Here is a 72089-nt window from a genome sequence, read left to right on the forward strand (position 1 = left end):
CTTGCCCACTTGTCGAGAATATGGTGAAAGATGACTCATCTGACCATATCACATTTTTTCCAGACCAGTGCCTATGTTTATGGCACCACTGAACTCTCAAATGTGCTTCTGTCTTTGTAAAGATGGGTTTATGGACAGTAATCCTACTATAATATCACTCTATATAGTTGTCAATGGACTGTTCTTGCTGACAGTCTGATCACATCCTGCATTGACATTCTCCGTCACCTGAAGAGTTGCTCTTCTGTTTTTTCCTTACATATCGCACTAATGCACATGCATCACGGTCATCTATTTACTGATTTCTTTTCCAAACATCTAAATGTGGGATGTATTTAGTCACTGTTCCTATTGAAACACTACCCAGTTGAGCAGTCTTTGTGACTGAAGCTCCTGCCATCTGCGCCCCAATAATAAATCCTTTTCAAAGTCAGTTAGATCTTTTCCTCTTGCCATTTGTTCCAAAATCGAGCTCAATTGGTACTGCTCAGCATTATAGGATGTTATTTGCTTAATTGTATCATGCAGTACACCTGCATGGAAGCATCTGCTCTTGTTGTTTCACAACACATTTATTCAGGTTTTCCCTTTAATTTTTAACCTGTCTGTATGGCAGTAGTACAAATAAGCCTTTATACAACTCTGTCATGAACAAAAAAAAACAAATGCAATCATTAAATCAAATACAATGAGAAATATATCAATGATTCCAACATGTTATTTTCTGTTGCCAAGTGTTAAGTGAACATCAACAGCTTTTAACTGATCAGCCTTTTTGGATTATACTCAGGAGGAATCAATAATTGTTTAACTCCCTGATTATTTCTTTATGTGGGTGTTCAAAACAGATTTATGGTGCATTATTCTTGTCATCATAATCAGAACTTCAGACATAGTTAAAAAGATGAAAAGACATACGACATAAAAGTAACAACTACAGTATCGGATGGTACATGCCACAAAGTAATGAATTGTTTGTAGCTTAAAGTTAACAAGCGAGGTGAATCAACAAGCTGTGAAACTAAGCTCTCAGGAGTTCATGTAGCCATTTTGCATACTGTACATGAATGTGTTTCACTATTTTTACAAGCAAAAGTGTGTGTGTGTGTGAGTCTGCACACGCGCATGTGTGCACACGTGTGTGTTCCTCCCTAATTAGCTAGTACACCTGTTGTAATTCTGTAGAGTTGTAATGAGGGCAATTTTCTGAAACATAGGATGAATCAGTCTCATAACTAAATGCATAATTTTTTCCTGAATTCTTTAGCGGTATGCAGCTCTGTTTTAAATCCAGTAGGCTGACATAAGTGCAATAATTCTATACGTGTTGAGTATTTGGGACTTTAGTTCAGCTTCCAGTCTTGTTGACTTGAATTATGAACAATCATGCAGCCATTTCATGGCTTATTTTCTGTAAATTGGTATCAAGTGAATACTCACTTCATTCGGACATAGGTAAATATAAATTGAATGGAATTTCCTGGGTTGCTTGCACAAGACAACCTGATAACACATTACTCATTTTGTAATATTTAGAGATGCCATATCTAGACATGATGCCCAAACAACCACACATATCCAGAAGCACAACAATCCAATTTTTTATCCAAATTTATGGATTGTATTTATATTTTATATATGCTATTGTAAAATATTTTAAAAAAAAAAAAAAAAAAAAAAAAAAAAACCTTAAAGGACTGGCTAAGACTGTGCCTTTTAGCCAATTGTTTCAACCGTTCTTTTTAGGCAGTCAGAAATTCTCCATTTGCCCAGTCCATCAATCTGCTAATCAAATGTGTCTAAATGTGAGAGCAGTTAAATGCCAAAACATTCTGATGAGAAATGACAGCTAAACCCACTTGACCTTTAGCGAAGCCCACTAATACAAACTACCATTACCTGACTTATAATTAATGTGCTAATGTAACACTGGCTATGACTCCATGCTCAGAGATCCCATTGCATTGACGCACTCTCTCTCCTCAGTGTCTATGTTAGTCAGTAGCTCTGTAAGGGTTGGGAGACAGAGACCAATCGCAACCGAACAGGGATCTTAAAGCGTTTCACTAAAAAACTGAGCACGCCACAATCTCTTCCGAAATCGAGGAAGGGTAAAGATACGAACCGAAACGACTACTACGCCACAGGAATATCCCAGCTAAATAAGGGAACCTCAAAAGGAGGACTCTGAACCAAGGGGGAGGAGTAGATAGGTTCTCCAAAACTCAGAACGAAAATAAAATAAACAATAGCCCAACGGAGCGAGCTGATGCAGACCCAACCTCTGGGCACTACACTCAAAAACGTCCGTAGTTCAGCGAGAGGACTAACTGCACAACTCGCAAAACTGATCTCCTCCCAACTCCCTACCTCGTGACAATCCTGACTAAAGGAGTCACAGACGTGCTAAACCAGATACCTCTCTTATATAATTTTCACGCAAGAGATTATTAACACCTACGAGCATAATTCTTGGACGTGAACTTTATATAAGGTACAAAGCACTGAAAAGCACTGTTTGGTTACCAGTACCGGCTCTTGTGTGTAGATGACACTAAAGCACCGTCTTTCTGTGAACCCACACCTTAAGTAACATTAGACAGGTGATGCAGCTAATGCAATCAACACGCCTGCCGAGCTCTGAACCAATCAGCGCAGAAGGGGTCTGTAGGTAGAGTGAATTCTGCATGCCTACAGACCATTAACCCAAACGAGGTGACAAACTCTAATTAGAGAAGCAGGGATGGAAAGAAATAGAGCAGAATGCTCAAGCCACCCAAAACCATGACAGGCTTCTAACATAGCTTCTCATTACTGAAAGTAAATTGTTTTTAAATTTCAAGTCCATCAAAGGCAAAGTAAAATAAAATTGAAAGTCTATACAAGAATATTTGTCATAAAGTCATAGTGTTTTGCTGCCATTCCAGGCAAAAAATTTTATTCCTAGAAACAATGACTTTTCAATACTGCAAGGTAATAGTAACATTTGCTCAGACACACACATTAATACATCACAATCCAAAGCAATTCATCACAATTAAGCAATTGCTTTTACTACTGTATATAGCTGGGCACTAAACATATCTGAATGTGTGCCTGAAACATTCTTTAACAAATGTTGAAAATGTTCTTATTTCTATTAGTTATTGAAGTAAATGTATATGTTAATAATATAACACTGTATGTTATATTGTTTTCCTGCTAAATTCCTTTTTAAATATACATTATATGTTTTAAATAAATTCTCTATGTGAGTTGCAATGATTGTTTCCGGCTTTTTAAAATAACAGATAACATAATAGTTCACAAAAGATAATGGCCTAAACCGAGCAATGTACATGCACAGCTAAACCCAGCTACAGTACATACTAACACCAACACTACAAATGTTATTTCTAACATTGGTTTGCCAGCGTGTCATAACTGCAACAAAACAAAGAAATTTGACTTTGATAGCCTTGTTGAGCCTTTCCATGTTTGAGCCATGAATTCTTAGACAATGTGATCCTTAAATCATTGTAAATATGAGAGCCAAATAATTTGTATGATTACAGCCACAATAAAAAAACAGTGTATAGTCTATTAAATCAGCATACACGCTATTAAAAAAATATATTGAGTGATTGCAAAGAAACACAATTTGGCACATTGCCAAAAAAAAAAACACCCTGTAACATTTTATAATCTGAACCAAAGCACAGAGAGTGTGCTACAGGTAGAAAAGAAGCAAGCAAAAACAAGAAACTGGAATTACACAGGGTTTGGGCTCTTAGTATTCTGTATATAAACAAGAACAAAGAGTCAAGGACTTGCTTATTGAACATGGACAATGACAATGACAAAAACACATTTTATTCATGATGTGCTGTTCGTACACCCAAAGCACTGGATGCAGACCATTGTTCAAACAAAGTGTAGTTCATTTTTTAAAATTTTAAATGTAACACACTGTGACACAATTATTTCCACTATAAATGATAGTCATTTGCAACTTTGATGTGACACCAAGCTGAACCACATTTTTTTCAGATGGTAAGATGAAGAAAAAAACAAGAAAAAAAAACACTGGGCCAAGTTACAAAAAATAATTTAGGATACCTTGAGTAGCATTGCTTTGGAATAGAGCTTGTTCAATTTGTGTGAGCTAAGCTAGCTAATATTGTTTGTTGTAACTTTGCCTCATTTTGCTATCATTTTTTTAAATAGCAGGCCAGATTTTGCATGGTTTAATTAATGACATAGACAGTGATTTATATACACGAGAAACTTGACATTTTGGTATCTTGAAAACATTTTGTTGATGTTATTTAAAACTGCAATGCCCCTATTAGTGAGTCCCAATGTCATTTGCAATGTCAACATTCAACATGCATATTTTATTTTTGCATCAGGTACATACACATGCATGCTAAAGCTGTGTTCCTAAGTTTTGCATGCATATGTACTGCATACATAAATATGCATACTGTTGAACAACATGACTTCAGTTTGTTTACGATTTTATTTTATTCAGACGATTCCAGTGAAGAGCAGTTGTGATTTATTTTGTTGTGCTTTGTACACAGTTTGATATTTGACACATAAATTATACTCTACCTCTTAATCAAAATGGCATTCCAATTAAATTGGCTACTGATTTGGCCATAATTTATTCACCTTTCAGGATTCTCAAAAGTCAAATGAACTTGGGATTGCCTTTAAGGGAAACAGTAGGGAATTTATCTCATGCTGGGATTAAATATTCTGTCAAAGCAGCAGGACTGGATGAACACGACATACAATATGAAATCAAACATGTTCTTAGGAGTCTAAAGCAACCACAAGGAAAATAAAAATTCTAGATTCTTAAATACTTGCTCCATCTGCATATCTACTTCAATGGGTTATTTTGTTTGAATGAGAGAGAATGTGTCAACTGTGTCTGCACAAATTTTCAGTGCCATGTACAATAATAACACAAACTTTGCATGTGATTACACATAAGTACAAGTTACTGTTGTTCATATTGTTTCTCGCATTGAATTTGTTGTTTTCAAAACTATTTAGTGAGTGCAATGAAGTATGTCTCAGGCAGAGTCATTAGACCCTTTAAATTGTCAATGGACCTGCCAGTACATACACATTACCACATAAAACAATGTCCCTTATGATTTCCTAAACTTTATGCATACACAAATAAATATGTAAATGTGTTCGATTTAGTATGCCAGCAGTATGGCAAACCAATTTAAAATGCAAAACATATTTTAATTTTAAAATGGCACATGACAACACATTACAGCAGTTGTTTGACATTTTCCCATAAAAAATGTCTTTGATATGTCGCTGTTGCTGAGACATCCATGAATCACAAAAACAGAAACCAGTCCCAGTGCTTCTGAGGTTGTAAGGATTATTTCGGCAGACTGCCCAGAACAGAAAAAAACAAATAATGAAAATAAGAATATTAGCCTAAGAGATAAAGTAACAGCGCTGCCATGCAAGGTGGCTGAGACATCCAAAGCAATGCATTTTCCCTATTAGCACAACACAAATACAAATTGGAAAACAAATTAACAAATAACATAACATAAACACAAATATGAACATGCATCGACAATAAACAAATGCAAATACAATAGCGTGAGACAAGAAAATAAATCTCTCAAGCACAACCACATGAAAAAAACACAGCAAATTGTAATGCAACTGCATATTGTGAAGCAACTGCAAATCGAAAACACAACTATTACAGAGACACGCGGCATTTCAGAAAAACCAAATGAACAACCAAAACACAAAAAGGGACTACTTATGACCAAAATACAGGTGGCACCAGCCAACATTGGAATGAGTGTGGAGAGTATCCTGGACATTATTTAGCGAGGAAATTTCTGTTATTTGCATACTTTCCCAAGTATGTCTGATTAACAGTACTTCTATAATAATTACTACTGGATAAATTGTAACGTCTGGTCTTGAGATTTAAAATAGAAAAATTCTCTGATTTGGCCAATTGGTCTGGTACATGATCTGGTGCTGTACGTGATCTGATACCTGTGCTTCGGTATTATAATATTTTTTTCTATATAACTTCATTAGCAAACTCTGACCTGGCCGTTCTGAGGCTTACTAGTGTTTGCAACTTGCGGTGAACCCTGTGCTGGTGTTGTCTTCCCTTTACGGTAGTCTGTCATCTATGCCTACATTCTGGAGAGTGTTATTGATCTGTTCAACAGTTAATAAGGGGGTTTTCTTCACAATTGAAAGTAGTCTTCAGTCAGCCACTACAGTGCTCTTCTATGATCTATCAGGTCATTTGCTATTGCTGAGCTCACCAGCACATTTGTTCTTCCTAACAATGTATCAAACAGTTGCTTTTGACACACCCAATGTTTTGGCTATGTTTCTGAACAATTTTAATCATTTGTTTAGTATTTGGTCCTCATGCTGAGAGTCAACAGCAACAGACTCCATAGGAAATTCCGCACCTAGGATCATCTCTAGACCTTTTGTTAGCTTTTTTGTGGATGAACTAATGATGCTAAGACACACAGCTAGCCAAGAAATAGCTGAGCAGCAAATTGTCCCATTAATTGCTCCACTAAAATGGGGGAACTATGATAATTCGTACATCTCCTGCTATGGATGTAAATTAAATTAAAGCTGACCATCTGCACTTTATCCTGATTTGCATTATTTTAATTTCAAATACAATGTACTGGGGTACAGAGCAAAAACAACAAAAATTGTGTCACTGTCCCAATATATGTGCATTTAACTGTGTATATGCAACATGTTCGGGACATATCAATCTAATCAAATGAAAGTAGTCATGTTTAGTACTTGGTCACATATCCTTTGCATTTAATAACTGCTTGAGGTCTGTGAACCATTGACATCACCAGGTGCTCAGTATCTTCTCTGGTGATGCTCTGCCAGGCCTTTACTGCAGCCGTTTTCAGCTCCTGCTTGTTTTGGGGGCTAATTTCCTTAAGCCTTCTCTCCAGCATATTTCAATTTGAATCAGATCAGGGGGATGACTTGGCAAGTCAAGAAATGGGAACATTTTTGGCTTTGAAAACCTTCTCTGTTGCTTTAATTGTTTTTTTTTTTTTGCGATCATTGTCTTGCTGGAGTATGAAGCACCATCCCATGAGTTTGGAGGCATTTGCTTGAACTTCAGCAGAAGATGCTTCTGTACCCTTCAGAATTCATTCTGCTGCTACTACCAGAAGTTATCATCAATTAAGACAAGTGAGCCGGTACCTGCAACAGCCATAAATGCCCAAACCACCTTTTTTCACAGGTGAGGGGGCCACTTTGGACCTTGGGAAGTTCCTTTTGGCCCACCTGTTTTTGTGGCTAACTAGTGGTGTTGCATCTTGCAGTGTAGCCTCCATCATTTTGTTCGTGAAGTCTTCTGTGGGCAGCAGTGACTAACACATCCACGTCTGCCTCCTGACATGTGTTTTTTGATCTGTCTGATAGGTGTTTGGGGTTTTTTTTCATTATGGTGGGAATTCTGCCACCAGATGGTAGAGGTCTTCTTGGCCTACCTGGCCCTTTGCTATTACTGAGCTCACAAGTATGCTTTTTGTTCTTAATGATATTCCAAGTTGATTTTGATAAGTCTTTGATTATGTTTGTTGACTGATTTTTATTATTATTATTATTATTATTATTATTATTATTATTATTTTCTCAGCCTCATAAAGGTTTTCTTGAGTTTTCTTGACTAGGCACTGAACGCTCTCTTGTACCTTCACTAAGGAAGCAATTGAACATACCAGACTAATCAAAAACACCTGTGAAGCCATTTGTCTCAAACATTGTGGTGCCCTGAAATCTGGGGACTAATGCTGTAAATTCTACAAGGTCCATAGAAGGTGTAAATATATATATATATATATATTTTTAAATATTGTTTTTTAAATAAAAGCAGAGAATTTGCACTTTAAACACGTGTTTGTGGAGTACTGAGCCAAATCAAGAAAAAAATTGTCTTCACGCCAACAATATGGAGCTCACTGTAGCTGAAGCTTCACAATTAAACAACCTAATTGTCGTTCTGAAACATTGTCCAACATTGAAAAATAATATAAAAGTGATAAAATGGCAAGAAAAAAAAAAAAACAAGAACTTGGGGGAATAGGTACAGCTTGATTGAAGGCTACTGATTATGCTTATTAAAATGCAGTGATCAGTGAGAAGTGCGAGGTCTTGCGATTCTATTTCAAAGACTGCATTCCAAGTGTTACATTTTGAGCATGTAATCTAAGAAGCGTCAGTCTGAAGCACACACTGTTCTGGATTCAATCAGCATTTGTTCATAATTGACTAACAATTAAATGCAAGTGCTAGTCATTCTTTTTCAGTTTGACAGGTTAATTTGGGTGTTTGCTTGTAAGGATTTTATTTTTTTTATTTGAATAAATCTGTGCTAGAGCCGGTGCATTCAGGTAAAATTTTCCCTGACAGACTTAACCCAAAACAGACCTAACCCAAAACATGACCTGGAGTTAGAAATATAACAAATATCACAATAAATTATAGAGTGTTAAGGTTCTTATTGACAAACTACTCGGACTGGAAATACAATTAAAAGTACAGAAACACTTTAAACATGCTTTTTAATGCACTTATTTAGCTGGGTACATTCATTGCATTTTTAAATAAAGCCACAGGCTTTTTTTCTTCTCTACAATGATTAATATAGTCCGTTTTAGAACTATTTCCACTCTGTGAGGTGAGCTTCCTGTTGAGGTAAGTGACTAGCACTTTCCAACTTCTGCTGTAGCCATTTCTGTCAGGGCCACTGTCATCAAGTAGAACTTTATTGACAATAAAGGCAATACAGTTATGTTTGGCGGTATGGCTCTGTTCTGGAGCTCTCCCGCCAACCACGCAGCCCGCGTGGATAAGGCCGGGAGGCCAGCAGCCAAACCCCCCCTAGAGGGGTACACACAGAACAGATCCAGCAGCAAAGCAGTTTTTAACACATATGAATGGAGCAAATGCAATTTCTTAACACATAAGGATGGAGCAATACAACTTCTTAACACATAGGAATGGAACAAATGCAATTTCTTAACACATAAGGATGGAGAATGCAAATTCTTGACGCATGGGGAAGGAGCTGGGGTGGTGGAGGGGATTTACGAAGCAACGTGCAGCGCTTGCATGCAGGAGGAGCAGCCGAATGAGTAGAGGGAGGCTGTTTAAGTAGACCGCCCTGTTAGTGAATGTACTGTGATAGGCTAACATCACTCAGCTGAGCCCTCAGCTGATTCGGCCGGAGCGCTTGACTCTCGTGACCTGCCAGAACTACGCGATGCTCCATTTCTGTCAGGGCCACTGTCATCAAGTAGAACTTTATTGACAATAAAGGCAATACAGTTATGTTTGGCGGTATGGCTCTGTTCTGGAGCTCTCCCGCCAACCACGCAGCCCGCGTGGATAAGGCCGGGAGGCCAGCAGCCAAACCCCAAAACAACCATATGCCGATATGCTATCAATAAGTGTCTCCGGCCGATGTGATGACTATGTGTACGACCACCTGGAGGAAGCCCTTCGTCCAGTCGAGCCTTTCGGCTTGAGGCCGTCTATGTTTTTACATGGATCAGTGGTTATGTGTACCAACGCATGTTGGACATTCCCTTGAGGCCAATACTTAGATGTAATATTAATTAATAACCCCAAGGAACATACTATGTGGTATGATATTAGGCTATGTGTACCGACGCTGTCGGTATTTCCCCTCGAGCGCCACGATTGGAATTAACCGGGGGAAATATACTACTGACTACGTCAGTGTAAATGAATCCTCACTCGTTGCATAGGCCAGTAGTAGCAGCAGCAGGAGCGTGGTGGCAGTAACGCAGCAGCGTAGGAGCCATAGTGCAGCAGCAGTAAGAGCAGTGATGTGAAGCACGTGTTCAATGATGACGTGATGACTATGTGTACGACCACCTGGAGGAAGCCCTTCGTCCAGTCAAGCCCTTCGGTTTGAGGCCGTCTATTTTTTTTTTTTTTTTTGACTATGTGTACGACCACCTGGAGGAAGCCCTTCGTCCAGTCAAGCCCTTCGGTTTGAGGCCGTCTATATTTTTTTTTATTTTTTTTATTTTTTATAATGGATCAGTGGTTATGTGTACCAACGCATGTTGGACGTTCCCCTGAAGCCAATACTTAGATGTATTATTAATTAATAAACCAGGGGAACATGCTACGTGAGATGTAATATTAGGCTATGTGTACCGACGCTGTCGGTATTTCCCCTCGAGCGCCACGATTTGGATTAACCGGGGGAAATATGCTACTACCTGCATCAGTGTAAATGAATTCTCACTCGTTGCCGGACTTACGAAACATTTATTATTAGACGTATGACGAAACTGAATGCTTTACTCTATGCAGCTGAGCTCATAGCTTTTTGAACTGAAATTATTTCGTCCACGCCCGGACGAATATAACGTTCGTAAGCATCAGAGGACCAGCGCCCCATGGCTTTCAGAGTGGAGACTGGGGCGAGCGCAGCAGCTGTCGTCGATGCCCCGATGCGGAAGGAGTGGGCGGTGTATAGCTCCGGAGAGAGATCGCAGGATTGGCAAACTAGCCGAAGGCGGGCAGCAAACCATGATCTCGTCATGGCGTTCCCTTTGTCGGTGGCGAAGAGAGGCTCGTCCGGGCTCGCGTGGGTACGCCACCGCAGGTACCGTGCCATGGAAGAGAAGGGACAAAAACAGTGCCAGTTTGCGCAATAATGATGGGAGTTCCTTTAGCATTTTTGTCGGTTTTTGAGCGTTTGAGGTGAATAATAAAATACTGTGAACCAAAAGATAAATTTGAGTATGTGAGATCGATGGACGGGTCGAAATTCTCAGTGCGAGTGGTGTATTCCCCACATCTAAGAAAGCCGTAAAAGGCAGTCAGAAATACCGCCTCTAAAAGTGAATCTGTGTAAGGATTAAAACACCCTTGTCTTAAGTGCGATACCAGTTTGTGAGTTAGTGAGATAGTGAGGGGGAGACGTTTGTCTATGCTTTCAGGGCTTCTTTTCATCAAGCCATTGAAGAGCAGACGAAGGGATGGATTCCCGAGCAGGCTACCAACCGAGGGATCCATACATCTTAAATGGAATTGGATTCCTGCTACGAGTGTCTTGATGGAGGAAGGCTGCATTTTTCTAGATTCAAAACAGTGAACTACGAAGGCGCAGACGATTGATATATTGATGGGCGAAACGGCTACTGAAAATGCGGCGCAGAAGGAGGAGAAGTGATACCATGCCGAATCGTACATTTTTAATGTAGATTTGGCCAATCCTGATCTCATGTAGTGGGAGGCGGAAGACAGATATGTTTGCAGGGAGGCATTTAGTCTAGCACCGTTTGGTTGAAGGTTGGGCATGGCAGGCTGGAAGGTGCGGCGTCTGGACACAGGATTCGGAACTCCTGGAATTTAAATCGGGACAAGGAGTCAGCAATTCGATTATTGAGGCCTGGTATGTGAACGGCGCGGAGCGTGAAATTATTCGTGACGCAGATCCAAGTGAGGCGTCTAACTAACCTATTGATGAGAGGGACGAATGAACGCCCTTTGTTAATTATCTTCACCGTTGCCTCATTATCGCAATAGGCTAAAATTTGTTTCCTTGGCCAGAGGCTTCCCCAAATGATACATGCGACGACTATGGGGTATAATTCGAGCAGTGCTGTAGAGTGGGCATTTAAAGTCATTGACTGCAGCTCTTTAGGCCATGCGTCTGCGAACCACTGATTATTGAAGAAACCCCCGAAACCGATTGAAGGTGCTGCGTCGGTAAAAAACTTAAGGGTGGCTGATGTTTCTACCTGGTCATTATGGAAGAACGAGATACCGTTCCAATTGTCGCATAGCCTAGACCAAAATCGCAGGTCGGATCTGCAACCTGCGTCCAAGGTGATATTATCGTGCAAGTTATTTGCGGTTTTTGAAAGGTCGAGGAGTCTGGAGATAAAGGAACGTCCCTGAGGGATTATTCGCGTTGCGAAATTAAAATGCCCGAGTAATGAGAGCAACTCCTTTTTTGAAAGAGATTCCGCGTCCGCCGCAGATTTAATAGCTTCGCGAATGCGGACCAATTTTTCCAATGGCAGGGAAGCCTGCATGAGGTCACTATCCAGGATAATGCCCAAAAACTCGATGGTTTTAGCGGGGCCTTTAGTTTTTTCCTCCGATAGGGGAACGCCCAGTTCCTTAAATGTGTTTTTTAAAGCTGTAATGCAGCGATCTGGCTGGGAATGGGGGAAATCTACTACTAGGAAATCGTCTAGTAGGTGTAAAACGAAAGGTAGTTTACAGTTGTTTAAAAGTATCCAGCAAAGTGCTTCTGATAATGTATCGAATATTCGAGGGCTGCTGCGACAACCAAAGGTGAGCCTGACCGCGAAATACATTTTTTGACGCCACATTACGCCGAATAAATGCCACTGAGAGGGATGAAGAGGCATGATTTTAAAAGCGTCCGTTATGTCGGCTTTACCGAGCCAGGCGCCTTTACCGGCTTTTTTTATGAATTCGATAGCGTGATCTACTGTGGCGTAGTATAGTGAAAATTGTTGCGATGGAATGAGACTATTAATAGAAAGGATGTCATTGTTGTGAGGGGCCGATAAGTCCATTATTAAGCGTTTCTTCCCGGAGTATTTACGCGTGGCCACGCCTATGGGATTAATACGAAAAAGCGGAAATGGCGAGTTATCGAATGGACCGATCATGTAGCCTTTTTCGGACTCTCGTGAGAGCAGTTCGTCTACTATTCCTGGTTCCTGTAGAGCAGACCGAAGGTTAGGGCAAACATAGGACGCTTTAGGGAGAAAGGATAAACCAGCATAAAACCCGTGAATCAACCCGGTTATCAAATAATTGACAAAACAACGGTTGGGATGATGCTTCAGAGCTTTGCCCAGCTCTGGAATGTTGACAGGCGTGGATGGTTTTAATGTTTTTTCTTGTTTACAAGGCGCATTCGCCTGGGGCACACAGACCTGGGATGCCCGTCTCCGCAGTAGCTGCAAGCATGTATGAATTTACAGTTACGAAATGCGCAGAAATTTTCATTGAATTTATAGCACAGCGGGGTTTGAAGGGCGGTCTTCACCTTGATTTCCCCGCTTCCTTCGTGTTTTGTTTTATTTTGGACCGCGGGTTGGAACAGTGACGCCGCCTTGGGGCAGAAGCTGGTGGTGTGGGTAAATGAATCGCACACCGTACAGGAGAGGGGGCGATGTCCCGTGAAATGCCTACTAATTAAGGCCAAATCGACCACGGACCATTCAAGCCTCTGGTTAAAACGCTGAATGTACATAGCCGCTTTAGCGGAAAAGGACTTATGATATTCATAAAACAAGGTCCCCCCGTACGACATGGCTAAATCAGAAATAATAGACAGGTAAGTGTCCAGTTCCTGCCTGCGTTCGGGATTGATTTCGCATATTGTGTCTCTGTAAACTCCGAATGCTGTATTAAATTCGGCCATAGTCAGACTTTTGGCAAGCCTGGGGTCGCTATCTTTAAGCAGTACTGAAACGTCCCCGCAGTCTATTATGCGATTGTCACTGGTCTCTGAGCACAGCAATATTTTTGCTAGGTTAATGTTATTACCTGCCAGGATGGAAGCTCGCAGCTGGGGAGAGATGGCAGCCGCTGGCGGAATGAAGGGCACCCCAGCCGGGGCCGCGGGGACTGCAGTAGCCAGCGTCCTCCGCGGTGCCATGACGGTAGGAGGTGGCGCGTAGCTGACGTCATCGACGGCGGACGGGGAGATGTCGGGCCTGATGTTCCCTTGGAAGTAGGTAGCGGATCGGGGATCTGAGGTAGAAGAGGGAGCTTCTAGTGCTTGGATCCGGACGTCCATCTGGGAGAGGGAGGATTGGATGTTGTGCAAGGCGGCCAGGACTGGGTCTTCGTTTTGCTTATTTGGATCGGGCGGCTGTTGTGTTCTTGCCCTTTTTGCGGGGGCGGTGGCTGCAGCGGGGAACTCGGGGGCGCGGGCGCAGTTTTTGCGTTTTGCTGTAGCTTTCCTGGGGGCGGATGGTGCGGCTGCAGGGCCTTCTGCGGCTGTGGCCGTATCCAGATCTGGAACCTTCTCGATCAGGAAACTGAAGAGTTCTTTGTGGCTGGCTCCGAGGGGAGGGTGCAGTCCACGTCGGAATAGGGCTTCCAGGATTTTCTCCACCGGCCAGTTGGAGGCGCTTCGGTTGGAGGGGCTGTGGGTTGCCAGGCGGGAACTCCTACGGACGGAAGTGGAGTTTTTTTCCTGGACATGTCTGGTTGTGCCGTCTGGTTGCGGTTGCGTCTCTACGGCATCGTCCTCTGTCCAGAGATGTTCGTCTTGGTCGGCGGTGGACATCGTGTATTTAAGCCAGGTAAGAAATACGGTTATTGATATAACTGTCAATAGTCGCATCTCCGGGTTGGTGTCGTATTTGTTGAGCTAGCAACGTGCAGCGCTTGCATGCAGGAGGAGCAGCCGAATGAGTAGAGGGAGGCTGTTTAAGTAGACCGCCCTGTTAGTGAATGTACTGTGATAGGCTAACATCACTCAGCTGAGCCCTCAGCTGATTCGGCCGGAGCGCTTGACTCTCGTGACCTGCCAGAACTACGCGATGCTCCATTTGTGGTACTTATTACGTATTATTACCTTACGTTTGTGATTGCTGAGTGCCTTATTGTGCTGCCTTCTATCATATGCAACTAAATTATAAAATTGTAAATCCCTAAGTCTCACTGAAAATAAAGTGGGAGGATAGAGGGTGTCTAAACATAATGCATTTTAAGGAGTAGGTTTTAGCGCTCATACAGTTGTGCAGCTTTCAATATTTTAATATTGATGGGATTCAGCAAGAAGCACTTGATGGCCCGAGTGAGAAACTTTTATTGTATTTATTACAAAGGGCAGTTCTTTTCAAAAAACCTTTTTGTTAGATTGTCTCAATGCCATTTTCAGGTGTACATATAAACCATAAACCATACTTTGGAAATTAGATTTCCTTTAGCAACATCTTTTTTTTTTTCCAGCCGAGCCCTAAATTATAATGAATACTGGAATAAGCTAATATTGAATGAATGAAAACAGCAAGAGAGACCAGGGGAACTGCAGTGAATATTCCTTTGAGATGCAGTGAGGGATTGCAAATAATGTTTGATTTAACATGTCAGGGCATCGTTCATCATCAGGTGCAGCTATGACAAAAATGCAGCGTTTGGCAGTTTTACATACATTTTTCATATGCAAACAGCTATCATTTATGTGAGGCAAGAGTGTACAACAAATGAAATGGCAACAAGGTATTGAGTGGAATCACATTCTTACCCCTGCGCTTAATCCTGCCCTGGCCCAGGCTGTAAATCACAGCGTCAGTCACTGTTCCCCAGGGGAAGGAAGCGCCAAGCTCATTGCTGTACCCAGCTGCTCCACGGTCCCTGCGGCTTGTCATCACCAGTGACAACCTCCCACTGAGGCGAGTTCCATCGCCACAGCGATAGCTTGTCATTGAGGAGGGCAGCGGTCTAACATGTACAATCCGTCATTGCCCAGCCCTTTTCCGGATCCCCATGGGCATCTCCCGTTTATCTTCATAAACACTTGAGGCATTGAGGGACACACCTGTCCCTAAACCTATGCTCCTTAAGTGCAAGACCACACTTGGGTGCTCTCTGTGTTAGCACGGATCAGCACACTCCCATCCAGCCTGAACCGTGACTGGATCGGTCAATATTTTGATTGACGTTAATGCTGTTTATGGAGAATGGGCGGAATGGACGCTACTTTCTGAATGAGTTAAAGCATCCACAATTGACAGACTGATGTGGAGAGATGTGCCTGCTCATTATTGTTGCTGGCACCAAAATGGATTTCTCATTTTCTGCAGTTGGGGACCTGGTCACAGGAATAAGCCCAGATGGCTCAGGCAGTGACTTTGAATGGACAGCCAACATGTGGCTTCAGAAGACTAGTTTCATTTTGCCAAATAGCACACTTATGGAAACCTACAGTAATATGCACATTCTATGCATTTATAACTAATTTATTCCAAAATATACTATTAAAAGGACATTCAGCTACAGCATATTTTCACATTGCCATGTAATTATATTTGTTACATTTAAAAGTACAGTATTCCATGTTTCACTTTAGGGCTATATATTTAATTTATTGATGGATAAATTGGTCTTTGTGTCAGTATGACCCGAAAAAACAACTTCAAATGTGAAAAAAGCAGACGTCAATGGTTTTGACAATAAACTCAATAAAATTACGCTCATAATTAAGTGAATCATTTTTCAGTGATACTTCGATTTGCCTGCACAGAAAATATTACACCTAGGTGCTTCGAGTCAACATGGCCCATGTAAGAATTTGCAGGAAAACACTCCATGGTCGCTCACAGAATCTTATGGACAGACACAATCCCATTAGTACAAATACTCATGTGCACGTTTCTCACCTACCTGAATGAGACTGAAAATGACTTCTGGAGGTTATCTCATTTCATTTTTACTCAGTGCTACTCACACACGCATGCACACACACACACACACACACACACACACACACAAAACGCCAAAGCACAGTATGAAGATGTGTCAATCCTCCAAGTTTTGTAAATATTGGACCAATAGTAATGTAGTGACCTCCTTTGGTCTGTGGGGGGTGCTATGTTTTGCCAAGAAATGTTACTTCATAAGTGCCGGAGCACTTAAAACATGTGAGACTGTTAAACAGCTGACCATAATGAAATTTAATCAAAGTTTAAACCTTACATATTGATTTCATCAGAATTCATCTGTTTCAGCCTTTCATTTTTCATAAGCCTGCACTGCTGCAACCCATATAGTTCATTGCAATCATTTCACAGTTTTTGTGCGCATAATTTAATTGTATTTTTATGTCTACTTCTCATTACTTGAAGAAGGGCAGGATTGAGAAAAGCATCGTACCTTCAACACTATAAAAATATACGTGGTTCTATCCACCGCTAACAGCTTCTAGCAGTGTGGGAACAGAGCTGTCAGTCATTGAACTTGCTTAATTAGTGGCAATTGATGTAGATTACTGGGAATAGGCAATGTGATAATTGACTGACTAAAGGACTATTGACCTCTTGCTGTGGGATGACTGAATTGCAGACAACTGTCTTGTCTAACTGGCATATGTAACTACAAGACATGATTGACTATATTAGGGGGAGTAAAATTAGAACATGTTCAATCTGAAAAGCAGTTTGGAACAATAGCTGATCAGTCTATCAGTGCCTAAGCATTGCACTGTAGCAGTAAAATATCACTTCAAAGCAGAATGCTGGGATGTACTGTATATAAAAATGTATTACACATAAATCAAAAAGAGCACATATAGATGTCACACACTTTTTCAGACCCCTTTCAGAGTATTATATGCAGATCTGGGCACCACACAATGAAAGATAGTTATATATACATTTAAAGGAAAGCCATTAAATTGATTCCTACTATGAAAATATAAAAGCTATGAGGAGACTAAAGGCACTTAATCTATTTAAGCTTAGCAAAATGACACTAAGGGAGATTTGATTGAGGATTTGAAATAGAAGGATTAACAAAAACTACTAAAGCTTTCCCAGATTAAGTTGTATCAGCAGACCAAGACCACATGAGTGCAAATTTGGTAAAGATAATGTCAGCACTGATATCTGGAAATATACTGTATATCATTTTTTTTTTAACCTTGAAGTGTTCAAATCCAAGGTTGACCGAGTTCTTGTTGCTATCTAGTCTGTATGTAAGGGATAGCCTAAAGGGGATGCATGGCCCCTTCCCCTCATATGCTATTATTATTATTATTAGGCAGTGTAGTATAATGTGTAAGGAACTGGTTTTGTAACCTAAAGGTCAGAGGTTTGATTCTCGGGTAGGACACTGCTGTTGTACCCTTGAACAAGGTACTTAACCGGCATTGCTTCAGTATATATCCAGCTGTATACTTGGATGCAAAGTGAATACTATGTGAAAAAGTTGTGGAAGTCGCTCTGGAGAATAATGTTGGCTAAATGCCTGCAATATAATGTAATATTATGAATAAAATAAATACATTAGCCACAGAAGCGTGGTGTGCATGTCACAATCTTCAAAAAGAATCAGAGGCATGGCAATGTTGCACTGGTGCAGCTCAGGCATTGAGTCCATGCTGGATTCCCAAGGTATGGGAAGTAGTTAACTACTTCCTAAGTTTTGTTATCAATCTGTCTTGCCACTTTGGAGGACGGCTGCCACTGGACCTTGGTCTTTTCAGGATGAGACCCAGATAACCACACGCGTCAACTAAAACATTAAGGGCCATTCAGATCATGATCTATAATGGTAGCTATAACAATAACAATAAAAGTACCAAATGGCTTCAGGCTTCAAAACTTTATTGTATAGCTTCAAGGCTGGCTATAGAATTGTTCAGCAACAATAAAATCAACAAATAAAAAATGCATATCAAAGTACACTTGAGATGACAGCACTAGTTTATCATCATGGGTGCACTCTGATATTTCAAACCACTTTATCCTCAGTGAACAATGTAAAAGTTCTTGTAAAAATCGAAAAGTTCTTTATATAAAACATTACAAACATTTTAATAATGCACTTGAAAATAAAGATTGTGTGAATTAATTGGCAAACCATTTGGTGTGAATGGAGAGATGGCAATAACTAATCGACCAATGTTGGCTAACTAGCTAATAACAGCTTTGGCAACCTAATAACAACTTTGATAACCTTTGGTCTGACAGTTCCAATAGGTAGTGCCATGTAATAATAACAGGTCTTTTGGAATGGACCCGAGATTCTTCTGACAATGAACAAAGAGAGCACGGTCGTGTAAATATATGAGACTGACAGAGAAGAAGCAGTCCTTGCACTTTACCTTCAACGTGTTGAGGTCAATAGTTTGCCATCCATCCTGTAAACAATTCAGCATGCAAGCAGTGATTTCACATTTATTTCAGCAGCTGACGCTTATATGCACTATTATGTGTACAACCAAATGCAACCCAGGGCACCCAATTTACTAGCTGCATCACCTTACTTCCACCTATGGTAAATTTAAAGAAAAAAAGAAAGGAAATATTTTCCAATACTGTGCTGTGATTAATTAATCCAGCAATGTTCTATTTGGTTAAACTGAATCACCACAAAATAGCTTAGTGGGTTTAACTGAATCCTAACTGAATCCAGAGGAAAAATTTGAAATGGCATTGTCAGCTAAATCTTATCTATAAAAAACGTCAGTAAAACTTATTGACCTGACATTTAGTATGAATGCTTTGTTATACCATGAAATCCAAGGTCACATTGGGCATTCTGTAGGATACTAAAAGTAGTGAGGAAATGAATTAAATATTGGTCAGAGTTAATATCGACAGTTATGATGAATGCAGTATTAATGCTGCGTTGTCTATATTGATTGCCAACTACCTGTGAAGAATCCATAAGGCCAAAACCTGTTTCATGATGATATAAGATACACAATCAATTGTAGGCTTTTAAATAATCACATTTTATTATCCATCCACTGACTAAGCATAGAGATAAGAGGGATAAATAGCTGTTAAATTGGGCTGGCATGGGGCATTGACCATTATCAGGACTTTCTGCTTATTAATTGCATGCTGTTTTTTAATATTGGGATAATGCTGTGTAATGTCAGTGCTCTCTCAAACATGTTGAGTAGATAGTTCCCATGCAATACAGGACCTCTTGCTCTGCTTAGTATTCATACACTTGAGTTCCCTAAAGGTTACCAAACCTAATTAGACATTTATGCAGGAACTTCAAAGGTCTTTCGGTTATTAATGATGTACTGCAAGCTGCATCGATGGCATTTCTGCCTATGAATGCACATCCTTCACAATATGAATACACAATAGCGATGGTTACTGTGGCACAGTGTTGGGGCTGGCCATTGTGTCATTTGGAAAATGGGCAAAACAAAGGAAAGAAAACTATTGGCTTACCACTCTTCATTCACTGCACTAACTCAGAAACAGAGGAACCGGGCCCTGTTTCACAAAGCAGGATTGCAAAGATAGATGGATAACTACACTGAGTAAAACCCAGAACCCTCCAAAATCTAGAACATGGAATGAAGTAAAAAGAGCTGTTCTGGGTTTTACTCAGCACAGTTATCCTGCTAAGTCATTAATCCTGCTTCGTGAAATACCCCCCAGGTCTACAAGAAAAGAAATTAAAAGGCAATAATATAAAACCAAAACATTGCCAAATAAAAAAAGACTAAACAAAAGAGATTGAGGTTCAGGCAGCAAATTCACACAAACTGGCTAAAGATAAAGGACTCTCTTGGGTCCCCAGAGATATTTCCTTTTATAGAGCCCCATAACGAGGCCCTGGGCAGTCTGATTGCCTATTTAGCCACTGTTGCCACCTTGCCTGTGAAGTGAGGCTGACGATGTCCGTGGTCCAGGCCTCCCAGGTATATGAAGCACTAGAGACGATGAACGAACACCATCATCGCAAACATAGAAACAGCCCTCTCTCCTGCCTCACATTTCATCCCCCTGAGCCCCGAGCCAAGAGAAATTGCAGCAAAGACACGTGCCAGTCAGGGGCATTGGGGACTCCACAGCCATCCCCAAAGGTAAAACAGGAACACCATGATCACCTCTTGCCCTCTCACCAATGCGGGCCACAGCAGTGCTGTGTAGGCCACTTCTTCCTCTGGAAAACCCATATCAGCCTTTGGATAGGAATCTGGCTGGGCCATATCTGAATGCACAGAAGGGGACTCTGGAAGACAAGGTGGCGAAGCAGCTTTCAGCAGACCTTCTGGGCAGAGTGAGAAGCCACCCTCGTAGCAAGCAGGAAAGGCAGCCCCAGGAAGGACTGCTGTAGTGGGGAACACAGCATCTACCGGATGGGGAAGCCTGAGGTCATCCAGCAGGCTAGCAGTGTAGGGTAGTGAAGGGGCTCCAGGCAGGCATTTGGTGGTGCATGATGATAGACCCTCAGGATGCTCCACAATGGCACAATGGCAGGCTGCAAGGAACCATCTGGAAAGCCTACAGTGATGATCATCACTGATAAGGGTTGTCCCAGAACTGAGTGAACTTTCAGTGGGGGGGTGGTGGCTGTTTGGTCCTCTGACTCTCGCTCAATAATGAGTAAATTAAAGTGCTGATCCAGCAAGCTTTGTGTTGCTTATTGTCGTTATCAAGCTGTTAATGCATGACAGAGCTAACTACACTCAAATGTAATTTGACTGCCATGTCATATCTTTCCAAAACACAATTATGGTCACCGCAGTATTATCTTGTTCACAAACAAGTGCCATCTCAAATGATGCAAATTTCATCAATTAAAGTGCAGTGATAATCATTATTTGTAATGCAAATATAGCAGCCCAAAGTATCTCACAGTGCCCAGCTGTTAAGTCGTATTATTTTAAGTGGTGATGATTTATTATTGATAATAATTCATTCTTTGTAAATTCCGATCTGTAAATTGCAATTTGTCGGAGCAAACCAAAAGTGTGTCCTACAGACCCGCCTTCCCTCATTTGTGCCTGGCCCTTACATTTGTGAGACATAATTATTTGTAACTCAAAACAGAGCGGGAGTGATTAGGAGGTGAATTTGGATCAGGGGTTAGTGTCAAAGCAAAACACAGGAGCAGCCCTCTCTCCTGCCTCACATTTCCTGGTGCCACAATACATACGCCTGAACTTTTAAGAACCCAACCATTCATCTTGAAGAATGAAGGGAATGATTAAGAAATACAGAGCTGCTTGACTCAGTTCTGGATTGTACCTAATGTTATGTATTCTCTACTCTACTTGTTTTTTTTAACATACTGGCTGACCAAGAAATTAAATTTACAATTTGCAAAGTAAAACATGAAAGAAAAAAAACTTTATTTGTGGTCTCCACATTGTGAACTTCTCAGCTGTTCTACACATTGAAAATTGTGCCACAAAGCTTCCTTATATTTGCCTCCTTGCTCTGCTTTAAGAAGTTAAACCTAAAAATCTTTTGTTTGACATTTTATTTTGTCACTTTTTAATTTAAAAACCTCAAATCAGCCTTGGTATACTTTTGCTAATATTTAGCATAGCTTACTTAAATTTCATTGCAGGAAGCTCTTTAGCTGCTCTTTGTACCTTTCAAGAGCTTCTATATATCTTTTATAGAGTGGTACTCATAACTGCACACAATACCATAAATGTGGCCTGACACAGGCATTGTATGACATCAATATAACCTCAGAATTATACGTCCTGTTGGTCCTTTTCAAATAGGCACAATGCCTAGAGAAAATAAAATGTAATTTTCCAGGTTTCTGCTCACATGGATACTGGATAATGTACAAGGATCTTGCATATTTAATTTCCAATTAACTATAAATCCCAAATTAATAATATAATAAATTATTCAAAATGTTCATGAAAAATACATGCTGAACAATTTACATTAACACATAGATTTGTTTATTATATAATTTGCATAGCTAAAATAATGTTTCCAAAGTATAATATTTATTTTAGATGAGGTTGGGTTTGGCAAGCTGAATTGTGTACTAAATCATTCAGTGCATGGCAAGAGTTCCCCCTGAAACAACTCACTGCACTTTGCTAAATCTATATGTTATTATAACTATATGTTATTGCTTTTTATTATTATAGTTTTATTATGGTACTTTCTAAGCAATATAGCATAGTTTTTAAAGTTACAGAATATGCCTTTTGCAATGAACTGCAAAAGTTTCCCAAACTTCACACAAAGTGGTTCAATCTGCTACTACCATGGCTGCTTGTCATGGGAATAAAGATACTCAGAAAAGATTAAGACTGAAGAAAACAAAAAATGATGACATTTTGAATCTGTTGCCACTACTGAATCTACACAGAGTCTTTGTGTCCTGAAATTGGCCTTTAAACAGACCTGGTCATTGTCTGAATTAGATCAGAACACATATTTCTTGAATTGTTTGAAATCGATATTGATCAATTGAGAGAAATACTATTTGTGAGGCTGGTCCTGAACTCCTCCTAAGTTTGATGCAGTTGCCTTGAGGTATCCTATTCCAAATCAGTCTGTGCAAGCTCAAATTTGGGATAGGGAGAATTTCTTGTTTAATGTGATTTTAGATGGGAATGCTATTTAGGAAAATATGTGGGAAACTTTTTTCCCTTTATTTCATGGGTCTTGAGGCATACACCTTGACAGAGGCACTTGTTTGATTGTAACCTTTCCTATCTCTCGCTCTGTGTTTTGCCACCACATTAAATGCACTTTAGCTAAAAGCATCTGCCAAGTGACTAAATTGCTGTGTCAAGGTAGGTCTCACTCTGTGCCTTTATTACAAACCTGTCAAAGGCAACAAGGCAAATCAACTTCTGCCACCCATGGTCCAGAAGGTCCAAGAGGCTCTGACGACAGCCGAAGAGAAGGACCTGCCATCGCTTTTCCTCAACCAGCATCAAACAATGTGGTGAAGTTTTCTAGAAGTTTGTTTGAAAAGTGCTTTCTCGATTACTGTGTCCCCTCCTGTGAATGAGGCTGTTCTGGTTTGGGGATGACAATTCACAATTACACAGAGGATGTCTTTTGTTAGGATTGAAATTGTTTTTGAGGACAAAGTAGAAGGCTGTCTTGAAGTTTTAATTCAGTTCTGTTACCTTGTTTCCTTGATTTCTCTAGCTGAATGTGCACTGCATCATCCACAACATTCAAAAGATTTTTTACTTTATTTTAGAGTCACATATGTTTTACCCTCCATGGTGGTCTCAATTTGTTGTAATAATGAATTTAAAATGCAGGCAAAGCCGACAGTATATTTTGTTGTGAAGTTCATAGTGACCACATACTGTACTAGCACATGACATTCAATAAACATTCTATCATTTTGGATGCTAGGGAACATTGGGCCTCATTCACAAAAGTTTCCTTAAAGTATTCTTACTTTTGCTCTTGAAAGACATTCCTGCAAAAAACCAATGTGGGATTCATAAAACACGACCTTTTTGTGCACATCCCAGGTATATGAGATGATGAAACCTGATTGCTTGTAAATTTGATGTGTGTGCCTGTTCATGTGGTTAGCGTAAGGAAACACCCTAGCAATCCAATAAAAGGCATGTCGACTTCAGGGACATGTGCAAATATAAGCCAATCTTTGCTCTTTGCAAACATATCTATGTGGTCCCTAAAGACATGCTTTCTCCCCAAGGAGAAAGCCAAGTCATCCACAAGCTGCAAAATATTCCATTGCTAAAGTGTTGGGTTTGACATTGCACTTGTGCATCTTTATATAACGTCACTTTTTATCAATAAAATAAATTAATTGCATGTTCCCAACAACATTATTATTGCTAAAACTAAGATGAAAACAGGTGTGAATAAACATTGTAAACTGAAATAAAAATGAAAAGTTTTTACAGAAATTAAAACTAAACAAAAACTTAGCAAATCAGCTCTTAAAACTAAAACTAAACTGAAATTTAAATCTGAATTGAAAAATAAAAATAGAAACTAGAGAAAGATTTGAGCTTATTAAAGTATGTCAGTTTATGCAGTTAATACCAATAGCCTATTTATGTCTATAATTGTGTTGCTAATATGAGGTGTAACTACTTAAATTGACTTTGGATAAATGATAAAGCAATATAAATAGACATCTCTAATGTGTATAGCTTTACACATGTTTCCAAACACACATAGATTTTGACTGTACCAATGTGGAAATGTTTGTGGAAACGTCCTTACGCACAGTTTACAATCAAAGCTGATCATAGGCATGTTTTGTGAATGAGGCCCATTGACTTCTGTCTATGAACATGTCCCAGCTTTTTTTTCAAATCCTGTTTAATTAAGAGTTGCTAAAATGAACCTATACTGCCTAGGTAAGACTGGTCATTGAAAGGATGTCTTTACTGGCATCACATGATTGAAGAATGAAAATGTGAAAAAGAAGAACTAGCTCTAGCTAAACAAACTCAAATTGTATGGTAGCTCATGACAAAAATTAAACAATTTAACTTTCTTTTCTAAAAGAAAATAAAAATAAAAACTTGCTCCACAAGCCACAGTATCTACGAAGCATGGAAAGTGGTAATTGATTGTTTCTTGGAGGAGCAGGTTATTGCTTGTGATAAATGTGTTGAAATCAAAGATCATGAAATGAATAAGAATTATTCATTATTAATAATTATAAAATATTATTTCTCTTCAAAGAGGGTTGCTACATTAAGAATGTATTTCTATTTAATCTACAGGTATGCATGTCAAATCTTTCTAAATTACTAGCCATCCTGGTGCAGCCATTTGAGAAAATCCATTTGAATAATAATTTTAAAAATAAATGCTTTTTGATGTTGTGAGAAAATACCCAAAGGCTACATGGTCCCTAAAATTGATGAGCACAAATTTAAAAAACAAATTTATTAAATGTATTGTAGAAATATATAGCCTGGGGTATGGGATGTCATCTGAATTTTAAGAAAGTTCTCACATTTTTGTCTTCAGCTGTGTGAACACATACAGATTGCCAATGTGATGTGATAGAACAGACTGGGAACAGATATTTACCTGGTGCCATATACATGTTTGAGTGTAGATTTGTATGTGTAGAAATGTAAATATAAAATTCTTGTGGTAAATCTCGATTAAGTCAAATTTGACATAGTCAAATCTTTATTTAATTCTCTGTATATGCTTCAAATTCCTTTAAAATTACTGATTTCAAAGGATTTGAGTTCTGGAGGTAAGGACCGGCCTTAAGATAGTGACTGAACTATTAAAATGTGTTTTATCTATATACTTTAAATCTGACTTCTCTAATAAAAGAGATTCTCCTGGCCTCTATGGATACAGACAGTGTTTTTTTCAGTAAACAAGAGAAACCTGAGATGCATGCACAGGGATTTTCAGTTTGGCCGATCTGAGAAATCAGCCATGTTACACATTACATCCCTTGATAGGTGTGCACCTAGCCCCAGTCTAAGTAAACAATGTCTCTTCACACCATTCATTCAAGAATAAAGGAAACTGCAAACAAATTTGATGTTTGCCTTTTGTCCTATTTTATTTAAGCAAATAAAATTGATAATTTATGCAGACAAACAATGCAAACCAAAATGAGGAAGAGCTCCACAGGGATGGCATCTAAAATCACCTCATGCCTTTGGCTGCATTGCGCAAGTTTTACTCTTTGAAATAGTTTATTATTAGTGTATATTTTGTGTATTTTACCTGCAAATCAGAATAACAAAGAAATAAAAAATAAAAAAACTTCTTTTTTTACATCAGTACACTTTAATAGTGTGCCCCAGGCTCAGCAAATAAACCAGTGAATAAATGAAGTATCCCTATCACATACAAATTATTCCCAATGAATTATTTTACCATAATCCAAATGTAAACTGATTGCAATTGGGTAAAATGGCTCTAATATCGCCTGTCAATGCCTAAATTCCACTATAATGCTTGAAGACTGACAATGAAAAAATGCATAATGTTCCATGCTGCACGGGAAAACTGGCAACAGATACCACAATCAAGCCCCATTCAACTCTGTCTGCCATCGGTAACCAGAAGTAGGAGGAGCATTACACCTAAAGGGCACTGTGCATGTTGCAAACCTGAACAATGCTTTTGGCATTTGATGGAAGGGCTGAAATATTATTACAGATCCGCGGCAAGAATGTGTTGCTCAGTCTGTAGAGCACCTGGTTTTCAAATTCCCCAGGCTTTCAATTACCCCACCATGGCACATTCTGTACTGCAATCCCACCTCTATCTATAGCCCTTTCTGATTTTTCCCTGTCTGATTAAAGTCCAAACAAGAGCATAAAGAGAGCGGTCTGCTGTCCTAAAAAAATAAAAAAAACAATTGCGAAGCCGTTACTGCACACTGACTCACATCAGGTACTGATCAATATTTTATACATTTATCACGCAAGGTGGTTTTCTACAGTTTGTTTGTCGGAAATGTATTAGTATTGGATTAGATTTGTTTCAATAGAGCCTATCATATTTTTGGAATCACAGTAAGCAGCAGTACTGATTTAGAAATGTGTAATGCCGCGACCCAGTTTTGCACTTGTATTTCAGATTCATTCATACGTCTACATTTATATTAATCCATGTCTATCTTTGGAAAGCAAATAGGTGATACAAACTTTCTTTGTACTTAAATATTATAAATACTGAGGTAATATGACAAAACTGAAGTTAGCCTCCTTTACATATTGTTAGACAAGTTTCAAGGCACTGTGTGTAATAGAAAATAAAATAAAAAAAATAAAAAAGCAAAAAATAATAATAATAATTGTTTTAAATCAGCATATATAGCTGTCCTGATACTGTATGGTGGATGGGGGAGAACCAGGGCCCACTCATTTTTTAATGGGCTCTCTCAGAACGTCGTCTGCTCCTCTCCAGCCCCGGTCCACGGTGCGAGCCGCATGAACCTCGGCCCTGGGTCAGGGGGTCGCTCGAAGTTGGGCTCCGAGGCGCAGGAGCCCAGAGAGCTGAGGGATCCGGCGGGAGACCCGGTCCCCTCGAAGGCGTAGCTGTGGAGGCAGTCAAAGGGCGGGACGCAGGGGTCGTTGTCGGCGTCGGCCAGCCGGTCCAGGATGAACTGCTGAAAGACCTCGTCCTCGGGGCCGATGAGGTAAGAGTGGCGGAGCGACATGCGGATGCTGGCCGTCACCTCCTCCCTCCTGAGCCTCCGCTCCCTCCGCCGCGGGTGGGGCCTCAGGGGCACCGTGCGGCAGGCCACCGAATCGGCCTCCCCGACGCCCGTCTCCGAGTAGCGCAGGACCTTTTCTGAAATGTAATCCCACCGCTCGGTCCCCTTCTCTCGGGCCAGCTCCTTCTTCTGCCGTTGCTTTCTGTGTTTCCACACCGCCAGCATTAGTATGGACAGGACTGCAAGCATAAATGGGCAGGAGGGTAGTGGCCACTGCATTATTAATAGAGGAATGACAAGCAAAACGTGGCCGTTGCAGGTCAAGTACAGGCCAATATGAACAACTAGGAATCCCTTATGGAAATGGAATACACTGCAATATATTATAAATATGTAGTCCTACTGTATGTGCAAAAAACTATGATAAATATATTTCACAGACATTTATCTTAAAGTGGCAATAATTCATATATTTGCCAACATATAATGAAGTGTTGCAATATACAGATAATGTTTATTTCAGTATATTTTACAATATATTGCAGTTTCATAAGGGAACACCCGTGTGAATAAACAATTCTTTTAAAAATTTGTCTTTGAATGATTTTTTTCCCCCTTTCACACGGCACATGCATATTTGCAGAGAGGAGGACAGGGAATACACACAGCAGCAGCAGCAATTTTAAATACGATATGAACTTCAGAAAAGCCTTACTATGCTGTTCTCTGGTGGGATTTAACATTTCTGTAACCCAGCATATCACAGAACATAGAGTTCCACTCATGTGTTAATCTTAGTGATATTTAGTTTGTGTTAAGAACATTCTAGTAAACATGAGTAACCGATATCAGTTGAAGGTGCTGAATTATTAAGAGGCATTTTTGTAGTCACACACTTCATACTTGCCAGGTGATGAGAAGATGCCTAGTTGTGTTGCACTAGCTCAAACTAATGCAAATGCTCTGTTCAAAAAAAGTTATTAGGTGAAATGAAAAGATTTAACATCAACTTGAAAGCAGGACTTTTCAAGCAACAGCAGTTTTTTTTTTTTTTGCTCTGAATGAGCCAATCCTGTGTAGCACTGCATAAATAAATGCATAAATGCCCTAATTTCTCAGAATCATATTCAGAATATTCATCCAAAGCTTTCCAAGTACAAAAATAGAAGTACACTCACAAATAGACACACACACGAGCACACAGGCACACACATACACACACACACAAGCAAATACAGGTACACACAGGTAGACACACAAAGACTCTACCCCATGCAATTATGTACATGCATGAATGCCTACACTCCCACATAAGCACATGCACCCCACAAACAAAGCAGGGGCATGAGTGGTCCCCATGCCTTCAGAACATATCAGCCCTGCTTCCAGAAGAAATAAAACTCATTCAGGAAAGCTACGGGGTGAGCAGCAGAAGCCCACTCAGGTTAAAAAAAAAACAAAAAAAAAACACATTACCCGGCCAGGTGGGTACCCTCCTCTCACCTGTGAGCGTGAGCAGAGAGACCAGAATTCCGATGAGCGTCGGGACGCTGAGGCCCATGGAGATAGCGAAGGCCTCCACGCCCCCAGTGGGGCAGTGCCCGGCAGGCTGGCAGCTGCACACGCTGATGGTGAGGGTGGCAGTGCTGGTGAGCGCCGGGCTGCCACTGTCGGTAATTACAACGGGCAGGAGGTACTGGGTGCGGTCTTGCCGGTTGAAAGAACTCCTGCGGGTCAGGATACTGGCAGTGTTGTCTGTGACACGGCAGGATGGCACAGAGTGAGAATATTTTACATTCATTGTAGGACTCCTTCATGATGTGCGGTTAAATATACAAATATTGTGGTATTACTCTCAGGTCCTGTGTTAGTGTAGATGTGTCACCACCCACCAGAACCTCTTATTTTTTTTTTTTTTTTTTGGGCTTTACCTTGGTTGTCCCTCAGGGTGAAGTTGGGGTTGATGCGCTTTTCTGGAACCATGGAAAAGTAGAAATGGTGGCCCTCTGGAGGGTCATCCTGGTCCACTGCGCTAATTACCTGGACGAGCTGGAGGATTGGGACACTGTTTTCAGATCAGAGGGGTTTAGAAGGACCAAACAACCAAGTGCCACAGGAGAAGGCCTTCAAACCTCAGAACAAGCACTTTATCTTTTTAATTCAATAGAACTAATTTCTGTGAAAGAGAGATGATTCTGAAATTTGAAGAACAGATTAGGGCACTGGCCTCATTAAGAAATAACTGTTATTAAAGTCTTAGATATACATGATAGTTCTGCCATTGGGCAAGATAATTCCTTGAACTCCTCAAGTTAAAATTGATTTTAAAATGGGTTCCAAAATACAATGAGCAAAGAAATATTTTATTGATTTGGCTCTGTACTCCACATTTTAGATTTGTAATCAAACAATTCATGTGTGGTTGAAGTGCACATTCTGAGTTTTTATTTAAGTTAAGTTATTTAAGGTTTTTACAGCTAACTAGTGGTTGGCATCTTGCAGTGTGGCCTCTGTAGTTCTGTTTGCGAACAGTAGGCACTGACATTTCCAGGCCTGCCTCCTGAAGTGTGTTTTTAATCTGTCAGACAGCTTTTTGGGGGTTTTTCTTCATTAGTGAGAATTGTTTGGTCATCAACGGTAGAGGTCTTCCTTAGCATACCAGATCCTTTGTGATTTATGTTCCAAACAGTTGATTTTGGTAAGTCTAAGGTTTGGTCTATGTTTCTGGCTGTTTTTTTATTTTTTATTATTTCTCAGCCTCATACTGGCTTCCTTGGCACAAGTTGCCACAGCTATGGTCCCCGTGTTGACCAACGCCAAGGAAATCAAAAGTCTAGACACTAAGAAAGCTTTCTTATACCTGCACTAAGGAAGCAATTGAACACACCTGACTAATCAAAAACACCTGTGACACACTATTTATCTCAAATGTAATGATGCCCTGAAATGGGGGACTATGAATAAAAAGTACTGTAATTTCTACATGGATAAACCAAAATATATGAAAATACTCTTAAATAAAAGCTGAGAGAGTGCACACTGTGAATTGTTTATGTCTTTATTGCAGAGCTCACTGTTTGTGAAATACAAGATATGTGGAAGTGTGAATAACAGTTATAGAACATGTTCTGAAAGGGTTACAGGTTCAAGTCTTGAGTCACATGAATAGTGTCATTACAAATCCAACTATGTCAATGTATCATTTATAGGCTTTATACTGTGTGATTTACCAGGGATAAAGATGTTTAATTGATTATAAATTGATTATAGAGAGTGGACAAATTTCATGAAATGTGTGTGACCCTGGAATGACTTGTGACTAAAAACCACTCACCTCACCTGACTGCACCCCTTCACAGATGTATGGCCGGTACTCCTGGGAGAGCTGAGGGGCATTGTCATTTACATCCAGAACTTTGATGAAAACCAGTGCAGAAGAAAATAGAAAATTTTGTTCTAAAAAAAAGAAAAAAAAAGAAAAAAGATACCGTAATCACACACACGATCATTGAAACACACACAATTGCTTGATATATCTCCTAGATCCCCTTCCAAGATTTTTAGTACGTAATAAATCCAAGATTGCCTACTTCTGCTGTAAAAAACAAAAAACAAACAGTTGTATTGTAATACAAGTATAACATAACACAATAAAAATGTATCCAATTTGTAAACTGCCTCTGACTAAATTCTGTTCACAAGATATCCACAGAAGAAATGCAAATGAATGCATCAGCTCATTAATTGTATTACTGTGTTGTACACATACAAGGTGTGCACCATAGTACGTGTAGGATTTGGCTCACTTTTCTCTTTGGCTGTAACAGTTAAATTGTGCCAGGCTGAATCCTCTCGGTCCAGGGATTTTGCAATCATAATTGTTCCATTGTCTGGGTCTATTTTGAACTCTCTTTTCATATCAGAGCCTTTAGCAATGTAATACCTGGAGGGGAAAAAAGGGCAAGATGTGACTATTCGGTATCTCACAAAGCCATTTCACACAATACAATGGCCATTTTTGAGCTATCATGGAAATTCCAGAGCCTTTTGCAAGAATTTTTTGAGTCAGAAATGCATCACAGCTCCCTTATTGTAAGTTGGATACAATAACGAACACTTACTCCCACGAACATATACTCCCAATACACTAAAAAAATTGAAGTGTATTACAATAGAAATATATTAATTATTTCAAATAATGAAAATGTCAATAAATAATCAAATGCAATTAAATGTAAATAAATTCTAGCTTTTCCATCCTGATAAACAAAAGGCAAGCACAATAACGTGGTAATGTTGTCTGAGAAAAAAGAAGAAAAATATAAACGGAGACCTAAGAGGTTTTGGGCAACTTAAATTAATACAATGTGCTAATCGCCCCAAATCTTGGCAGTCGTTTATCGTTAAAGCAGTGATGGCAGCACTTGTGAAGACGTTCCAAAGTTGCATTAAAAAGCACCCCCCATTAAAAGGCACCATGATTAGACATTACGCACTAGTTGCCCTTTTAAGCAGTCTGTAAATCAACCAGATTTGATGCATGTAGGCAAATTATTCCACCTTGCAGCTGTGTATCACTCACTGCTGACAAATTAAATAAAACTGCATGCAGTGTGAATACTGAATGCAGCACACATTGTGCACTACCCGGTTTTTCTTTTTTTTTTCTTCCTTGCATTTGATATTTCAAGCTGTAGATGAAAAAGCATTGAGGAGAAAAGTGGGCATATTTTATTCGGCAGTTTTCATTTCATGCTAAAGTAATATGATAAATATAAGCTTGGTGAGATAAAAGCTAACTGAATGCACTGAGCTGGTAACGCAGTTGGAAATAAATTTGTGCTCCCCAGTGCCAAAATGTCTCACAAAGCAAGCTTCTGAATTACTATATGCTGAAGTGAATCCTGAGCTGATAGATAGAGGATAGATATTTATAGAGAGAGCGCACTTTCAGAGCTTGTCACCTGGGTGGAAAGCAATGTTTAATGAAAGTCAAGGTACAGTTACCTAACGGGATTATTTGCGGCGTCTGAGTCCCTGGCACTTACGACGCCCACCGTCGTACCTGCCGCCATGTTTTCCTGAATTTTCCACTCGTACTCCCCAGTCGTGAACACTGGCGGCTCGTCCACATCCTCGACAAATATCTTCAGCGTCGTCCGGTCACGGAACTCGTTATAACTTAAGAAGCGAGTGTCCACATTGTCATTGAAGGCCTCTGCAGCCATTACAAACCGCTTCTTGCTCTCGTAGTCCAGAGGCTGAGGAAAACAGCATGTTACATTACTTCTTGTGCATGGTGCTGGTTTAATGAGTGCTGGTGGTCCTATCATCTAACGCATATTAGCTATACGATTGCTGCAGACTTGATTTTTAAATGAATTAGCTATTTTGATTTATATTAACAATTACTTGAACTGAAGCAAGTAAGTAGCCATTTTACTGTCTAAAACACGGTGCATCTAGCAACCATTTACATTTCTACCAGAATATGATATATGGTCAATTTATGGTCAATGAGCCATCTACTTCGGGCTTGCTTGTGTGTCATCTGAAATATCTATGGACAAAAAGTTACTGTTGCCACATAGTTGTTTTATTTCCCTAGAGCTTGAGTTCAGCCAACCATTTCATAACAGGTCCATTTCTTCTGAATTCATTTTAAAGTACACATGCAGTTAAAGGTCTCAATATTGGTGTGCACTGATATGTGAAGTGTACCTGCATTAATGGTGCCCTTAACAGTATCACGGATCAGAATAACCTAAAAGTAATCTTGGAAGTGATGTTTGAATTTAAAATTTAAATCTGTGGAACAGTACTGTTTCAGATAATATAATTTTCTAAATAGCGAATAACACTTTTATGAAAATAATTGAATTCGATTTTCATTTTAACTGATCTTTACAGCTTCAGGACAATAATGATTTATGAACAAATAGAGATAAACAAGAGATACAGATATACTGTTATATTTAATAAAAAGAGGATTTGATCCTGCTAGCCGAGCTGCCCAAAAGTGCTCTGGCCATGTATATATTAACGGTCCATAATGACTAAAATGATGGTCAATATCACGTGACAACAAAAAGGAATATAATTCTGTATTCAAAACATCGAAAACCTTATTGGAATTGGCTAGCTAGCATGGCATGGTGACTGGCTACTGCATACTTATAAAGTACAAGCACTTCCAAAAAGAGCCATGCTCGCCAATTGAAATTCTAAGGAACAGTGGTGTTTCTCCGAAAGCCATTTGCCTGGTTGACAGGTTTTGCACATTATATGGTTTAAATTAGGTGTTCATTGTTTTGTCAGCTCAGTAAGCAAGAGAAAATAAGAACCACTGGCCCAGATTGCTGTGATGGGAAACCTCCTCCCTTTTTTCTAGCAATGTTTCCCCACACCTTTACCCTCCTCCTTGTGATAATTTTATATTAGTGTACAAAACACTAGAATGTTTCATATGACTTTTACTCTTGTATACTTTTATCTTTGTGAAGTCACTCTAAGATTCTGTCCCTTAGATAGAAACCCAATTCCCAATTCAAAATACAAGCTTTGAACATCTTTGAACATCAGTGCCAATACTAAGATCTCCAAGTGTGGTCAATACAGCCTCAGATGTTTTTCATTGACACATTTTGACATTGAATTTCCTTATGTTACTTCTGGGTGCAGAAAAATCTTTTTCATCTGAGGCCTTGTGCCTGGTTTATGCAACTATCAAGCTCCCAATGAAAAACAGGAAATCAAAAAGTCAGTGGCTGGAGAATCTCAGGGGAAGGGCTTGAATTACACGGAATATGTGTTTTGGCCTAGCTACAAAGACTATGCATAAATGCACTGTGGAAATTTCTAAAAATGAAACATATATATATATATAAAGCACAATTGTGTGACAAAAAAGAGAAGAAAAAATGTGGCTATATAGCCAGATAATTTGCTGCTTAGCTGCTGCCTAAGCAATCAAAACAATGCCATTAAGCACAGACACTGCTGTACCCAAAAAGTATGTCCTGGAGTATGCATTGGTAGGTTGCTTTTATTTTGTGTTTATTTTATGTACTGCACTTGACACCACACAAATGGCTGCGTTGAGGACTGTTTACCTTGACAAGCAGTATCACCCCCTCCTGTGTCACGGGGTCGGTGCGGATCTGGAAGGTATCGCTGCCGTCCGCCTCCTCAAAGCTGTAGTTCATCCTGGCATTGATGCCAACATCTGGGTCATCGGCCATAATCCTGCCCACAGTGGTACCCACAGGGGCAGACTCTGCCACGGCAAAGGTAAAGAGATCTGCGGACATTTGGGGTTACAAACCACAGGAATTAACTTTGATGTGTGAGCTAACATGCTAATGTGTGAGGTTCCTTGTTTAGTTTTAAGTTTCAGTTTTAGCACAGATAGATTAAGAAAGACAGTCAGATGGACCAATAACTGAATATCCAATGCTATGCACAGTAGTGAAGCTGCAACGGTGGTAATTGGCTACAGGAGTTTTATCAGTGCATTTAAATAATTGTTAGTGAACTAGCGAGACTACGCCTCTCTGTTTACTTTCTGTCCCTGCTGGTGAGATCAGTGGCACAGTGCATCACTGCAAAGCCAGGGAACACAGCAACAGTGAACGAGCTCACTCCAAACAAAGAAACAGCTATGTATAAAACAATCAGTGTGTTCAATCAAATGTGAATATTTTGGTTCATAATGAAAGAGGAAAACCATATTGCTACTTAGTGAGCTTGCTAATAACTAAGTGGTGTGGTGCCCCAGGCTGCATTTGACAGGTGGGTGAGACTTGGCAGGTATGACTTACTGTGTTGGAATGTAGGTCCATTATCATTGACATCAGACAGGCTAATGGTAACTGTAGTTGTGGCAGAGTGGCCCCCAGAAAGACCCATCATGTCTTTCACCTGCACAATCACTAGGTACTTCTCTTGTGTCTCCCTGTCCATGTTGGGCCATGATGTCACAATGATACCTGAAAGTAAAATACAACACAATGTTCTACAGGGTAACCTAGGAGTTGTACGGGTGCAAGTTCTAAACAGATTTCTTTATAAATCTAAACAGCAAATGTTACATACAGATACTAGGAAATATTTACCATAGATATTACATAATGTTGTGATAATTTAGAGTCTGAAATTCACTGTCTTCTCTCAAAAAGAAGGCTACATACTAGCCAGTCAACTGAACAGGGTATAAAAGTGGAAGTAGCCTATGTTATAACTCTTCAACCTACAGAAGCCCTGAAAGGTGAAAAAAAATGCTGTAAAAGTTGTATATTAGATATCACATTTTCATTGCATCAGGTATATATTGTCCCAAATCAGAGCATATCAGATGATCAATTTTCTCAAATAGGCTTACACAGACAATAGTTGGAATAAGACACTTCATGTGTAGCTTAACAGTCCAGCTTGTAGACAGGTGATCAACTAGCAGGGGTCCTTAGTGGAGCTAAAACCCACAAAAGCTTTTAATTCCTATGCAATGCCCTACACAGTCCACATTTAAAACCAGACCACAGGGCCCATCCACACTCTACAAGAGTTCAATACAGGATGAGTCACTCAGCAGACCCTGCACAAGACAATTTCATTGAAAAATCATTTTTGTTTTGTTTTCTTGCACTTCAGACATTTTGTCCAGGCCAGTGTGCAATGTCCAGATTTCATGAAAGTAAAAGCAAAGGTTGCTGTGAATGTGAATACTGGTATTGGAGATACTTGAGATACTTCAGCAAGTAATCATATTTCTGGACACATTTTGTGTTGTCATGACTACCTGTCTTGGGCTCCACAGAGAAGTATGGCTCCCCCTGCTGTATGGAGTAGATGAGCTTGGCATTGTTCCCATACAATGGATCATCTGCGTCTGTGGCTGTCACCTGCGCCACTGTGGTCCCTGTGAAAGGAGGCGTCACACAGGGATGCATTGGCTTTATCCGCTGTTCATGTCTACAGGAGGAAATAATTATGCAGGTGTCCTGCAGAGTAGGTCTATCATTGGCATTGGGCAATACACACGCTCAGAGCTATTCCCCAACATTGCGCTGGGATTCACACGTTTCCATAACTGCCATTACGGTCCTGCCGTGACAAATCTCTTTCTCTGGCCCCAGTTCAAAAATCACAAAGTGTTTAGCGCTTAACTTTGATTAACATAATTAAGCAGGCGATTTATTTAATTCTATTTTACAACGCTGTTGGTTGAATTCATTATGATAAGATTGAAGCCTGCATTCTTTCCCTGATTTGGAATACCTAATCTTATATCAGTGCTCATTACTGGATCCCCTGCTATCAATTTGGAAGAGCACAGACATGCACACTCTCTCCTATAAAAAGCATGCAGTGTCAAGCGTCACTTCCTATCACTCTGCAGCTCACAATTCAGGCTTGCACAGAGATGAGTTAGGGGAAGGCTCTTCATTTGCAGTTCAGCAGCTGGACTTGCTGGTGCCCAATTGACCATTGGGGGGAAGTCGCCAGAGAATGATGATGTGGACCCAGCCAACCGAACCCTCCTTAATTATGGGCAATGCTACCACCAATTAGGTGCCCCTTTATGGCACTGCTGGCCACACTGGCATGGTCAGATTTCTATGCAGAGTGAGGGGTGGGCAGGGGGGGGGGGGCATCTTTGTATTGGAACAACAGCACTACCTTATTCAGTTGAGTGATACTTTAATTTCTTTACAAGTGTTTCATTAAAACTCATAATAAATATTGGTGATAAGTTGAAATCAAGTTAAATAAAAAACACAAAGGGCCGCGGTTTGAACCGGCTGAAGCTTTTCCGTGTTGAGTTTGCATGTTCTCCCCATGCGTGGGTTTCCACCAGGTACTCTGGTTTCCTCCCACAGTCCAAAGACATGCTGCGTAGGCTACTTGGGGGAGAGGGGCTTTAACAGGATCGTGTTGTAAATAAACATGTGTGCTTACTCAACCGATAACGTATAAATAGAGGTGAAATTATTATTTTTTTTTAATTAAGAAAGAAAACTATCCCTTTAGTCTGGGAGCTCACTTTACATTGGAAAATGTACAACTACATGAGCACATTTATTGGAATGTCTCATGCTATTTGCACTCAAATTACAACAGGAACAGATATATGTGACAAATGTGGAGATAATCTGTATTGAATGTAGTCTAACTGTTTAAGCAGTAAAATAATTCAGTTATAATGCTCTTTCAAATTTCGAAAATATTGTGTGACAAACTTACCGACAGGACACATTTCGGGAATGCTGGACACGTAGGGCTCATTTATGAACTGTGGCATATTGTCGTTTATGTCCTGGACATGGATGATGAACTCTGACCCCATTTCCACCGGCTGATTGGTCCTTCTGTTTAAAGCCTGGCCGCGGAGGACATAGAAGGCCTTCTCCTCTCTGTCCAGCTTCCTCAAAGTGATAATTTTGCCTGTAAACTCATCTATATGGAACACGTCCCCAGCACCTTCTCCTGACAAAACGTACTTGATAGAAAGGTCCCCTTTGTCAGAGTCTGATTTGAGCTGTCAAAATTATAAGACATATGAGACAGTGAGAAAATAACATTTTTTTCTTCTGATAGGTTGTACGTAGTCAGAGTTTTATGCATATGCAAGTACATACACACACCCCCACACATACCCTCAGCTAATATCCATTTAAAATCAATCACGCTGTTGTGCACACCCAATCTGCACACAGAAATGTGAATTACAGATGAAGATCAAAAAATAAAATAAAATCTGACCATATTACTCATTAATGCAACAATGGCAAATTAGTTTTGTGATGGCAAAACTTGGGTTACAGGAATGTTATATTAATATCAAAATGCACAAATATTTGAAGGTGTGTGATTAGATCTGTGCTGACTTTGGTACCTTAGGTGTCTGAATGACTATTATGATAAATCTCAGACACCACTGGCTACTTTTTCCATCAGTCATCTTGTTTGCATTTCTAATATTGAGAACAAAAAACAAATACCACTTCTCTTAAGAACAATCAGAGAGAAATTGTATTTATGAAAATTACTGAATGGCATTTTAAAACACCTTGAATGTCTGGCGTGTATCATAGTAAACATGAAAAAAAATAAATAATAATAATAATATATATATATATGCATTCATATGTATCAATGTTTCAGGGCATCTCCAAAATGTAGTGGTGCATTTTTTATAATCTAGTGGTTATTTAATTAAACCAGAAGTTTTGATACCTAGTATTCACATCAATTGTGTGTGTGGCTGTGAAAGCTGTAAGAGATTGGCATTTATAGGCAATTCACATAGATAATTTACCTCGAACACTGTCATAGACATGGTAAAATAAGTATGTATGGCTTTCGTGAGGAGAATAAAAACAGCTTCTATGTATTTTATGCACGTGGTAACAACAACTTAATTTCAAATATCTCTTCAAAGTGTACCTGCCCAATATTTTGGGGAGCTGGCTGTTCTTCCTGGATAAAGAATTGTGTCCAAATCCAGCCACGCTTTAGGCGGTGTCGCATCGTGTGTGACTTTTTGGTCGGCTCGTGGAGATCCACACTCTGCCTCACCGCCCACACTTCATTTGTTACACAAAAACCAATCACGGAGAAGACAATTAGCATGTCCAGCAAAGCAGAACAAGTCATTGTTCAATTTTGGCTGTGTCTTTTTTTTTTTTTTGTCTTCTTCCACTCGATATTAGGCAAACAGAAAATGGTGTCGCTGTTCCATTGAAATGGTGTCCTGTTCCTCTCTTTGTGTCACAGGAACACGCCGAGAAAATACTAATATCTGAAGGGAGACGTGCTGCACACCAGTAGTTTGTTTTCCGTAGCATCCCATCTCTCTGTAAAATAACAAGAAAAAAATATATATTTAGGAAAATACACAGCATAATAAATCTTTGAAGGTCCAGGAAACTAGATTCAAGTTGTGGTTATATTCCCCAGAAGTGACAATATATTGACTTTTCAAACAAATTATAGACATTAAATTGTAATAAACACTATTAGATTATTGTGACCAGTTCAGCAGACAAGGACAGGGTGGACGTGTTTCCTGCGCTCATTAACATTCATCCATTTATGGCATAAAAGCACCTTCCAATAGTTAACTAACCAGACTTCTTAACTGCGGTAGTCTTTGGGTTTGTCCATTCGTGTGTGGTGTTTCCTTTTGAGGTGACAACAGGGCTCCCCAATGTGTAAGTCAACCCCAAATCTAAAAACCACTGTTGGCATTTTCGATATGCATTGTTTCAGTCCTTTCCATTGTGGTGGTCTGATCTTTACCTCTGATAGCTAATGCTACTGGCTAACTGGCTAGCTAGTGAGCAAGCTGAAAACTTACTGTAAGTACCACAATCTGGTGTTGCCTTGTGAACAAACTGGTTGCCATAACTGAGTGTCAGGAAAAAATGACAAGTAAAATAAATTATATATTTTCAAATCATACCGCATGACATTGGCTTATTTTTATTTTGTTGTCTTCATGATTTTTCCAGTTATTTTCAATGATACATCATAAAACGCATGCTAAAATTGAGGATTCATCTTATGTTAGGCTTTGCCTGTGCCCCGGTGGCAACCCTTCCTAGTTTGAAAACCCCAGCTTTAAACTTCTTCTTGAGGGGAGTCCTTTAACCATAGAGTGTGCTTAAACTCTGCTACCGAGGGAGCCACATATGCCCACAGTACGGCATGGAGTCTAAGATAAATTTAAAAAGATGAGCCCGATAAATTAAAAATTTGTCAAGGTTCCTGGAAGCTAAGAAGGCCATATTCATTATAGATGTCCTTAAGATTATTACTCCCTGCCCGAGACCAAGATACTGAGGAAAAGGGTTGTTTTCCAGATAAAAGCCTTTTATTACGTCAACTAGGTGACTGATAGTGTCGTTTTCATTCTTAATTGCTTTTCCATAGTTGTAATTGAGTATATGATCACTGGTCCATACAGCAAGATTATCTTTTTAGAAGAGTGACCTATAGGATATCAGGGATACTAACACCTCTTCAATTGCCTGCCAAGGCATCACAGAACCACCTTTTTGTTTTGCTTTATAGAGTGTTGAATATTTGCTATGTGGCCATTTCTTCCCCATGAAAATTTTTGCAGACCAAAATCAAGTTTGCCTCAATAATCTGGAAGGGGGAAATGTCATGGTGCTAATTAAATTTATTCAAGGGAAAATGTTTATTTTTACCTTTGATATATGAGACTGTAAGGAGGCTGGCATGGCAGACCACCTATCCATATCTTCTGGAATGTATCCTAGTAGTTTGATCTAGACATTTTAGTGAAGGAGGGGAATAAATTAATCAATAATAATAAGAATACTATTTGGCACCTGAGTTTCCAGCACAGATTCATTAAGATGTCCAGACCTTGTGCTAAACTGTACATCCACAACATAGAGCAGAGGGATGCTGCATGACTGTTTGAACTTAATAGGCATTGCTAATCGATTATATTTTGGGCCAGGGATTCTAGCAATAAGGCAGACAATCATATTTCATTACAAACAAATTGTTGTACTAACTCAGAAACATGCCATATATTTCATGAAATTGTATTCAGTACATCAGTAAGAAGTACTAAAATGTTTTTGATGATTTAATCCTTTTACCTCTTTGCTGACATGTCAAAATAAATGTACCCTCAAGAAAAAACTATAGATTGAGATTTTGCTTTTCTTGTTACAAATGTCCTTGTACTGGGAACTGTAACCAAGCCATGACCCATACATTGAACATGTGAACAAAGCAGTCATGTTCTTAAGTAAGACAACAAACAGCACTCATCCGCAGCAGACCATTTGCACAATGCAGGGACTTGAACACACATTTTGGGGTAGGGGCTGAAAAAAAGGCACCCGCCTTCCTACCACCACCCACCACCGAGACAGGGTTGGAACACACATTCTGCAGTTGGACGCGCGTGACAAAGGCATTGTTCGTTCAGCAACTGTTGAATTTTAATTAGCAACAAAATTTGAAGGTTAAAGAAAACTGAAACTCCCGCTGAATTTCAATTGGGCTGTGAATAAAATCTTGTTCTTTATTTTGTATTAAGTCAGCATGTTCCCTACAGTAAATAGCTGAGCAGGCTACTCACAATGTGTTGTATTGATCTATAGTCAAATGGGCAGTGAACACAAAGGTAACTGTGCTTTGAAATGAGGATGCCCATCATTGGTCGTTCGGTAAATTCTGTACATGCTCCATAATAGGTTGAAAACTGTTGCATTTTTCCTATTTTGAAGATTAGGTTGAGCCAGTCATAAATGTGGAGCGTACTGAGGGAGATGGTTATTCTGCCCCATCCTTTACTTTTATGTGGCATTTAGGATGAGGGTATACACACAGGCATAATGCACACCAGAGAGTCAGGTAGTAGGTTGTAGAGATATATGGTTGGTACTATTGTGCAAGCTTGTACTAGCATGATAGCATCAAGACATGGGAAACTGATTTTTTATATTATAACTTCAGCTGCTCCAGTTTACAAGCCAGTATATGTGTGTGATGCAGGAGGGAATGTGTGGGTGTATTCCGGTATTGGTGGCTAGCGATGTCACAGTGAAACTGTGGTCGAGGAAGTGAATGTGCATGAAGCAAACCAGCAAGGATAACAATATTCTGCAAAGTTCAAAAGGGATGCTCAATCCCAAACTATTTTGTTCATGTTTGTTTTTTAAGTCTTTCAACAGTCCTAACACAAATGTGCGAGGAAATGCAAAAAGAAGAAAACGTATTACAAAAATGAAAGCTTTACACACACACACGCACACACATACACATACACATACATGAAGAGTAACACAATCACAACTATATTGATGAACTGTTTAAGGTAGGTTGTGTTAGTCTGATATTAATTGTTCTGAAAAATAATAATAAAATAAAAGAAAATAAAAATACCAGTTCTAATTTAGATCGATGTAGTGTGTAATTGCAATAGAGCTGTCCCATCTGCTTTCAGAGTGGCTGTCTCCTTCAAGTTATAATTGACTTGTAAATGGTTTCATATTCACATTGGCTATTTCTTACTTTCCAGTCTGTAAGATCACTGCAACCACAATAACTAGACCCAGAACATGAAAGCTAACATCCAGGTACTTGGCAGACTGTATCCAGCTTCCCATGAACAGAAACTATAACTGTACCCTGGGCTGAGAGTTTGATCAAGACACTTCCACTGACTAAAAATACAAACATATTACAGCAAGCATGGCTACAGATAGACAGTACATGGGTAGAAATAATAATAATAATAATAATAATAATAATAATAATAATAATAATAAACATACACTATTAAGACCAAGGAGGTACACGTTGCAAACTCTGAAAAAGTGTCATTAACAGTTCAGATTGACAAACAGGAACACTTATTATACGAAAGCAAGGGGATGAAAAGAGCAATGTGGCATCTGATGCTAGGCTTATGTATTATCTGCTGTCAGCCACCACTGACATGCAGTATATGTTTTATATACGTCATTATATATTTTCTTACTATTTGTGTGTGTGTATGTGGTTGTGTGTGCATGTGTGTGTGAGTGCACGCACTTGTGTACAACAACAAAGACACAATTCAGCAACTGCCAGAGATCATCCAAATTATGAAAATTGTTGCCACCTCCCGAGGTGCTGATTTGCTGCAATGATGCACACTTCTCTGATATTGCCGTATATTGTATAGGTGTACAGTAGTATGATGGTTATGTGTGATTTAATTTTTATAACGGTATATTTTTCTATTTATCTTTACTTTGAAGACTTCATAACTCCAGCTCCTTAGCAAGTCCTTCAGCCAGGTAAGCGATATATAGTGTGTGTAAAATGATATCCATGTACACTGCACACACACACACACACATGCACACACATACCATTCCATTAACTAGTACATTAGACTAAGTGACTAAAAGAACCATGCTCTACCATGGATGAAAGCCTCTTATTATTCATTACATTATTTCCTTAAGTATATTGCTGTATTAATCTAATTTCATGGTAAATGGATTTATTACAGTTATAATAAAATGTTGTCACACTATACAATGGTCTCTTAATAACTGTGTCAAAGTATAATACGTAATATGAAATATGCATTTTGTTTAATCCGGTATTATTAAATGGTAAATGTATCGTTAAAGAGATGGAGGTTTCCAAAACCCAACAAGGATTGGTAAGCTGTATACATGCTGCTCAGAACAATGCATACTGCAACCTTGTGTGAAATTGTACCTGCTTTTTCTTTTCTTTACACTGTGATACTGCACTGGCCTACTGATAATAATAATAATAATAATAATAATAATAATAATAATAATAAAAATAATAATAATAATAATAAAATAATAATAATAAAATTAGTAGTAGTGCAACTTTAATGCTAATGTTTTAGGAGGCAAATACAACAGGAACTAAAAAGAATTGGCAATAGTATTTTTACATGTGAAACCATTTCAAGTTCATAAATGTTTGGTAAAATACCATTCAAGTTCAGGAATATTTGTAATGTATTAAAACTTTTTTTTTTTTTTAAGCTTGTTCCTTGTAGAGTGTATTAGGCTGCCCAAACAAAGAACACTTCACTGGTCTTGCATAAGTATGTGTAGTTGATGCGCATTCCCTGTCTGTCTCTTGCTCAGACAGGGGTAATCGTTGGCTTAAAATGCCAAAATACAAACAGCGGAACTGATAGACCTTACAGTTGTCTTGCTGTGCTGCGTTCTTCGTCAGTACAATTTAACACACTAGCCTGATGGCACATCATCACTGATTTGACTTATTATGGAAAAGACAAGAGGAAATGCATTCTGAAACGCGTAGGCTCTTAAACTGTCAGTTCCAAAGTTTCAAATTGTACTACTTTTTGGATTTGTTTCTTGCCATGATTTATTTGAGCTGAGTCTCCTTATGTGTTATCAGCATCTCTGTCATACCATGTCCTTACCATTACCCTGTCAAAATGACAACCCACTGTGCATCTCTGAAGGTGTTATAACAGTGTTTGTGTGGATTTATTTGCTTTTGTGGGTGGGCAGATGTGTACCTGAATGAGTACTAATGCTTCTTTTAACATTGTATGTCTGTACAAGATCTCATCCATTTATGTCTGTATGAGTAGCTTGCATGTGCAATTTTGGAGTTTGTTTTTTTTGTCAAAACTTTATATACTTTAACATTATATAATACTATACTATACATGTATTATATACTTACACATTGAATGTTTAGAAACATAAAACATGTGCAGGAAGCAATGATGAGTTCCAAAATGAGAGGACATATGTAGCATGCCAAGGGTTGAATGGGTTTAAGACACCCGTGTTAACATCATGATTTTTTTTTTTTTTTTGGTCTTGAATACTTGAAATATATATAAATATAAACATACATGCACACACAGTACATGACCAGAAGTATGTGGACACCTGCCATCCAAAATCTCATCCAAATTTATTGGCATTAATTTGGAGTTGGTCCACCTTTTGCTACTCTAATTACCTCCATTCATCTAGGAATGCTTTATATTAGATATTGGAGCATTGCTGCAGGGATTCGCTTCCATTCAGCCAAAAGAGAATTAGTGAGAACTGGCAGTGATTTGGCGCTTGGCTCACAGGTGGCTTTCCTACTGATCCCAAAGGTGTTGGATGGGGTTGAGGTCAGGGCCCTGTGCAGGCCAGTCAAGTTCTTCCACACCATTCTTTACAAAACCATACCTATATGAACCTTGCTGTGTTATTGTTATTATTATTATTATTATTATTAGTCGTAGTAGTAGTAGTAGTAGTATACCTTTGCTTTTGTTGATTGAATAAAGTAATCATGCCATGTGCATGTGGAATGACCACACTTTTCAGTACTTGCTGTTATTGTGTATTCAATTTAATATTTGCTTATTTCCTAAGAATCTACAAGTGAAGCCTTTCATGAAGACAATAACATTTTTATGGATAAGAGGCAATCCAAATATCAGGTTGGTCTTCCCTCTTCAGACTTCTTCCCAAATACTCTACATTTTCAATAGAATAGCAAAAAATAACTTACTAAAGTAATCAACATTTCCAGGAAGGCCAGGACGTTAAAAAAATTAAAAGTGATGCAACTCTAAGAAAACTAATTTTAGAGTTGAAGAAGTCTAACTTTGCATCCAGCTGGATGAGGAAGCCTCAAAAAATGAGAAAGAACAAAACACGTTATTGTACTTCATTGGAGGAAGCACAACGACATTCCTCAAACATTACATAGAGTCTCCAGCCCTTATGACTAATTTAATTAAACTCCTTTCAGTGAAATGGATAAGGACATGCTTCTGCAATTAATAACTTTCAATGGTATTTATGTAAATATAAAAAGTTTGGAACATTGCAGTATGGTCAAAATAAAATCCTTAAAGTTCAGTGTGCCTAACATCTTTCTGTAAGCTTGTATGATGAGCAAGTAGAGGCTCTTATAGGACAGAATTCTGGATAAAACTGAGAATTTTCATTTCTGAGGAATCAGGAATAGAACCAATTACAAACCGTTAGCATATCTACTGTGAAGGTCTAAAACATAATTCTGTGGTGTGTTTTAATATATAGATGTGAGCTTCATTTGAGTTTATGACACAAACATAAAAATCTGAACAATCGAAAAAAAATGTAAAAAGTTATTTCAGCAGCAAGAGGGGAACTTTGTGAGATAAACATATTTATAGATAAAATCATGGTCTGTTTTTTTGGCCTAAAAGAATAATAAAAAAAATAAAATAAAAAAACATTTGCAAAACACAAACTGCTCTTTGCATTTTTGCTTCAGCAATTAGCAAACTAGAGGCAAATTCAATTATGCATTATGCACGTCCATAAACATCTGCCATTGCATCAGCCAGAAAACAATAAAACACAAAAAATGGCATAATTTGTTCCAAGCCTTGTGCTGTACAGGATTAGTCAAACACACACTTAGAAACACTGAAAGTAGTTGCAAGCCTGCCAGCCTGCCATCTTGTGCCATACAGCCACTACAGATGATGCTGCTGCCTGGCTCATCTTCAACCTTTCCAAGTTCTCCCACGTCACTCCTCTGCTGAGGTCACTCCACTGGCTACCGGTCACTGCCAGGATCAGGTTCAACGTCCTGACCATGCCTACACTGCGGCCAACAGGACGGCCCCGGTCTACTTATAAGGACATGATGGAATTCTATACGCCTGCTCAACCATTCCGCTCTGCAGCTTTCACCCTCTCCCATCCGGGTAAAGGGTTCTCGCTCATCCCTATCACGGAGCTTCTCCACCCTAGCTCCCCAGTGGTGGAACGAACTCCCTGTCCCTCTTCGAACCATTCCCTCATTACCCATCTTCCACTGTGGCCTGAAGACGCATCTCTTCAGATTATACCTGGACAAACCGAGACCACTCTGCAGATCATTTCACTTAAATTCCCCTCTTTCATGCCACTCATGTTACATGTACCTTCATTCCAGCACTTATCGTACTTTGTATTATCGTCCTAATGCTGTAGCTTGTACTGCCCCCTAGTTTGACTTAGCATAGGTTAGGTAAGAATAATGTTCACTGTGTGAACTGGACTATGTTCTTGTCTATGAATAACTGTACAAAATGAGTATTGTACCTAATTGAATCTGTGATTTGTAGTTGTCCCAATGACCTTACTATGCATTGTTGTACATCGCTTTGGATAAAACCTTCTGCTAATAAAATGTAATGTAATTCCATTTAAAAGTTCATTATGTGTAAGTGTTTAAAATACTGATATAAATGGTATTACAAGTAATGCAGTTAATTTATTACCATAAAGAGTGGCATTTCAAATTTATGGACCTGTTATGGTGCAATGTCATTTTTTAATTGTGCCCCACCTAGTAGATCACAATAACTACCTTTCTACATTGTTATATGAAAAATGAAGCAGAACCTATAACTATATTTCAGTAAATTTATATTAGAAAGACAGCTGTCTGGATTCAAACATTTGTTTTGAATTTATAAGCAAATCCATGAAGTCTTCTTTATTCATAAATAGTTATTTGAGTTCAGTAATCAACAAAAATATCTCACTATAAAGTGAAGAAAATGTAAAACATAAAATGATCATTTTTTTATGAACACTTTTTATTTGAAAATCAAATTCAGTAAATCGACACCAATATGTCATAAATTCAGGATCTGAAGTCAGAATCTAACAAAATGGAAGCATGGTGATGAAAGGGTTTTGATTATCTCTTCCTGATTGGTCCTCGGTATGAATCTATGCCCTTTTGCAAAGGTATCGTGATCTCCAAGTTACTTTGTGAATCTCCTGTTTCAGTTACTTTATTCACTCTTCTAAAGCCTTGCCCCCACATCCCCTTCTCCTCAAAAGCAGTCTTTGTAGTCCTTAAAGAGCCTTTTTTATGCCTTCGTTCAATCAGCCAAGGGGAAGAGAGATGGAGGAGGTCTGGAAGCATGTTCTTTCTTTGGTTCAAGCCTAAAAGCAACAGTGAACTTCTTTTGTAGTCTGTCCGACGACATTAAGCCAGAAGCATGCACAAGGGAGATGCAGTCTGGAACTAATAATAGTGTAAATGATGCACAGCATTGGCAGCTTTGATCCTGTCGTCATCGGAAACCTCATCTCATGCCACTGCAGTAGAGTGAATTAAGCTTCAGTGAGAGCAGACTATTAAAAGCGTCTCGATCTTATTTGCAGTGTGACTTAGAGGCGGTTGTGTGGAAGTTGTGTTTTAGGAATATACAATGGAACAAGCCTTCACAATATGAAGAGGAGGGCTACATAACCTTTTACTCATATACAGTACTGTTTTCTCACCAGTGTGAAAAGGATGTATCCTATGAGTGAAATTGACATTTCAGAGAATGAGCTCTGACTGTACATTATCATTATAATTTTTCTGTGATTTGTAATACTTGATATTTTAACTTTCTCATATTTAAAATGCCATATTTGATACCTTTTCAAACTGTCATTTTTGTAACATATCTATATATCTGTTCTGCAATTGCTCCGTTGAGCTATTTTCCATTGGTACCATCATGTGTGACAATCCTGCCAAGTATTCAAATGTTATGATGCATATATTATTATTGTATAGCTATTTAGGCCACTATAGCAGAGACTCGGTGTATTTCAAACTACTTTAGGTGAAAGATGTTTTGTGGGTTTATATTGCTGTAATCAAGATATCGGCTAAGCTCCTCCTTTTCTTAGTTTTACAGAGGAATGTGAACATGGATGAAAGTTGAAATGCTATGAAAAGCATGTCTTTGAGCCAGTGGTCCACACTATTGGTCCTGGAGAACTGCATCGTCTGCTGGCTTTTTTATTTAAGGCCAATTTCTACTTCAGCAACAGAATGTCACTGCAACCCAATGACATGTGATGGATGTTACTGGTCGCAGCAACATTTGGTTTATACTTCAGGCAACTGTCAGGTTGCTGAGGATGTCGCTCAAACATAAAACACATTGAACCCTGACCCTGTCGTTGCATCTGACATTATGGTAATGTCTCAGTCAGGGGAGCATTTGCTAGTACGTTAGCTCAGTGGTTCTCAACCTCAGTCCTGGGGGCCCACTGTGTATACTGGGTTGCAATCCCAGAATTGTAACAAGCTATTATTTCTTTTTAATTAGGTGCTTCTCATGTCAGAGGGATTATTTGCCCACTTAAGCCACCTTGTGTGAGAAATAGCTATGCATGCCATAAAGAATAAAAGTTCATATTCAAATTGTGCTATATTGTTACTAATTGGGGAAAGTGTGGACACCTGGCCACTAAATCGAATCATTTGATAGATTTGAGTCAAACCTGTATTGTGCTAATTAGTTTAAGGGAAATATTATGCACTTAATGCACTTAAACACTTGTGTTCAGTAACCTAATTAGGAGCCTATTAATTCCCCTCGTTAATTTGATCTGTTAAAAATGTTACCTCTTTAAGTGATTGTATCAATCCCCACAATTTACAAATTATTATTCATAATGATGTAATTCCAATGATTGATGCTGAGCTAAACTGTGTTCAGAACGAGATACTAGGCTACAATCCAACATGGGAAGCAGCTACAATGTTACAAGTTATCAATGTTAATAGTCTGTATTGTGAATAGTTAGAATTACACATCTGTGGTTAGCAAACTAGATAGCAAGTGTTTATGTAGGCTACTCTTGTGAATGTTTCAAAGTAATTTGCTTTAACAGCAACTTAGTTATCTTTCCTATATAATGAACAGTAGCCTATCAAATTGTAGCCTACATTATTGTAGGCTGTGGTTATCACTGTGATAGCTCTCTGCAATGATACATCAAGCACCCATAGCCTACAAATTATCACTGTTTTGCAGGTGATTGCATGGGATGAGTGAAGATACTTCAGATTGCTGTTTGTTATGTGTGAATGCACCGTCATAATTGCTACTCAATTTTGTTTTACTCCGTGTAATACTGACTGTCTGTCTGTCTGTCTGTCTGTCTGTCTCTCTATCTATCTATCTATTTATCTATCTATCAGGTGTGGATTGTATTGTAATAATTCAAGAGACCAGATTGGCAATTCTGTAATTTGGAGCAAAAGACAAAAAATTGCAGTGTTTGGCAATGTATGTGTTGTTCTCTAAGATATGGCATGCAAAGATAATAATAATAATACTAGTAATAACATTTTTAATCAGGAAAACAGAGCATATTTACACTTTTCTCTTCCCCAATGCTGTGCACAGTACTGCATGGCAATCTTTGGCCATATAATGAATGTTAAACCTATTAAATGTAAAGTTAAGTAAATTCACACAATGATATGCAATACTCTTGACTAGCTCAACCTTTGACAACAAAGTAAACAGTACAGAAAATTACAAACGTCCACATTATCATGTTAAATTCCAGGCCTAGAATCAGTTCTTAGAGCTTTTGCTGGCTTGTGCATGAACTAATGCAAAGACACACAGTGGGTCAAGAAACAGCTGAGCTGCCAATTGTCTATTTGCTTCAACAAAAAATGTGTGACTATCCCAATATGTTTGTGTTTAACTATATATTGTCACTGTTCCAATCCGTTTGCTTTTTAACTGTGTATATAATGGACCATTGTTAACTACATGGCACTTAACACTCCCAGTAATTCAAGAGGTATCAATTAATGATGCTCAATTTCCTTGACACAATTAAATATAATTCAACATTTATGACTTGTGACCATTTGTGTGTCTGAACTAGACATATTCATATTTGCTACCTCGTGGAGTGACATTTCAATTAGTGCTCAATGAATCGTGGTCTAATGAAGAGCTGTCACAAAGCTGCCAACAGCCTTCACTGAAGAGGCAAACTGCAGAAAAGTGAGAAGACACAGCTGAAATCAACTCCGGTATCTCCACGACACTTTAGTGTGAATATTTCCTATCAAATCAGGAGATTTTATCTATAAAAAAAATTACCTCAAGACGGATTAATACCTAATAATCTGGGAAAACAAAAAGATTAGTAACATACAAATTGTATTTGTAGTCCACTTGATGCTACATGAAGACCACAAGTCTAGTGATTTCACAAATTCCTATTACTTTTCAGTATTAATTGAATCTGAATGTGCTTTAATACTGAAAACAATCTGGTGCAAATCAAATGCCATCTTTTAAAATGCAACAATGTTTAAATATAAATTTGTCTCTCAATAAAACAATGAATAAATATCTTGTCAGTAATTGCACCTGAAATGTATTTCAATAATACATTTTTCCAATAACTTACATACCCTAATAATATTGAAATATAAAGCATCTAACATGCTGTTCTACTAAAATTAAATAAGGTTATTAAGACTGTTATTAAGGTAGTTAAGGCATGATTTGAATTATGAGCAAATTTATACAGTTTAGAATAAATAAACAAATATTTAAATTATATGCTGTGCAATCCATTTACATCTACTATGACTTTGCAGAGCTCCTTGACAGAGCCATTGTGATCATTTTGCTGTCATTGTTGTTGTTTTGTATGCTGTTTTATTCTGCTTTGGCCCTGTCTTGGCTAGGTCTCACTTGTAAAAGAGGTTTTAATCTCAATGTGACTTCCTAGTCAAATAAAGGTTTATATATATATATATATATATATATACAGCGTTGTAACCAAGACGCAAGGCATTTTTAAGGGTTTAAAATAAATTGCGGCTGTTTCAGTGATATACTTCAGGCCAGCTTCACAGACTCGGATTAAGTTTAGTCCTGGATTAAATTCAGATGGACAAATGGAGAATCTCCATTCAAAATTGAATTTAGTCTAGGAATAGGTTTAACGTGCCAGTGAAACTGGCCCTTTAAGTTTAAAAAATAAATAAATACAATGAGCTCCATAATGTTTGGGACAAAGACTTTTTTTTTTATTTGGCTCTGTACTCCACATTTTATTTTTGTAACCAAACAATTCATGTGGTTAAGGTACAGATTCTCAACTTTTATTAAAGGACATTTTTATGCATTTTGGTTTCACCATGTAGACATTACAGTACTTTTATACATTTCAGGGCACCATAATGTTAGGGACAAATTGTTCACTGGTGTTTATAATTAGTCTGGTGCATTCAATTGCTTCCTCAGTGCAGGTATAAGGGAGCTATCAGGATCTAGGCTTGTTTTTAGACTTTTGATTTGGCATTGGTAAAAAAATAGTATAACCAGACCTGTGCCAATAAAGGTCAAGGTAGCCATTGTGAGGCTGAGAAATAAGAAAAGTAAAAACAGTCAGAGACATTGGCTAAACCTTAGTCTTACCAAAATCAATGGCTTGGAACATCATTAAGATGAAAGCACTTGTGAGCTCAGTAATCACAAAGGGCCTGGTAGGCCAAGGAAGACCTCTACAGTTGATGACTGAAATTCTCACCATAATGCAGAAAAACTCACAAAAACCTGTCTGACAGGTCAGAAACACTCTTTGGGAGGCAGGTGTGGATATGTCAGAAACCAATGTCCACAGGAGAATTAATGAGCAAACTACTGAGGCTACACTGAAAAATGCAAATCACCAGTTAGCTGCAAAAACAGGATGGCCAGGCTAGTTTGCTATGAGGTACCTAAGACCCTGCAGAGTTCTGGAAAAAAAAAAAAGTATTGTGGACAAATGAGACCAAGACTCACTTGTATCAGACTGATGGCAAGAGCAAAGTGTGAAAGCCAAAAGGACCCCCCCCCCCCCCAGGTACTGACTCACTTGTATTAACTGATGATGTAACTGCTGATAGCAGCATCAAACTCTGAAGTGTACAGAAGTATCTTATCTATGCACTTCAGAATTCATTGATGATGTAACTGCCGATAGCAGCATTAGAATGAATTCTGAAGTGTACAGAAGCATCTTATCTGCTCAAGTTCAACAAAATCCCTTCAAACTCATTGGATTGCACTTCATCCTATAGTACTGATATCAAACAGCTAAAGCAATGATTCCAAACATACTGCTAAAGCAACAAAGGAGTTTTTCAAAGCCAAAAACTGGAAAATTCTTCACGGGTCAAGTCATTCACCCGATCTGAATCGTGTATTTGTGAATGTATTTCATGCTGAATGGTAAACGAGGCAACTAGCCCCTGAAACATTAGCAGCAGAATATCGCTGCAGTACAAGCCTGGCAAAGCATCACCAGCCCCTGCTGTTGACTATGGGTCACAGACTTAAAGGTCCCATGTCATGCTATTTTTTGGCATTTTATATTATTCAACAAGGTCTACCAAATATGTCTATAAAGTTTTTAAGGGAATATAAATCCAGCTAGTTTTTTTTTTATTCTTGGAGCTGAACAGGTTGTTTTGGGTTGCCGTGTTTTTCTGATCGATCACAACATTGATAAAGTTGTAAACTTGTATAATACCACGCTAATTCACAAGTTAAAGGTCCAGGACATTTAAATATATGAAGTCTTTGCAGCTGTGTTGTTTTAATAATTTTTTGAAAATGATTCGAAGAATCCCCTTCCCCCTTGACTAAACGCCAGGTTTTCAGTGGGCGAGGTTAACTGGGTAGGGTGTACATCACTAAAATTCTATGACTGGTGAAATCCTTTCTACTTGTCTACTAAGATGTAAGTGATGCACTAGCCAATTTTGTGCAGGCAAGCTAAGTTGGAAACGCCTAAGCATTGCACTTTCTCTGGATGCAGAAAAACCAATACACTTTTTTCTTTTCCAAAAAATGAAGAGACCCACAAGAAATTGGTTTAATTAGTGGGAACCCACAGGCACTACAATATTGCAATAACCCCCGATAGTTAATATTTGTTGTTCCCATTTTCATGAGGAGCACTACATCAACTCTCTACAAAAACACTGTGGCTTTGCTAAAAAGGTAGCATCGATGCACGGTGCAGTGCCTTCCCTCCATTCAACTCCCACTCCAACTGTTGCTGTTAGTGACACTTGACACCAGTGGTCGCAGAATAGACGTGATGGATTGGCAAGTAGGCTTACCGTTAGCTAGTGTTAATTAAATCGTTTTTGAGCGTAGATTTATGGAATTAAAGCATTTCTTATTCGGCTGTAATGTCCAGAGTATGAGACTGCTGTGGAGTCAAATGTGTACAGTTACAACGTTATTACATCTTGAATGAACTGCAGGTTTAACAATATTATGGCAAAGCCTAGCTTATATTGCTCTCTTTTGTGTTGTCCGGTAGTGTACAATCTGCTGTAACCTAGTGACGAGGAATGATGTATATATGAGGTTTCCTACAGATATGAATATTAAAGAGCGGAGGATACAGATGATGCTACACGTGATGTCACATGCCAGTATATGGGTGATACACTAACCAAGAGATTGCAAAGAGGCTCTAAAATACAAATGATTATAAACCTCTGTTATTATTTGTTAAAAACCAGAATTACTGGGTGTGGGGCATTATTTATTCATTTGTTAAAATTTTGTAGACTTGGATTCTCATTTGGCTTTTGAGCCACAAGGCCTGCACAATGGTAATTGTTCAATACGTGCTCTTTGAAATATAGTCACCTAAAGCCATTTGGAGGTGATTAGATTAATTTAAGAAAAAATACATATATGTCACAGTATCAAGTATACTACACATAACAACTGAGATTTGCATTTTCAAGAGTTCAGTGGCCTACTAAGCCTTGAAAGAGAGTGATGACACGTTGCAAGACCACAGACAAATCACATAGACCTCAGATGAAGACTGCAACCTGAATGGTTTGTATTTCCGCCTCCCTGAAAGTCCTATGCAGTCTTAAAAAAGTGACTTCTATTTCCAAAAACACACTTGTGTTCCAAAACACTGTATGCAAAATATATTTGTCATATGTTAAATAAGCTTGAAATTGATTTTTAAAGAAAAACAACAAAAATATGACAAATAAAAACTTCCAAGCTTGCCAAAACCCAACTTTTCATAAATTACATACAGTCAGAACTTATAAAGTTTGAAAAAAGTCCACTCATTCACAACAGTAAGCTTAGATCTGACAGTAAACAAAGCAAGCTTCCTACCTTTGCATGTTAGATCTGTATAAATCACACCTTCCCAGATCTCCAGGAGCTACAGAAAAACATTGCAGGGTATTTTGTACCAAAAATTCAGAATCGGTCTGGTCGAGGTGTTTACAGAATTGCAGAGTTAAAGCAAAAATCTCTTGGGAGACAAACGCTGTGGTCACCCACACACTGAACACTCCCTACCACTGAAGCCCTCCCTTCCCTCTCTTTCTCTTTTTTCATTTTGTGAAACTTCTACAGAGGAAGAGCAAACACAGGCACTTTGTCTGGGGGTCACATCTGAACTGGGCCGTACATTCACAGCCTTCATTATGATGCAGACAGCTAAGGCCTGGAGAGACAAATGGATATCTATCTTTTTTTTCTGCTTTGTGAACAATACAGCACTTATTAGAATCTAGCTGGTGGGGCTGGATGGTGATCCATCTTAAGTGAGTATTTCAGTGAGCGATAAGAAAGTCCAGTCTCCGTTTTGACATTTGAGTTCAAGGCACAAATTCATCGATTTAGGCCGGCCTCGACATCAACATGTTAAAAAAAGACATGCTACTTCTGACCTCAATTGTGACTCCATTAGTGTTTTAGAGTAGAACATCTTTTGGACACAGAGAGGGTTTCTGTGGAAAACCTACATGATGACAGTTTCAGGAATCGCAATTATTATCCTTAACAATAACAGTTTTTTCTCTGATTAGACTGTTCATCTTTTAAAAGTTCTACACGGTATGCAAACCAGTTAATATGTAACAGTAACCACAAAAGTCACTATTCCTGCTGTTATTTTCTTTGTTTGGTACAAGTTAAATTTACTGCGTGCTGGACTGCATGATTAACCATTTGTCCATCTGCGTTTATTTGTTGCGATTAACTACACACATAAATGGTAACTGTGTTTGTGAATAATTATAAATGTAATCATTTATTTGAATATGTTTGCATATGTATAGTGATTGCGTAAAAAATCAAGTTTAATGTATTCAGTTAGTGATATTCATGAATACAAACCAATATATTTTGTATATTTTGCTATATTTTATATTTTAAGTGTGGTTTTAAGTATTTAAGTTTACATTTACCGGTCCTCCAAAACTGAACACTAAATGTTCCAATTTTGAACTTTCATCAGTAGCTTACCTCCAGATTTTGTCCTGTTAGCATGTTAATTGAAAGAATCAGAATGTCAGTGTTATGGGAGAAGCAGGGTGGATAATCTTTGAACTTAACAAAGGAGCTTTCAGAAAAATTACAAATACCTCCAAAATCCTAAAGGTTTGAGTAACAAAGTATTTGTAATGTGTTACTACCTACTTTAGGTTTCCATATCAAGTAGATACACTTTCAGATGTGTACAAAAAACATTTTAAATCAGCCCTGTTCTCGGTGTGTAATTTAGCCAGTCTTGTTATAATGTTGCAGAACATTCATCAGTATAGTGTCGATTGGCAACAAACTCATGAGACATTTCCACCCCTGAAATAAAGGCCATGTTTTCCATGAAATGTGCTGATGGTACTGTTTCATCCTGAAATGTAGTCTTGTCACATTTTTTGCCACTGAGCCAAGGACCGTAAAAACATGCTGACGGTCTCCGCATCATTTGCTTCCCAGTGCGGCAGTAGACCTCCCCCATCCACTTGCCACCCTGGGGACAGTCGTGCATGGCCAGTGATGGCAACCGTGGCCTCCACAATGAAGACAAAGCAGGTTCTATGATCCAGGAAATGAAGCCCATCTCCAGTCTCCCACTGGGCGGAATCGTGGGCAGCAGTTTGAGGCAGGGTCAGGGCAGTTGAGTAGTGAGGTCTCTAGCTTCAGCTTTTAGAAGCGCTGGACTCCAATTCCCCTGGTGACAGGAATATTCTTGACTTCCTTTCATGGACAAATGGTTCATATGGTCACTAGAAACAATATATAAAATCTTGAACAATTGTTTACATGTTACAATGTGATATTGGCTTTAGTATGATGCACATGTAATTTGTGGTAGCTACTGGTTTTGTTTTTGCTATTTACTAAGTTTAGTGGCAGATACTCACGTATGCGTTTAGAATAAATCATTGGATCAGATAGGTCTAATCTAATTTCAGTAATTAGTAAAAAGCTTTCCTGTGTGTTGGTCAAAGCTTTCATAATTAACATTCATATTCACCAACGCTTACTGAAGGAAGGCTTCATTTTAAATGTCACCCATACCACAATTCTGAATTTAATGATCTTTGCACTCAGACCAATATTGTTCTCATTTGATTGGTTCAACTGCATCAAAAAAATTGATGTCATCTACTGAAAAAGTATCTTCCCAAATAGTGAGTGGATGAGAGTAAATTATATGTGTATTATTATATTCACCTTTTACATGTGGAAAATGTTAAATGCTAAAGTAAAAGCCACTCTAAAAAGATGGCTTGAGGTTCTGCTGTGAAAAGCTCAGCCATTTCTCATTTTATGGTTTTATAATGAAATCCAAGGTGTTTCCAGAAATTACTTGAAACAGTTTTCACGCCCTTGTAAGAAAGCGCAATGGTCTGGCAGGAATGATTTAGTTGATAAGCAGAGGAGTCTGATCGATTGCTGAGAAACACTGCTGAGCTATCAATTAAGAGGGAATGGGAGGTAAAAAGCAAGCATTAACATGGATAAGCTGTTGTGTCCTGACAATGACCTCTGTAGGAACCTGAAATTTCAATTCAAGACCCAGACTGCAGAGGATATGCTGGTCGTGTTTCTGAATGTATTGTTCCTCCCCTCTGAAAAACAAAATTATGCATACATTGGCATAAAATAGATAGTGGAATAAAAATGCTACATTTTAGCTTTTGAGTGAAAATTGATTTATGCCAAGCACTTCTAGCTTTGGAGTGACAAATATATAGAAGACATTAAGACATTGTCATCTTTAAGTGAAACGCAAGGAGGGAAAGAAAGTCAAATGTTTGTACAAAATGTCAACAGCCATAAATAAGTCACTGGACTTGAAAGTGTACATCTTAGGATATATGCAGCTGTGAAGCATTTACGCAATATGTTCTATAGTATTACCATAGAGTTTTGTCATTTATACTGACATACAAATAATTGCCATGCTAATTGTCCATTTTTCTCATTTACAGTTGCCTTTTTGTTGGAAAGGCTATACTGTCACTAACAAAGAAATAGCTTTCTAGAGACACACACAATAGGCTCTCTCTTCTCTCAGAGGCCTTTTGATTTTAACTGTTCGGTGTTAAGTACAGAGGCTATCTAAACGTCCAGTGCTACTTCTGCCTGATACTGTCGTAAATATGAAAATGCTGCCCTGAGGATATTTTTTGTGCACAGATGCTGTCCAAATGATATACCTTTATTTAAGCTGACTTATAAAGATATAATCATTGGTTATTAAATTTATACGGGGCAGTCACTTTTTTCTAGCCACATGCATATGATATGATTGTGACATGCAAGGCCATCTTTGAAAGCCATACATAATGAGTAGATTCATACATCAACATAATCGGTAGACTGTAATAATGTAAGTTGTGAAATTGGTAAATGCCATTTTGGGAAAAATAACATTACTTGTTTAACAAAATATTTTTCCCTGTGCACTAGCTTTAGAAGACTTTCACCTGAAACCATCAAGATTGGTTTCAATGGCCTGTTTCTTTTGTCACTTGTTGCTGCTAGTCTACACCATTCTCTAAAGAGACTATTGGTCTGCGTTAAACACGGCTGAATTTCTGAAACAGTGAAAGCCTTGGACACAATACATCAATACCAAGTTGGGCAACTGCATTGCAAATTAACCTGCAGTGGGTTTCTCATGTATTCCTCTTGGCAATGTCTCATTACCAGATTTTGTGTTGATTTATTGTCAAATTATGAATTAGTTGTTTATTTTGTTAATACTATTCTCACACAGAAAGTCCAGACACACTGTGCAGCTCTGAATTAATGAGTGCAAATGAATGTTGTTTAGTCCATGAGCAAAACTGTAAAAAATAAATAAATAAATTCTATAATAAAGATGTGATCTGTGTGTGTGTGTGCCAGTGTGTCCATGTGTGTACATGTCTGCCTGTACAAGGAAACACTACATTTTCATAAAATCTTAAATAATTTAAAGAGAGGCAAAGAGTAACCACTGACTGAACATCCCCTGTCACAGCAGTAACACCATTTATTCCACCTACTCTGCACCCCATCAGCACCCCCCCATATCCCCCCACCCGCGTGCTGGGGCCATTACACATTTTTAATCCATAACACCACTGGATCTATCTACCTCACTTCAGACATTGGCTGCTTATTGATCCAAGAACCTCATCAAGTGTTCTCTTTCAGTCCACCCAAGTGGCTGGGATTGACTTTGCAAATCCCCCCTCAAAGTATTTTCATCCCTGTATTGCTTCTCAGGACTTGTACTACATTGCATTCTTATTGTCTTACAGACTCTTTGAGACTAAAGTAAAAAGTATAAAGTACCAGTATATGTATTTCAGGAAAGAAGTATCAGTGTTGCTGTGTAACAGCATAAAGCATATTATTTTAATACTCATATGTATCTATCCTGCTGTAGGGGAAAACACCTCTACGAATTATAGAATCCTGAGTATAAATAATTAAAACGTGTCTGTTTTAACAATACTTATAAGTAGGCAAAAAGGAATGCAGGAGATACAAATATATTACCTCATGTGGTGATCAAATGATGAAAAAGCATAATCACTCATAATTAATCTTAAATTAATAATAATTCATTTCTTAGAATGAATGAATTAATTTCAACAGTTTTCAAAGAGTTTTCCGCAGTGATCACTACGGCCGTTTACATAGTGTTACACTGCCCTCATCGTGGCAGGGGACTTCAACAAGGCAAACCTTAAAAAGGTTATGCCAAACTTTTTCCAACACATCAAGTGTCCTACCCGAATGGACAAGACGCTTGATCACTGTTATTCACCATTCAAGGAGGGCTACAAGGCTACCTCTCTACCACCATTCGGCAAATCAAACCATGCCACCATTCGGAGTACAAGGCGGCGTCCTACAGGCTGAGGCGAGCGATCAAGCATGCGAAGCGTCACTACAAGGACAGAGTGGAGTCACAGTTCCAGCAGCGAGACACCCGACGCGTGTGGCAAGGACTACGGTACATAACAGACTATAAGGGCAGGCGCCCCCCTATGGGGAGTGCTGACACTACTCTGGCAGATGAGCTGAACTTTTTTTATGCACGGTTCGAGGCTAACGATGCTAACGTTAGCCTGAGGGCTAGCGCAGCTAGCGTGGATAACATGAGTTTCCCCCTGGAGCTGCAAGCTCACTCATCCTGTCAGAGCATGACGTGAGGAGAGCCTTGAAACGGATGGACACCAGGAAAGCTGCGGGACCAGATGGAATCTCCGGACGAATCCTCACGACCTGCACTGATCTCCTGGCTCCTGTGTTCACCACCATATTCAACCTCTTCCTGGCCCAGTCCATGGTCCTCACATGCTTCAAGAGGACCACCATTGTCCCTGTACCCAAGAACGCTTCCCCAGCCTGCCTGAACGACTATCACCCGGTAGCACTCACCTTGGTGGTGATGAAGTGCTTTGAGAGGCTAGTCAAGGACTACATCTGCTCCTCTCTTCACAGCACCGTGGACCCTCTGCAGTTTGCTTACCGCCCAGATCCACGAACGACGCTGTCTGTCAGGTTCTGCATGCCACTCTCTCTCACCTTGACAACAGAGGGGGGGGCTATGTAAGATTGCTGTTCATTGATTTCAGCTCAGCTTTCAATACCATAGTCCCCTCCAGACTGGCTGCAAAACTGACTGACCTGGGACTGAACACCTCCGTTGTGCCTGGATCCTGGATTTCCTGACCCCCAGACCCCAGGTGGTCAGGGTGGGTAAGCATACCTCAACACTGGAGCCCCCCAGGGGTGTGTGTTGAGCCCTCTGCTGTACTCCCTGTACACACACGACTGTGTGGCCAGGTTCGACTCCAACACCATCGTCAAGTTTGCTGACGACACAGTGGTGGTAGGCCCGATCACCAATCTCCAGGAGGTGGCAGACCTGTCACTGTGGCACCAGGACAACCGTCTCTTCCTGAACATCAGCAAAACCAAGGAGATGGTGGTAGACTTCTGTAAAAAGAAACGGCTGAGGACCAACACCCCCCTACAGATCAACGGGACACCGGTAGAGAGGGTCAGCAACTTCAAGTACCTTGGTGTCCACATCACAGAGGGCCTGACATGGGCACTGCACACCGACACTGTGGTGAGAAAGGCAAGGCAGCACCTGTATCACCTCAGACAGCTGAGGAAGTTCAGAGTCTCCAAGAAGATCCTGAAAACCTTCTACTCTGCAACTGTTGAGAGCATCCTGATGGGGAACATCACCATACGGGTGGTACGGGAACTGCTCCTCTCTGGACCGGAGAGCCCTGCAGAGGGTGGTGCGGTCGGCTGAGCGTACCATGGGCAGCACACTCCCCACTCTGCAGGACTTGTACCCCAGGAGGTGCTTAAGCAGAGCAAACAGGATTATGAAGGAATCTTTCCATCCCAACAATGGACTGTTTGAGCTGCTGCGGTCAGGCAAACGCCTACGCAGCCACAGGACCAGCACTGAGAGACTTAGGAGGAGCTTCTTCCCTCAGGCCATCAGTGCTTGGAACTTTAACTCCACTGCCAGGACAACTGTCCTGGAATAGTGCGACCAACTACTTGTTTACACATTTTTTTGCACACATTTTTCTTTTTTTTTGAATACCTCAAGCACATGCACCTTTTTATCTCTATGTACACTGCAGCACCTTACCATCCTACGGTTTACTCTATTTTTCTTTTTTGTTTGTACTTACTGTGTTATATCAGTTGCACTGCTTCCTATGACTTATTTTAGGACTTACTTTTTTACTTATTATTATTTTATTTTTTTTACTTATTATGCTCTTTTATACTGCCCTTTAAATTCTTCTCTCTTTTTATTTTTATTCATATGGTTTCTTTTTGTATACTATTATTTTTATTGAAGCGTTATGTTGCACAGTCTACAAGGAGTTTGTCGCACCAGCATTTCACTGTGTGTACATGTATATGCACATGACAAATAAAGCCTTTGAACTTTGATCATGTGATCATGACATCATTGAACCAAAATGGCGCCCACTCCTTACACTGCTTTAGGAAAATGGAAGTACAAATGCATTTTTCCTCTTAAAACTGCGACTATTTTGAGAATGTAGAATGCAGATAGGCAGAATAATACTAACCCAAAGTCAGAAAGTATAGAGTCAGCACAACATCATTTGGGATGCATTCAATGACTAGGGATAAAGGGTGTCTGCATCTGAAAGTGTGGAGTTGGCACAATCAAATTTGAGACAAAGCTACCTTCTGAAGTTTATAAAAAGACTGAGTACACCATCCCCGACGGAGACAGTTGTGCGCATGGATCAAAATTAATAAGGCTGAACAATGTCAGCATGACAGCCGAATTGGTCCATCACTCCACAATCAAACAGTTGCACGCACACAAGTGTTTATTTGCATCAACAGGAATTAGCATCACTGTGTCAAGGGGGCTCGGGGGGCGGGTGGAGCTGGGTTTGCCACTGCTTACTTACACTTTCTCCAAGAAAAAGATGCAAAACTTTAGTTCTCCCGTGTGGACCCTGTGGCATTAATGAAATTCAGTTTTCAAAGCCTCTCACCAGAAATATAAGACTGGTTGCATTGTCATCTTCCAGGGTACATTTGAGTTATTGTGCATTGCGGTTCAATGCTGACAACTGAATGATGGATTTGCTGTTTTGTGTTATGGTATACTGTGAAACAAACGTAGAAAACGCATTGTGAAGCACAATATTAGATTGATTATTCCTTTCCGAGAGATACTGACATGACCTTGTGATACATTTCACTGATAAAGAGACATTTTCTCTTTTCAGGTGATGGATTTTCAAAACCAAATGTAATACACATGCTCACTTGGAAGGGTGTGCTGATATAGGGTATGTGGTGCTATCCAAATCCAGTCAGTATTCTTTGTTCTTGTAGGTTTTGTCTTAGAAAAGGGTAAGATGTCCATCTGTGTAATTCGACTTCAGAACTAGACTAGAACCAATGCAAAGTCGCAAAGACTGAAAACATTCTATAGCATTTAAGAGCCAGGGTCCATTTTAAGGACTGTGGTCCTGTTATAATTGCAGGACATTGAGGAACAGGTCATTGATCAACCAACTTATTGTTTTTTCATTTAAGGATGATGAAATTAGCATAAGTAAGTCTCAGATTTTTTGACCATCAGTCACAACTTCCTCACACACTGTTGTACATCCTAGGGGGTCAAATTTTTAGGGGTTTAATTATTTCATTATTTTGTAAATTTATTATGACAACCCCTGGCCAACACTAGTTTAAATACAGGGGGTGACAAGAACCATATCTGAGTGAGCAAGCAATAAAAATGCCACAAAGTTCAGAGGTGCCTCTGAGTGATCTCATAAAGATGTCCTTACACAAGCAGTTTCACATTCAGTCAAGAAGTAAGCAGTTTATTGCTCTCAAAGAGAAGAAAGATCATTAACCTTTAACCTAAAGGATGATAAATGAAGATAGAATGCTGCAGATTGTGTTTTAAAGGACACCTAGAAAGGCCCCTGATATTTGACCTTATAGATTATGAAACTATAATATTCATATTATTAAAGATTCATTTCATGTGGCCCCAAGCTTCACCTGCTCTGGAGAGAATCACAAAATGTACTACCATTTTTATTGTATGCACCCCAAGTGAGGTGAAGGAGGGATTAGTCAGATAATTTAACAGGGGAATAATTAGAAGAGTAAATTTTGAGATCAAGGATGAGACGTGCCAGGGTACATGGACAATTGTTTTTATTTCCCCTGGGTTTACTGGCTTCATTCATTTCTGCCTGGTCTGAAGGGAATACTACCCTCTACCAGCCCATCAGCACCAGATCTAACTGCAAATCATTCGTCCCAGAGGGTCTCAGATCCAAGTTCTCATCAAGTACAACTTTTCAGCCATATATTTTTACCACTATCTTTATTTACTTACCAGTATTTTTCAGCCATCAGACGAGAGAGTCACAGGGTGGTATGTCTGTTGGCCTTTTAAGTGTAAAATTGCCTAGCAACAGCACCGTTCATTGCTGAATGCCAGTGAACTGCAAATAGAATTTTATACAGCAACTTTAAGCCATCAGAATAATGAAAAACAGTCTACCTCAGTGTTTAGTTGATAGCTGAAGGGTAACATTAATCTCAAAGATAAGCAACATGACAACAGAATCGGACCTGCAGAAGCTGCCAGATTATACAGAATTGGGTGTATTATACAGGATTAGCTTTATTCCAGCATGGAAGCCTGTTCCCTCAGCTCAAACTCATCACGGTTGTGATATTACAGAGATGAATTTATGTTTATTCATCATGCTTTTACTGGAAAGTTACAAAAATAAAATTGGGTAGAATGTAGTTTTTTTACTTGATTCAAAAGGTCTGTGAAAACACTGCAAAGGCTATATAATTTTCCAGTGGGAATCATCCATTAGTGAAGAATGATTCTTTTGGGATGAGTGATGTCAACAGTCATATATCATACCAGGAATTATCTTATGCCAATTTGTAGTTGGAATTTCCTCACACTATAACCCTGAGTTGTACTGTCATTACCAAATGGCATGTGGCATGATCAAAGAGGCAAACTGACAAATTGGTACAGTTGCAAAACAGAGCTGAGGCCAAGCAGGGGGCCCCACTAAAGATATTTATAAAAGCACATTGGCTTTTACCTTGAATGGAGACAGTTTGTTTTACTGGGTTTCAACAGCTCCTTAAAGGTACACAATCTTCCAGAGGAGTATGAACTGCATGGCAGTCATACAAGTACCGTATATGAGTAAGCAAAGGAAGATTCTGTGCATCAAGCATTGAGCTGCTTTTGTCCTTGATGTCATTTGCAGTTAGATGAAACATTACACTTCAGGGATTTCTCTTTTAATGCTTTAAAAAAACTTTTTTAAGGTCTTTCTGTATTACTGTATAAGGGTGGAAAATGTTCTTTAGAATTGTAAAATTCTCATTCTAATTTATATAAGAATAAACACACGTGTATTTATTCAGGAAATTATGTCTCTGAAAAATTCAATGCAAAAACAATTCAATTATTATTATCATTATTTTTTTTTTAACTTTTTGGCCAAGGCTGTTGCATTACCTGACAGAACCCACAATGCATACAGTAGAACAGAATACCATTGAGTTTATCATGAGCTATCATATGGAAATGACCAATAACCTTCATTTTTCATTTACCCATTTCTTCAAATGAACTAATAAAGGCTCTGGGGCTTTTTTTTTGTTGTCCTGACGATGACGAAAATGAATTCTGTCCATTTAATGAGTATTTTTTCAGTGCCATTAATATGAAGTAACACTAGCTCAGTAATGTATAAGCATTATCATAATTGACAAATAGTACTAAATATTTTTTTTCTTTATAGAACAAGTTAAATTGTACACAATTCAGAACAGGCTGGTAATGACATACATATTATGCCCCTCCAAAATTCAGAAGACTGGAGAACTTTGTCTGAAACACAATAAATAGAGAAAGCACTAAGCACTGCTTTTCTGCTCCTAAAACTGGCTCCAAGGCAATGTTCCCTGCTGAAAGTATCTTTCAGAACAAAAAATGCTTAGACACTTGAAGGAATTAGACAGAAATACATTCCTCAATGAGTTTGCTATGAATGTTCTACTAAATGGAAAAAATCTTAGTCATAAAAATGTTTTATTTTTTTAACAGATGGAGAAACAGACCAGATTTTTTTTTCTATCTATCTATACTTTCTCTATCAGTTGACTTCTGACAGTTGGTTTGTACTTCAGCAGTTGGTGGCATTGGCTAGGTCACGGGTGGAGAAGGCCGGGAACCATGATGTGTTGGACTGGAGAGGTCATGTACGCCCACCCACATCATCTGCTTCCAGTTGCCAAGATCCAGGAATGAGGATTTACTGTGAGAAGGGTGTAAAGAGGGCTTTCAGTATTACATGTAAATCCAGAAACGGGCTATTTTCAGTTTTTCCTGATAGCACAAGTGTTTGCTACACCTATTTCATGCACTGCTTTTTAAATAAAAGCTCAACAGAATATGTGCAGGGAACTTACCATCATACTTTCCTAGAAGAATGCAGGAGGAGGACACATTGAGTACTGCGTGGTTTGCATTTTTTAAGCCAGCAAAACTTAGATAATTAATGTCCCTAACTTCTTGATGTGGTTTTTCTGCTGTTGCTGTCACTTGTTTTGTCAAATGCACATTGATGGACACCTACTGACCTATGCGGTTTCTATTCTAGTGGTTATAATAATTTACATAAGCAAGCAGAAAAAAAGTCAACAGTAAGGGAAAAATTCAAACCATCATTTTTTTCCCCCATTTGCTAATTCTTGTGTTAAGACGTGTTTAAAAAAAAAAAATGTTTGTTATCTTTAAGTGTTTTGAATTGAAGCTTGGAGGAATACCGGTGAATGATTTTCTGGAAGCAGTGTTTAAATTGACCTCTGCTAGAATGAATAATAATGTTTACACAAACAGAATTTATGTCGGAGCGGTTATATAAGGGAATTCTTGCCCCAAGAGTGTGGTCTCAGGGGTACTGCAATAACCATAGGTGAGCTGGAGCAGAAACACAGCTGTGGTCTATTGTACTTCACTGTCCCCTGAGGACCTTTCACTGTCTCCTCTACCTTTCTGCTTTTCTCTTCTCGGTCAAAGGCTTCCATTAAAACTAAATGAATAAGTAACCACCAAAGGGAGCCACATAATTACTGGAGATATACGCATTGCACTTCTATTGGTCTGATATAATAACTAGAATATTAAAGTTTTATGTGTAGTTTGCTGGTATTGTGTGGTATGCATGCTGTGATTTGAGTACATGCATTGGTTTACACTATATGAAATGAAAGGTATGTTTTATTTGTATAATATAATATGTATAGTAATTGTATGACAATAGTTTTATTATGATTCACAGCAAAAAAAAAAGTAATTGTAATTACAATATGTTGCATTCACATTATTAAGAAACACAGAATGCATGACATTTGCCTTCTGGCAAGCAGCATGCTTTGCTTTTGATTGAATATGTTCATGCCTATGAGCCATACTCTAGATAGTGGCTCTGTTTGCAGCTTACCAGATGGTGCAGGATAACCACTGACCATGGAAAAGAGTAAGTGAAAGGAGGCAACCATCTTGTGTGCCAAGGGTGGGGGTGGGGGTGGCGGTGGGGGAGGGGTGTGGGAGCGGAAAACCATTTCCCACTCATTTTAAAGGACAGCCAAGTTGAAGGAATGACATGCTCAGGAAAGTGTGTAATTAAAGGGGCTGCAAGCTCAGCAGCCATACAGCATTTAGTTCAAATCCACAGTTAATAATAACACTGCCAACGCTGCCGTCCACTGGCTGGAACTAAAAGCAGCCGGACTCAGGGCTGGACTCCCTGTCCAGAAAGAAAGTAAGGACAGTTTGGCCGAATTTTTTTCCACCTTCCTCTTAGTCATCCTCATTAACACTGGCTGCCAAAAAAGAAAAAGAAAAACAGCAGTGTCTGCAGGAAGCTGACCTTCCCATGGGGTTCAAATGTCCAAATGTTTGTGTGAAGTTGTTCAAGGCCCATCTTTGCGAGGATTAATTACAAAGATGATAGAATTTGATGACAATTGGAAAATTTCATCCAAACCCTATAGACTTGGCTGACCTTGTTATCATCACTCTCATACAAAGTTTAATGCTAATATAGATTTCTTTTCTTTTCAGAGATCCACTGCCAACTATACCATCAGCCACCTACACAGTAATAACCAAGAGAAGTTAGTATGCTTTCTGTCCTGCCTACAGGAAAATACATGCTGATGAAATCCTACCATTAGAAAAAAATAATTCTCAAAAATTCCCAAATTGTTTTGAGGTCAGGGGAAGAAAAAAAAAACTCAACTCTTTGACCATTGGATGACCAGAGTAGTGAGAGGAGTTTGTGTTTGTTTGTGGCCTCTGCAAGTTTGGTGCAGTGATCAATAGCATAGATGCTTATCAGTTGCAGAGTTTGCGACAAAAATTTAATAGCAATTGATTACTTTGCTGTGCCATCAATTGCATTACAAACTTTACGATCCACAGTTGGTATTTAATCTCTAACTTAGTGTATTGGTAAGTCTCAGTTTCTGATCTACATAATGCAGCAAGGGATATTGAAAGACCTTAATGACACAGCATAAAAATAAGGTTCCTACTTTCACTTTGCTTAAAGTTTCAGTGTTCCCCTGCTGCTGTGTCTTGGCCCTGACCAATATAAACTGTGCTCTGTGGTTGTTTCCACAGATTAATATCTGCCATGGCCCATCTCCAAGTCACTCTGTTGTGAAGGCCTGCTGTATCTGCTCATTAAAACTTAAAATTACCAAGCCCTGGAGCAGCACTCTGGTGTTATTAGTCTTTTTGAGTTCACATAAACATGCATATACTAAGAATGACAACATAAAATATTGCCCATCATTTCTGGAGTTATGTCTGATGACTTATTCATTGCTCTCATTTCCTTCTCCTGGACAGCTTTGGCATTGTCTAACAAAAAGCCATTGTACAGTTCAGCATTTGTTTCCCCTGGCTGGCTTGTTACCTGGCTAGAACCAGCTGGGTCATGGCAAATATTTTTTGTGTATAATTCTCATTTGTTACCAAATACAATGAATCACTGGGCAAAGCAATAAGGCTGTGAACAAGGTTCTGATCTGATAGCAGAACAAATATTTTAAAAGATCCATGAGTGAATAAAGTCATATAAATACTGATTATTTGAAGTTTGGACTGTGGATGATTAGGAATTTTACTGCCATGCACAGTATAACCAAATTTACAATTCTCTCAGCAAATCACTTGTTACTTCAATATTGTTTAATTTTAATCCACTGCTTAATCCAGCTACTCCACCTTCTCTCATCCAACTGCCAAGTCGGTTCAAATTCAGTTCTCTCTCCAGAAGAAGCATTGAATATTCAAGATAATGTATCTCTTCCAAGTTTTAATGTCTAGTTTTAACTTGACATTCTGCCTCAAGGGAAAACTGAGACAGCAACAGGTTGCTACCTAGAAAGGCCAGGAGACTACACAAGGAGTACAGCAATATAATTGACCACTGCTTGGTCCATTATGATGATAGCACAAACCACAATATGGACCCCCATTATGGTCCACTGTTTGGTCCGCATGCTGGTGGTAGTACAAACAGTGTGTTGCCAGATTCCTGATCTCACAAAGGCAGCATCAAGTCAAACATCACTAATTTATGGGAGGGAAATATGCCCCTTTAGAGGTGGAGCAGTACATATGTTCTACTTACCTGATAGTTTAATACCTAAAATTTAAACTGCATAACCCATTTGATTATTTGCTGTGATAGATCCCTTATTACGGTTATGTTACATCCATTTTTGCCTCACTGCTTGCTTTGTGGTTTCAGGCCTGATTTGTTAAAGTAATAATCTCGAAGATTTTCATTTAAATAAATGTCTGTTAAGTCACTATCTATCGCCGAATGAGGTAACACAATGGTGATTGAGCCTATGGCATTTGCAGTATTACCAAGTATTATGAACTGGCCTTAATGTTACCATTATTTACATTGCCATCAAGTTCATCAATATATTATAATGATCGGAATAAGTTAGCCTAATGTTAGACAATGAATGAGTATGTACATAACGTTACTTTTATAACAACCATTTTTTATTCAGTAAATAGTAAGTGTTATACTTACCGTCTCAGAAGACACAATTCCCTTTTCGCTTTCATGTGTACTGGTGACCTCAAATTGTTATGGAGGCGTGGCCCAGGTGCCAACTGACTGACGTCACACAGGCGACACTGTTTGGATCTCTGGGAAGTGAGGTCCAAAAACACATCTGCAATTATCTCTTATCGCCATAGATGCCATCAATGACAACGAAACGGTGATCTTCGAGATAGTTACTGTAAGACTTAAGAAGTTAAGAAACTTGTGAGTGATGGCTCTGAAACTTGACCTGACCATGTTTCATAAGAACCTAGGGCAAGGCACACTTAAGGGTATTGCAAACATCAACATCAGGTTCAAGCATTTAGGTTGGAAACATATTATAATGCCACATATAGGAAACCTGTACTCTCAAAGCAGTGAACAGGGCTGTTCAGTGCTTGTGCCCAAAGGCCAATATCTCTTGCAGGAGCAGGAACAACACGTGTACATCAGAAAAAGAAGTGACAGTTCAGGTCAAGGCAAAGAGTACCATATGCAAGATAAAATTGATAGAATCTGGGAGCCCAGTACAAATGTTAACAGCAAGATGCAAATCAGATTCAAAATGGCAAATGAAGTAGCAATTGCAAAATGGGGGGAATATCCAAAAGGGTCAATCTCCTAACCTGCATATAAAAGTGGCTATTGGAGAAATAGCTCCCTACCGCATAGCCCAGAGGCAGAGAATAGCGAGTAGCCAACACTGACAGATTCATAAAAGCACATACACATTTTCTGAGCCAAAACAACCTAAAAGGCAGATGGGGTTGTTTGTCATCCATAAGCCAGTAACATTAAAACACCGCTGAGAACATTGTACTATAGTTTCAATATGCATAATTTGCACATAATTCGGTGTATCATAGTCAGTTACAGCCACTAGACATTGAACATAAAGCCACAGCTATGTGCATGAGAGCGGAATGTTCTCGTGATGTTTCCCAGTAGAACGATGTGCAAGCATGACCACACACCAGGGAGGAGGCAGATTAATGCACCACAGAGCGCTGGGTCCCGCCTGCCACAAAAGCAGTCAGTTACCTCAGCAGTAATAACTGACAGCACATCAATACAGCACAAGGTGGGAAGCTGGAGAGCCAGCTGGAGGCAGGACGGATTCCATATGCCTATGCCTTTTCAGCCCTGCACAATGTTTCATTCGCTGACCACACCCGGGAAAACATGACAGGTGGCACAGGTGTGTGTAGCATAGGGAAGGGAGGATACCAATGTAATACAGAAGCACAGGCACTGGCAGCCATAGCACTTACAATGTACTGTAATACAGCCAGAAATGTAGTGCAAGTTCAATGGATCCTAGGCATGTGGCCATGCATAGAGTCAGTGGGAGGCTTTTAGGGGACCTGTCACTGGATAGGACCCAAGAGAAGACAGCAAAATTTTCAAGGTGTATGTGGGTCCACGATCGCAATGTGTCTTCCCAGTCCACAATGATAATTACTAAGCCCCGTTCGTAGCAAGTGGAGACATTTGAGGGTGGATATGGATTTAATGTGTACTGTAAGGGCCTTTTTAAAATGTGGTCTAAAAACAACTAGGTCTGCCACTGACAGCTGGCCTGAAAATGCAACCAAATGATTAATTGTTTTGAGAGTTTGTCTTGTGTTTTGTGTTACACCTGTATGAGTCAATTGATTAATTCTGACCTGCTTCATTAAGGGAAAAATCAGAAATTAATTTAGAGGACATTAATTCCTAATTACGCTTCACCGGTACTATAACAAGTACTTGTTAAGTCCTTACAAGTGATACAGAATAATTAACATTGGCTAAGTGGTTAATCATGTAGTGTGTTATCTGAAACATGCAAACATTGTATATTAAATGAAAGTTACAGCATTATAAGATGTTTACTGTATATCCCTTCATTTCTGATTTTGCCAGTGGGCAGTGAAACAAAAAATATAATTCTCGACTGATTGCAAAGTTATTTTAATCAGTTTCTAAGAGTTATTGCCATTACTTTATTTCAAGCGGTAGTAATG

General features: G+C 39.1%; 2 protein-coding genes across 2 annotated transcripts; both read right to left on the reverse strand.

Moving 5' to 3' along the window:
* Positions 1 to 10017: 10017 nt before the first annotated feature.
* Positions 10018 to 13903, reverse strand: LOC118225046. The gene is made up of 2 exons (XM_035413053.1): positions 13627 to 13903; positions 10018 to 11435 (listed from the first exon to the last, which is right to left on the reverse strand). Exons 1-2 carry the CDS (start codon positions 13877 to 13879, stop codon positions 10627 to 10629), a joined length of 1062 nt encoding a protein of 353 aa, XP_035268944.1. The 5' UTR covers positions 13880 to 13903; the 3' UTR covers positions 10018 to 10626.
* A 12159-nt stretch (positions 13904 to 26062) lies between these two features.
* On the reverse strand, positions 26063 to 55436 carry cdh19 (cadherin 19, type 2). Its single transcript, XM_035412272.1, has 12 exons — positions 55226 to 55436; positions 39142 to 39551; positions 37939 to 38233; positions 36494 to 36613; positions 35517 to 35684; positions 34809 to 34996; positions 32704 to 32957; positions 31503 to 31639; positions 31031 to 31152; positions 29628 to 29745; positions 29200 to 29451; positions 26063 to 27935 (listed from the first exon to the last, which is right to left on the reverse strand). The coding sequence occupies exons 2-12, from the start codon at positions 39349 to 39351 to the stop codon at positions 27421 to 27423; spliced, it is 2379 nt and encodes a 792-aa protein (XP_035268163.1). The 5' UTR covers positions 39352 to 39551; positions 55226 to 55436; the 3' UTR covers positions 26063 to 27420.
* Between the last annotated feature and the right edge of the window lie 16653 nt (positions 55437 to 72089).

This window comes from Anguilla anguilla, chromosome 4, assembly GCF_013347855.1.
Source record: "Anguilla anguilla isolate fAngAng1 chromosome 4, fAngAng1.pri, whole genome shotgun sequence".
NCBI classification, from domain to species: domain Eukaryota; kingdom Metazoa; phylum Chordata; class Actinopteri; order Anguilliformes; family Anguillidae; genus Anguilla; species Anguilla anguilla.

Bases quoted from the DNA above. Each gene is read 5' to 3' on its own strand.
- LOC118225046 (XM_035413053.1), bottom strand. From the start codon at position 13,879: ATGGACGTCCGGATCCAAGCACTAGAAGCTCCCTCTTCTACCTCAGAT. The intron at 11,436-13,626 runs GTAATAACATTA...TTTAAATTCCAG, and splicing joins GCGAGCTTCCATCCTGGCAG to GAGTTCCGAATCCTGTGTCC.
- cdh19 (XM_035412272.1), bottom strand. From the start codon at position 39,351: ATGACTTGTTCTGCTTTGCTGGACATGCTAATTGTCTTCTCCGTGATT. The intron at 32,958-34,808 runs GTAAACAGTCCT...TGTTTTCCTCAG, and splicing joins GGGTGATACTGCTTGTCAAG to CCTCTGGACTACGAGAGCAA. The intron at 29,746-31,030 runs GTGAGTGGTTTT...CCAATCCTCCAG, and splicing joins AAGGGGTGCAGTCAGGTGAG to CTCGTCCAGGTAATTAGCGC.